Consider the following 70,773-nt stretch of genomic DNA (forward strand, 5'->3'; position numbering starts at 1 on the left):
ACAAGGTTCCCTTAAGGTTTCAATAATTTAAAGGTTAGTACAAGGTTCCCTTAAGGTTTCAATAATTTTAAGGTTACGGGAACGTTAGGGGAACGTTCCCACAACTATAATGCACAACCAAACGGGAACGTTCTATTTCCGTAAAGAAAACTTTCCTGGGGAACCAAAGGGCAACCAAAACGATCCGTTCCCAGAACGTTCTGGGAACCAAAAACTAACGTTTCCGGAACGTTCTGGGAACCAAAAATTGTTAGCTGGGTATACCCACACTGTAGAGCTTTTTTTCTGTAATTTAGGGGTAGTAGGTGGTGCATGTCACTACATTGCTTATTACATTAAAATGTACGTTTAGATTTCTTTTACACGGTATGTATTTGACTGTACCAGTACTGTAGGACTTAATACAGTTGTGGTGAATGGTACATGTCATTAGGTAATACAGAACTATAACCTGGCTTTATGCACTTTTGAGAGGCTCCCTTGGCTTTTCAAGGCAGATAAAGCTCACAATCACGAAATAGCGTTAAATAAAAATAAACAGAAAGACTTTTAAAAACATATTAGATTGTAGTTTGTGCTTTGTTCACTGCAGAGTCAGTTCGTGCAGGTTTATTCGCTTTTGAATGTTTATTAGCCGAGAACGAGATGAAAGAAACTCGAATGTCAGGCCGAGTGTCCAATATGTCCAGTATAAAACTAGCAGGGTTAAACGCATTAACACATTAACTAGCAGACAACACGCAGCAAACATCCACCATAATACCCACAGCAACACTAATAAGGACGTTATAACGTGAGTTATGATGTTCTGATCCAACTACACTGAAACTTTGTGATTGACACGGTTCTTGCGGCTCTAAAAACAAGCTCTTTTGATTGGTCGGTAATTACGTCTATCTCCCCAATAGTCCCGCCCCCTGCGCCCCTGCGCCCCGCCCCTGCAGCTACAGGTACAGATCAGTTTTGCAGCACGCTGACTGAGATATTTGTTGCAAAACTCGTGGCGGGAAGATTTGAAACTGTGCTGCAATGTTTTTATTCTCACCTCGAAAATAAAAGTACAAATTTATTTTTTACAGGTACAAATCTTTTTACAGTTACAGATTTTATTTTTACAGATAAAAATTTTACAGATTATTTTTACAGTTACAAATTTATTTTTCACAGGTGCAAAACTTTTGCTACATATTTACCTCCATAGCTTTTGGCCAGTTGTTGCAAATCTGCATATTTAATCGAGTCTAAATCCATAGTAGCTCAGAATTGCAGAAACAGACGGAGAAAACCTAAATTCAATCGCGTTTGGGTCACGTTGAAACGCACCGTTTTGTTTACTAGTGATGGGTCGGTCGCGAACGATCCGGCTCTAAGAGCCGGCTCTTCAAAGTGAACGACGGGATCCGGCTCCTGATTGGGAGCCGATTCGCTTTTCTCCCGTTTTTTTTTTTTCCTGTCAAAGCCGCACGTGATTGGTCAAGATACGTGGTGGCGTTTGTGTGTTTACACTGAGCAGGAGGGGCGGGGTTACACACACAAACACACACACACACACAGGCAGCGTGCACACGAACAGGAGGGAGAGAGAACTCGGCGCTTTACACAAATCAAATCACTTTATTGTCACGTCACATTAACACAGGTGTGAAAGGTGAGTGAAATGCTCAGGTGCTCAGTCCCTCACAGTTCCAATACACATTAATTAAAAAAAATATACACATTAACTTACACAGGCAGACATTACACGCTGGAAAGGTGAGGAAAATGAGTGAGAGGAGACATAGTAAAGTCTGGACTCGAGGAGCCCCTTTTACAGAGAAGTGCAGGCCCACTGGTGGGAGACCAAGTGTTCAGTCTACCCACATCTTATACATGTGATGGCACTGTTAGGATAAATCTTTTAGTTCAAAAGGTCCTGAAGAAAGCAGTCGGGAAGTCCAGAAAGTACTCTTTAAAACACTTTATTAAGTGTAAAAATGATCTGTGAATATATATCAGAGCTAAGCCAATCGGCGCTCCTTTCTCCTGCAGTCTAGAAAAACAACCACCAAGAAAGAGAGCGGCGTCTGAGCCCGCCATTCTTTTAAACTAGTCTAGGCTCCTCCTCCGCCGCTGCTGTTGGAGCCAATGAAATGTGCTAAAAAACCCAGGGCTCCGCCTCCCCCCCCCTTCGGTAGGAGTCAGGGAGGGAGCCTGGCCGCCGCCATTTTGAACAAAAGACCATGCGGCATGGATGTCGTAAAACTTGGAAAATGCCGTAAAACTTCCCATATTGAATTTATGTTTAATAATGATGTTTAATAATGATGTTATGTTCCAAAAATCCTAACAGCACATAGACTGTGTATCTGTCCACTCAGAGAGAATCTTTTTTAACAGGGCAGATCATAACAGAAAAGAGAAACAGGATCAACCCATCAAAGATGAGCTCCTTGGTTTTTCTGAATGCTGATCTTACATTTACATTTTCAGCATTTATCAGACGCTTTTATCCAAAGCGACTTACACAATGAGCGGAACACGAGCAATTGAGGGTTAAGGGCCTTGCTCAGGGACCCAACAGTGGCAACTTGGTGGTGGCGGGGCTTGAACCGGCAACCTTCTGTTTACTAGTCCAGTACCTTAACCACTAAGCTATCACTGGCCCGTGAGTTTATCTTCACTAAACTATCTTCTTTTTGTTTTGCACATTTTCATTTATATTTTGTTGAGTGTGAGTGATGTTTCGTTGATGTTGTGTTGTTTCACTCTAGATGCTTGTTTATTTTGTTTTGTTTATTAGGATTTTAACGTCACGTTTTACACTTTGGTTACATTCATGACAGGAAAATTCACCTCACTTGCATGTCTTTGGACTGTGGGAGGAAACCGGTGCACCCGGAGGAAACCCACACGGACACGGGAAAGACATGCAAACTCCGCACAGAAAGGACCCGGGCTCTTCACCTGGGGACCTTCTTGCCGTGAGGCGACAGTGCTACCCACTTAGCCACCGTGCCGTCCCACTCTAGATGCAAATGTACAAATAATATACACAATCGGATCTTTTTGTCTAATTGAGATGGGTCTTTGTTTTTGTATTTTATAATTTATTGTTGGAGCACTCTGTTCCATGTTGAGTATATAAATAAAGCACTTTAAATAATAAACATGTAATACAATGTTTTTTTTACATTAGTAATTCATTTTACATGTAATTTGGTAATAAATTAATTTAAGCAACAAAAAAATCTAAGGAGCCACTTGGGAGCCGAAAGAGCCGGCTCTTTTTAGTGAGCCGAGCCAAAAGAACCAGCTCTCTAAAAGGAGCCGAAATTCCCATCACTATTGTTTACACAGCCAAAATGAAGCTAGATGTCCGTCCCTGCCTGTTGGAAATTTCAAAAATCGCTTAGTGTGATTTGATTGGTTGAAAATGATGACGCAGACTGTTGTTATCCAATATGCTCATACATGACTTTACTATTAATTTCTCAGCACTTACAAGGTCCTGGAGTGCAGCGGCTGTCGTCGTTTTGTCGGTGTGGTCCTTCACGCCACTCCACAGCAATGGTCCTCTTTAAGAAACCTGTTCCTCTTACGGAAAGACACTCTCAACTGGTGAGTCTTTGCACAGGCCCCCCTATGCTTTGGGATAAGGATGTACACCCCCCCCCCCCCAGAGTCAAAATACTTAAAGGACTATAAAATATGTTATTTACTATTATAAAAATATGTAAATGTCATTTGTTGTGCTTTTGTGTTTTGACAACTCAGCTACAAGCTAAAAAGCGGTACAGTAGTAAAAGCCACTAAAATGAGCTTTGAAAACAGACTTCTGGGACAAAGCCTCATTAAGGTAAGGAACACCAGGCAACACCAGATTCTCATTCCTCCTCCACCATACTTTACAGCTGATGTTAAGGGGGGAAGTGTAGCCTAGCGGTTAAGGTACTAGACTAGTAATCTGAAGGTTGCTGGTTCAAACCCCACCACTGCCAGGTTGCTGCTGTTTGGCCCTTGAGCAAGGCCCTTAATCCTCAATTGCTCAGACTGTCACAGTACTGTAAGTCACTTTTTGGATAAAAGTGTCTGCTAAATGCTGAAAATGTAAATGTTATGTATTCATTGTGAGTCATTTGTGCATTTGCTATTTCACATTAAGGTTTTCAGCGTGTTTGCATCAATAATAGCAAATGCAGATGACTGTGGGAAGCTCTAGGAGGACAAACATTTGAAAACTTATTTTAAAGGCAACCAAGCTACTACTTATCCCTCAGTCTCAAGACTGCATGGTTGTTTGGTTGAATGTGTATAATAGTAATAATAATAATGTAAATGTCAGTAACATAGTAAATCTTCTTTAGCACAGCAACCATCCTTTTAAAAATGGAATAATATTCATACATGGACATTTCTTATCAATGATTGTTTATATTTCTTATTCGGATCTTCTGTGCAGATTAAACAGCATCTGGAAAGTTATCTGAAGCAGATGAAGATTATGAAGAACGTTTTAGATGAGAGCAGAATTGGACAGAGTGGCATTCCATTCTCTTCCGTTACCACTGAATAATGTCTGATTCCAGTGGGTCTTTTGGTTTCTAGACTTGGTTTTGTGAATTTTGCTGTGTACATAGTTGTATAGAGCAGTCGTTGCTCAGCAGTTAAATGCAGGACTTATCAGAAGGTTGCTGGTTCAAGGCCTACATCTGCCAGGTTGCCACTGTTGAGCCCTTAACTCTTAATTGCTTGGATTGTATACATTCAGAGTGTTAAGTTGCTTCGTACAAAAGCATCTGTTAAATGCCATAAATGTATAATGTATGGTTTACTTGTTGTGGTTGGGTTGGTTTCTTCAGGAGTGTTGTTTGTGTGTAAAATTAAAGTATTTAAATTGTTTCGATTTAGCTCGGTCATGCACTAACATCAGTCATGTTGTGTTTACTGCTATCTCAACAGAGCCACCAACCTGGTCATGTGCCCACACAAACACAGTTATTAGTGTTTAAGTAAGGGATGGTCGGACAGGGTCTCTTACCACTGCTGCAATGATAAGCGCTCTTCTAGACTGGTCCGGGCACCTGCTTACGTGTGGGGGTCACATGGAGCTTAGCACTGTCCTCTGTACACAATCTGGGTCTGTGTGGGGAAACCAACACTGATAAGAAGTGGCTTCAGATTGGACACATGCTGGAAGGGGTATGTGGTGATCTGGCTTTTCTCGATCAGATGGGTGGGTTCTGGGTTGTGCAAGTGGCAGCAGATTTACAATTAGGACTTTGGACATTACTAGATGAAGGTGGAAAAACCAGGCTAAAAAAGGTGCAATGCAGAACCAATACCAGGTTCAGTTAAGTTTTCCTTGTACAACAAACCAAACAAGCCATGCAGCCCAAGACTGATGTGCAGCTCTCATGTGTTTCTGCCAAGCTGGGGATTTTTTCTGTAGTTGAAGAATCCAGTAAATGAGATCAGACCATCAGAAACCAGGAATTTGTAAGATTGGCACCATGCTGTTTTTATTGCTATTTTTTTGATACATTTTTTCTTAATTCATTACAAAATAAGTTCATTTTAGCATGCTAGCGTATCGGTAGTGCATAGATTTAACCAAGCGTACAGTGTTCCCAACCTGTGATACAAGTAACCATGTAAATTACAACCAAAAATAATGTATACACATATACATTACAACGCATGTATTGGATTTTAATATAGTTAACCTACTATAATTATTAGTTACTTTATGATCAACAACCAGTCAGATAATACAATGCTTTATCCTGCTAAATGGCACATAAAAACTGATATTGAACAATAATTATTTATTCAGTAGATTATTAATTAAATAATGATTAATTATTTGACATGCAGTCCCTCCAGAAATTTGAAGTTTACAAAATCAAATAATCCTGGTAATATTTGCAAGTGTCAATATTTGTCCCATCACAGCATGCTGTTTACCCTTAACATGTAAGTCAGATATACATGTTTACAATGATCACGGCTTAACCACTGATAATGCAGAGAGCTCTTGTGTTTTCTATTTTTTAATGCATTTTCTCCCCATTTTCCTTCCAATTCAGTGCACTCAATTTGTCTTCCGCTGCTGAGAGATACCAGATTGCATCCGAGCAGACACGTGCACAGTCCTCCTCTTCTCGCCCTGCATTCTGCACAGGCGTCTCTTCCGCCAATCAGGGTCCTTACACAGCGTATGAAGATCCCACCCACACATAGTCCGGCCGCCACCCTGCAGATAAGGTGTCCAATTAGTATCTGCTGCAGGCACTGCCAACTATGCCCGCTAGATGGCGCCCAGCCGACTGGTGGCAACACAGATTACTGAGGAGTTCAGAAACTCGGTGCTGGTGTGCTAGCGGAATATCCCGCTGCGCCACCACAGGGCCCAAGAGAAGGGACCCAAGAAAGGCTGATGTTGCTAGATATTTGAAGATTATTAGAAAGTGCAAATTGCATTTTAATGTGACCACCATTTGCACTCGCAAGCCACCTAAAGTAAACATTTAATTCACTGTGACAGTAGCTAATCATTCACACTGTACAAGTTAAAAAGCTTGGCACTGGCACTCGAACTGCAGACGGCGCTATCGACCTGGCCAGTGGCCAAACAGGCACAGATCATTGTGTCTGAGGAAGGGAGGTCGATGGGGCTTCATTGCCTCTACCATGCTGTCTAGAAAGAAAGTATGCAAATGTATGCAAATCACAAAAGCTCTAATCTGCACTGTAAGGAGCACCCTGCCCAACCACTCCCTGCAACACCTGGTTTTGCAAAAACAACCTAAATATGTACAAAAAGGGTTCCTGCTGATTGTCCCACCTCATTTGAATACCCAAAATAGATTTTAGAAATAATTTTTGGTTAACTGTTCTTCATGCTTGAGCTCATAATTCAGTTGCACAATGTTTTGGCACACTGCTAAAGCAACATTGGTTATTAACGTCCCACCACTTTCTCACCTGCGCTTGAGCACCTCTCTTTTCTCAATACGGTTAAACAGCTCCTGTTCTCTTTCTTTCTCCGTCATCTGCTCTAAACGTGCCCTGTCCTCCTCGTCTCCCATCAGATCATCTCCGTAACCATCTTTGAATTCTTCGTCCTCCGAGGACAAATCCGAATCCGAGCTGGAGGAGGAGCTGTTGCTCTCAGAGTCGGACACCTCGCCTGTGCGATAAAGTGGTTAAGCTTAGGCTAGAAGTGTAAAAAAAACCAGCTTCAAATATTGTTAACAAAAGTAAACATATGCGACAAGCATCAGGCATTTTCTCTTACCCTCTTCTGGAGCAGAGCTTTCAGCTGAGCTGTCTCCATCTGAGCTACCTGAAGAAGCAGCCTTGTTCACTTTCTTCTTTGTGAGGTTTTTCTTTTCTGCACCTTTACCAGCTTTCACCTTCTTCTTGGCTTTGGTGCCTCCGACAGTACACTATACACCAAAAAAATCCAAGCATTAACTGCCTCAGCCTAAAATAAATGAACTTTGTGCATATACAATTACTGACTGTGACTGTTGGTACACTTTGTCACCCCTATACCGCCACAGAACCCCTTCTGAGCATTGCAATGACACTAACACAGTAATGAAACAGTAGTGTGTTGTACTTGAATGAGTGTAGCATGTGCAGCAGTGTTATTGGGATAAATACTGTTTAACCTACCAGGCACTTTTAGGAACACATACTCTTTCAGCACCAGCTGGAGACTCTTTTCTTTTTTTCTTGCACAATGTTTGTAGTTTTGGTTAGCATTATTCTTCTCTCAGGATTAACACTGGGGTGTTTAAAAATCCCGACAACAAAACTGCACCTCACGCACTTCTACCAGTACAACATACACTACCATGTCACTACCATGTTAGTGTCAGGGCAGTGCTGAAAGTGGTCCATCCACAATCAAGACAATGTACCTCATCATCACTGTCAGAGGTCTCCGAGTCTGTAGATGCTGCAGGTTTACTGACAGGCTCCTCTGGTTCTTCTGAGTCCACTCGTTTTCTCCTAGCTAGAGTCAGCAGTTCCTAGAAAAAAAAAAAAAAACCATACAGTAAGTGCCTCTTCCTCCATCATTCAAGATGGCCTGGCTCACAATTAACAACTTAATTTATCCCCATTGTTTTTATTGTGGTTAGGGTCAGGGTTCTGTGAAGGTCACTAGAGTTGATCCACATCAAACCAATCAAACCATGCCATTATGGTGGTGATTTGTGCAAACAGGCACAGTCATAGTAAAACTGTTGCCACAAAGTTGGAAGCATATGATTTATTTTAAATGATTGCTTGTATACAACTATTAGTAACTGACTGAGCAATAAGTGAATAAACAAAAAGCAGGCACAGCACAAATGCAGTCTTCAGTCAAATTAGCTAAAAAATGGATGTTTCTCAACAATAAACAATGGCAACTACTGCTCTAGCAGGGAAGGGCATCATGTAAACTTTGCTGCCATAATAGGTAGGACTTTAAATACTTTGCTAAAGTATTAAGTATTAAGTATTAAGCCTGTCAGTGATCAGTGACTGTCAACATGGCATGGAAACCTCTAGAAGCAATAAAACTGTTATAGAAAGTTAGTTAATAAAAAGGTAAGTTAGAAAAAGGTAATCAAGGTCTGCCCTCAGTTTCAAGAATTACTACTTGGTTTCATATTGCCTTGCAACCAATGTCAGCAGAACTGCCAAAAATATATTATTGGCCATAGTGTAATTGTATGATAAATACTGATGCATAAGTATCTAATTACTTAATTTCAATCAGGTAGGCTTAAAATTGCAATCAAAATAATAATTCACTGACCATTGCGAATTTACAAACTTAGAGACTCCTGCATTTTTTGAAACCAGTGGTAGAGCTTTAACTCGTTGTATTTGCGTATCCGTGGAGATGGCAGGCCTTGGATGGTGAACATCTCAGCAGAAACCTACTTTTCGCACCAGAGAGACGACATGTACAGCTACTTTTTATACACACACGAGGTGGTCCATACTGGCAGGATGTCAAGGTAAAATGTTCAGTCTTACCAATTTCATGACATAATTACTGTGTTGCTTGAAAATACAATGGTAATCCTAAGCGTGCATACAGTATCACTCTGCAGTAATGGCATGCTTCAGTTCAATCTTAACTAAGTATGTACAGTGTATCACAAAAGTGAGTACACCCCTCACATTTCTGCAAATATTTCATTATATCTTTTCATGGGACAACACTATAGACATGAAACTTGGATATAACTTAGAGTAGTCAGTGTACAGCTTGTATAGCAGTGTAGATTTACTGTCTTCTGAAAATAACTCAACACACAGCCATTAATGTCTAAATAGCTGGCAACATAAGTGAGTACACCCCACAGTGAACATGTCCAAATTGTGCCCAAATATGTCGTTGTCCCTCCCTGGTGTCATGTGTCAAGGTCCCAGGAGTAAATGGGGAGCAGGGCTGTTAAATTTGGTGTTTTGGGTACTATTCTCTCATACTGGCCACTGAATATTCAACATGGCACCTCATGGCAAAGAACTCTCTGAGGATGTGAGAAATAGAATTGTTGCTCTCCACAAAGATGGCCTGGGCTATAAGAAGATTGCTAACACCCTGAAACTGAGCTACAGCATGGTGGCCAAGGTCATACAGCGGTTTTCCAGGACAGGTTCCACTCGGAACAGGCTTCGCCAGGGTCGACCAAAGAAGTTGAGTCCACGTGTTCGGCGTCATATCCAGAGGTTGGCTTTAAAAAATAGACACATGAGTGCTGCCAGCACTGCTGCAGAGGTTGAAGACGTGGGAGGTCAGCCTGTCAGTGCTCAGACCATACGCCGCACACTGCATCAACTCGGTCTGCATGGTCGTCATCCCAGAAGGAAGCTGACGCACAAGAAAGCCCGCAAACAGTTTGCTGAAGACAAGCAGTCCAAGAACATGGATTACTGGAATGCCCTGTGGTCTGACGAGACCAAGATAAACTTGTTTGGCTCAGATGGTGTCCAGCATGTGTGGCGGCGCCGTGGTGAGAAGTACCAAGACAACTGTATCTTGCCTACAGTCAAGCATGGTGGTGGTAGCATCATGGTCTTGGGCTGCATGAGTGTTGCTGGCACTGGGGAGCTGCAGTTCATTGAGGGAAACATGAATTCCAACATGTACTGTGACATTCTGAAACAGAGCATGATCCCCTCCCTTCGAAAACTGGGCCTCATGGCAGTTTTCCAACAGGATAACGACCCCAAACACAACCTCCAAGATGACAGCTGCCTTGCTGAGGAAGCTGAAGGTAAAGGTGATGGACTAAACCCAATTGAGCACCTGTAGCGCATCCTCAAGTGGAAGGTGGAGGAGTTCAAGGTGTCTAACATCCACCAGCTCCGTGATGTCATCATGGAGGAGTGGAAGAGGATTCCAGTAGCAACCTGTGCAGCTCTGGTGAATTCCATGCCCAGGAGGGTTAAGGCAGTGCTGGATAATAATGGTGGTCACACAAAATATTGACACTTTGGGCACAATTTGGACATGTTCACTGTGGGGTGTACTCACTTATGTTGCCAGCCATTTAGACATTAATGGCTGTGTGTTGAGTTATTTTCAGAAGACAGTAAATCTACACTGCTATACAAGCTGTACACTGACTACTCTAAGTTATATCCAAGTTTCATGTCTATAGTGTTGTCCCATGAAAAGATATTATGAAATATTTGCAGAAATGTGAGGGGTGTACTCACTTTTGTGATACACTGTATAAGTATGCTTAAGATTTAGTGGACAGTTGTGTCTTATTTGTTAGGACTGTGGGTTCGGTTTCTGAGCAAGAGACTCAACTGCTACAGGATTGCCATATCATGACTGCCCCATGTTCTGACCCCCAACGTCCAATAAGATGGGCTGTTTCTTGTGACAGACTTTGCAGCTTTAAATCAGATGTCCAATATCCTGTCCCAAATGCACATTACAATAGATTTGTATTGTAATTTACAGTAGCCCACTACAAATCAGATCCAGGGTTTGAATCACCAGCAGGCTTTTGCATACAGACATGATTGATGTTTGGGGGAGGCGGTGTATGGCTGAGGTCCCATAATAGACTGGCATCCTATCTGGGATGTGTTAGTTGCATCCGGTGATCCAAAGGAAAACTGAACCCATCGGGACCCTGACCAGGATAAGAAAATAGTAAAACATCAAAATGAAATAAAAATGTATAGGTGCGTCACAATACTGAATTAAAGAGACACTCTGATTATTCACTTTAGCAAACAGTCAGTATATACAGTAGTACATCAGGTGTTAAATGTTATCACCTTTTTCAAAAGATCGCAACCCAGCTAGCAAAAAATGTATGGCCCAGTTCTGGGCCATATCCGGCATGCCGGAACTTTTTGTGTCGGCCCACATCCGGCAGCCGGATCTGGCCCGGTGTCAAAATGAATGACGGTTAGATTGTGGCCCGTATACGGCTGCCCGGATCCCAGCCATGACTGCCAGCAATATACCAGCACTTAACCACCTGCTAGCCAGAACAGCCATTATCGGGCCAAATATGGCCCAGTTCTGGCCTGCAGTAGATTTTCAAAAGGCTTTCCCCAGCCATATGTAACATTTAATGGTCACTGGGACTACTACAACTGTTCTTGCCTCTTATTGCTATGAAAATACTCTGTAAAATATATATATATATATATACTTTATTATAATTATAAGTAATAATAATAATAGAGTACAATTAAAACAGTAACAGAAAAAAACAAATGTACACCAAAACACATTTTTCAATATTTTATTTCAAGTATTTTTATTTATTATAAAAATGTTTTGTCCTGCCATAATTGACTGCTGATCTCCTGCCTCCTGACACTGGTCTGTAATTCTGAAATGAAAACAAAAACTATTTTTCACAGATCAATGTGGATCTTATTCAATTTTTTCAGTTCCACTTAATGGTGGAAAAGAAATGTTGAATAAGAAAAAAAGTAACTGTAGTTTAAATATGTTTACCTGGTTAAAATGGTTTATTGATTCACTCAGGCAGCAGGAGTGGCATCACGAACAGCAGTTTCCAGAACAGTGCTAGAGCAGAAGAAACAGTGCCTTTAGTAGGCTGAAGAACATAAGCGCAAACTTGGAAATATGTGCTTTAGACATGATAATGTGCTTTTTGATTATAATATTTTACAGTGTTATGTACAGTGCTTGCATACATTATCCCTAATCGATCCTAAAACATGTCTTTCAAACTGTATGTTGATAAAAGCAGCTTTTGTAAACATCTTACCAAGATCAGTGTAGGACAAATAACACAAGGTGGCTGAGTGAGCTGGACTCAGGGGTGCACAAAAAGTCACTGCAGAAATATAAACACTTAATTAGTTAAATCATTAAATCAAAGAAATGTATAAAGACTTGTAAATATGTGCTTTAGGCATGATAATGTGCTTTGTCTTTGTAAACATGTTTCCTGGGTTATTTATGCCAGCCAATGACTAAAAGTTTTTATAATATTGTCAACTGCCAGGAAGAGGGAACTAATGTAACCAACCTTTTATATACATCACGACCCTTACTCAAAAAAGATGGACCACCAGCTCCATACAGCTGTAGGTATAGGTAACATATAGGTAATATAACTTGGCTATATTGTTTGATGGTTTATATCGTATTCATAATATAAGTTTCCTTTAGATGCATGTTTTAAATTAAGTTTGATAGCCTTTTGCTGCCATATTGATGTATAGCTGGCTAGATAGTTAATTTACCGTACCTGCCAAGCTAGCATTTTGGCTAACGTTAAAACATAGCTATAATATATTTATTAATCATCAAAAATACGAAATTATTTGATTATATATATTGTTCTGTTACTACAGTATATCAGTATTTTTAATATAATGTTTTAGTAAGTCTTTAGTCCTAAAGAGGAACAGTTAACGTTACCTTGAAATCCTCAGTGAATAAGTGTAAAAAATAACGGTTTTCTTATTTAAACTGAACTAAACGCGCGAGCCTCCTCGCGCATGCGTTCAGGGAACCTTTCGTATTGAAGTAGTGAACTGATTCTATCTGACACCACCCATGTATTAACATTAAGGTAATAGTTAAAAATCACTTGCCAGTTCTCATTGTTATAAACAGTTATCATGGCTTAGAGTATGTACATCTGGTTCAATTCACACAAGCTTATCTGTAAAATAATTTTACACATACATATACAACTATTATATTGGATAAAAAAATTTGCTTTGAGTCTCAGTCAGCCGACATGCAACCATATTCGTGGCAGATGTGGGGTGCCGCAATGTAGCCGAGTCTCAGTCAGCCGACAGTGCCGACATGCAGCCATAATCGGGCCAGATGTGGGGTGCCGCAATGTAGCCGAGTCTCAGTCAGCCGACAGTGCCGACATGCAGCCATAATCGGGCCAGATGTGGGGTGCCGAGCCGACAGACAGCCGACACTGCCGAACCGGAGCCGGAATCGGCCCAGATCTATCTTGCTAGCTGGGAAACCGAAAGGATTTTGAGACGCCTTTTAATGTTTAAATGGCAAAAATAATCTAAATAATAAGATTTAAATGTTTTAAATATGTTGTATTTTGCTCAAAGTTGTTCATCATGTGACTTCTATTTATTTACTGGTTTCTTGTTTTATAATGCTGTTTATTTTTCTCTTGCAGATTCCATTTTCAAAATTTTTCCTGTCAAGTCGGGGAAGAGTTCAAGATGATCAGCACCCCCTCTGGCTGGACAAGGTCTGATATTACAGATTTTAAAAAAGAGAGATACTAGTATCTTTACTTTGATACCTACTGTAGGTGCTTGGGTGATGCAGCAGTAAAGTATGCTGGCATGCTACTGCTGACATCTAGGGTTTGAATTTCAGATGTGATAATAATTAAATAAGGAGGGTTGCATTAGTACGGAGCTACGGAGCCCCTTAGGTACGGAGCCCCTTAGGGGTCACTAAGGAAAAAAATATATATGAAGAGCGTAATCCGTACCCTCAGTTTAGTAATCCGTACCCTCGGTTTAGTAATCCGTACCCTCAGTTTAGTAATCCGTACCCTCAGTTTAGTAATCCGTACCCTCGGTTTAGTAATCCGTACCCTCGGTTTAGTAATCCGTACCCTCAGTTTAGTAATCCGTACCCTCAGTTTAGTAATCCGTACCCTCGGTTTAGTAATCCGTACCCTCAGTTTAGTAATCCGTACCCTCAGTTTAGTAATCCGTACCCTCAGTTTAGTAATCCGTACCCTCGGTTTAGTAATCCGTACCCTCGGTTTAGTAATCCGTACCCTCGGATTTGTAAACTGTACTCGCGCTAACTGCGCTACAAGTTTTACTGCACGCCTAAAACCCGTTTTATGGTAATACAGTTGCGAAACATTGAAGAGGATAAAGCATCTTTTTGCAGCTTAATATACTATATGGGTCATTCTATAATTTGGGGTACATTTCACATCTCCAAAAAAGTACAAAAAAATTGTTCTCTCTCAATAGAACAATCAGTGGTTCAAATTAATATATTCCTTTAGTGTAACATATCCACTAGTTGCAAAGCTTAAACATAATTATTTTTTATTTTATTTAAAAGGGACAGTAGATGTAGACTACTAGGTAACTTAGTTGACAGGTAACATAGTTGACAATTTCCCTATTTTGACCCATAACTTCAGTGGTAGACCTTGCCTGGCTGACCACATGTCATTTCTTGAACAGAATAATGTCTAATTTGAACATACATTTGAATTAAAATTATTAAAAAAATTGTAACCATAACAATGTATGTAACATAGTTGACGGTCAATTAATATGCTCATTGACTGTTCTATTATAGATAAAATATTTAAAAAAATAAGAGAACATTCACCACAGTTTGTTCAATATGCCCTCCACAGAGAAAAATGATATCATGTAATGCTGGTCACATAGTTTTAGAACAAACCATTTTTGAGTTGCTGAGTGGAGTTCTGTTAGTAACATAGTTGACAGAACTTTTGCGGACAATAATAAATAAATATATTTAAATTATTTAAAAGAGATATTTAAAATATAAAATATAATTTTTCTTTAGTATTTAAACTATTGAAATAAATAAAAAAAAAGATGTTGATGCCCTTAATAATTTTATTCATTATTTTGAAACCAAGGCACCCTCAACTTAAAAAACAGACACAGCAAAAACTGTTCATTTAGGAACACCATGACAAATTTCAAGCTAAATGAAGCATAGGATGCACATAATGTTTTTATGCACAACATGTTTTCCATTAATAGGTAAAATATGACATTTTTAAAGAAAATTGTTAGAATAAATATAATTATTATCACTGGACATGGAATGTACCCCAAATTATAGAATGACTCATATATTAGATATAATAACACACACACACCCACCCATATATATATATATTTATATATATACAGTGTATCACAAAAGTGAGTACACCCCTCACATTTCTGCAAATATTTTATTATATCTTTTCATGGGACAACACTATAGACATGAAACTTGGATATAACTTAGAGTAGTCAGTGTACAACTTGTATAGCAGTGTAGATTTACTGTCTTCTGAAAATAACTCAACACACAGCCATTAATGTCTAAATAGCTGGCAACATAAGTGAGTACACCCCACAGTGAACATGTCCAAATTGTGCCCAAAGTGTCAATATTTTGTGTGACCACCATTATTATCCAGCACTGCCTTAACCCTCCTGGGCATGGAATTCACCAGAGCTGCACAGGTTGCTACTGGAATCCTCTTCCACTCCTCCATGATGACATCACGGAGCTGGTGGATGTTAGACACCTGGAACTCCTCCACCTTCCACTTGAGGATGCGCCACAGGTGCTCAATTGGGTTTAGTCCATCACCTTTACTTTCAGCTTCCTCAGCAAGGCAGTTGTCATCTTGGAGGTTGTGTTTGGGGTCGTTATCCTGTTGGAAAACTGCCATGAGGCCCAGTTTTCGAAGGGAGGGGATCATGCTCTGTTTCAGAATGTAACAGTACATGTTGGAATTCATGTTTCCCTCAGTGAACTGCAGCTCCCCAGTGCCAGCAACACTCATGCAGCCCAAGACCATGATGCTACCACCACCATGCTTGACTGTAGGCAAGATACAGTTGTCTTGGTACTTCTCACCAGGGCGCCGCCACACATGCTAGACACCATCTGAGCCAAACAAGTTTATCTTGGTCTCGTCAGACCACAGGGCATTCCCGTAATCCATGTTCTTGGACTGCTTGTCTTCAGCAAACTGTTTGCTGGCTTTCTTGTGCGTCAGCTTCCTTCTGGGATGACGACCATGCAGACCGAGTTGATGCAGTGTGCGGCGTATGGTCTGAGCACTGACAGGCTGACCTCCCACGTCTTCAACCTCTGCAGCAATGCTGGCAGCACTCATGTGTCTATTTTTTAAAGCCAACCTCTGGATATGACGTCAAACACGTGGACTCAACTTCTTTGGTCGACCCTGGCGAAGCCTGTTCCGAGTGGAACCTGTCCTGGAAAACCGCTGTATGACCTTGGCCACCATGCTGTAGCTCAGTTTCAGGGTGTTAGCAATCTTCTTATAGCCCAGGCCATCTTTGTGGAGAGCAACAATTCTATTTCTCACATCCTCAGAAAGTTCTTTGCCATGAGGTGCCATGTTGAATATCCAGTGGCCAGTATGAGAGAATTGTACCCAAAATACCAAATTTAACAGCCCTGCTCCCCATTTACACCTGGGACCTTGACACATGACACCAGGGAGGGACAACGACACATTTGGGCACAATTTGGACATGTTCACTGTGGGGTGTACTCACTTATGTTGCCAGCTATTTAGACATTAATGGCTGTGTGTTGAGTTATTTTCAGAAGACAGTAAATCTACACTGCTATACAAGTTGTACACTGACTACTCTAAGTTATATCCAAGTTTCATGTCTATAGTGTTGTCCCATGAAAAGATATAATGAAATATTTGCAGAAATGTGAGGGGTGTACTCACTTTTGTGATACACTGTATATGTGTGTGTGTGTGTGTGTTATATCTAATATATAGTAAAAAAGATGCTTTATCCTCTTCAATGCTTCGCAACTATATATATATATATATATATATATATATATATATAGGCAACAAAAGACATACCATGGTAAAATTATGCAAATGTAAAATTTTTAAATTCCATTAAAACAAGTGGAATTGTTACAGACCAATTTGAAAGGTCTAAAATAAGCAAATCAAATTATTATCAAATCACCCCATCAGACTCTTAAAGAATACTCCTACTTCTACTTACTGACTTTATGAGTCTCAGACATTTATACTGTACATTTCACTTTACGTTGGTTTGCAATCCTATTATTCAAAATTCCTAAGGTAAAACACTCTCAAATCACAAGCTAAGTACTCGTGTTATTTATGATTGTGGGGTGGCATTTGATAAGATTTTGATTTGACTTTTTAATAAGTTTGCTATCCCATCACCCCAGCTGTAAAAAGATGCTTTATTCTCTTCAATGCTTCGCAACTGTATTACCGTAAAACGGGGTGTGGGCGCACAGTAAAACTTGTAGCTCAGACAATCCGTGCGTACGGTTTACTAAACCGAGGGTACGGATTACTAAACCGAGGGTACGGTTTACTAAACCGAGGGTACGGTTTACTAAACCGAGGGTACGGATTACTAAACCGAGGGTACGGATTACTAAACCGAGGGTACGGATTACTAAAGCGAGGGTACGGATTACTAAACCGAGGGTACGGATTACTAAACCGAGGGTACGGATTACTAAAGCGAGGGTACGGTTTACTAAACCGAGGGTACGGTTTACTAAACCGAGGGTACGGATTACTAAACCGAGGGTACGGATTACTAAACCGAGGGTACGGTTTACTAAACCGAGGGTACGGATTACTAAACCGAGGGTACGGATTACTAAAGCGAGGGTACGGATTACTAAACCGAGGGTACGGATTACTAAACCGAGGGTACGGATTACTAAAGCGAGGGTACGGATTACTAAACCGAGGGTACGGATTACTAAACCGAGGGTACGGTTTACTAAACCGAGGGTACGGATTACTAAACCGAGGGTACGGATTACTAAACCGAGGGTACGGATTACTAAACCGAGGGTACGGATTACTAAAGCGAGGGTACGGATTACTAAACCGAGGGTACGGATTACTAAACCGAGGGTACGGATTACTAAAGCGAGGGTACGGATTACTAAACCGAGGGTACGGATTACTAAACCGAGGGTACGGTTTACTAAACCGAGGGTACGGATTACTAAACCGAGGGTACGGATTACTAAACCGAGGGTACGGATTACTAAACCGAGGGTACGGTTTACTAAACCGAGGGTACGGATTACTAAACCGAGGGTCCGGATTACGCTCTTCATATATATTTTTTTCCTTAGTGACCCCTAAGGGGCTCCGTACATTAGAAAGTGCATCTAATGTAAAAAAAAAAGCAAAAAAAAAAAAAAAAGCTGTACCAAATCAGGTCTGCGAACCAGAAGTTCATATGCTCATGATCTTAAATTTTACCAAAAATAGGCTGCTGATTTACTTCATTTATGGACAACTGAGAACAGTCGGTTCATTTGGCATATGACTTATTAAAAAAAAAAAAGTAGGTCAGTATTATAATATTAAATAAATAACCTCAGTAAAACATTAACTTAGCATTCATATTGTATTTTTGGTATTTCTGTTAGCAACAAGCTAAAGGTAGTTAAGCTTCTCATGACCCAGTGTGTACATGTAAATGTAGGAAAGTCTGGAACTATAACAGCAATTTTATTTCTACCTTGATAAAGAAACACAAGATGTTTCATCATGTTTTGCTATTTTTAATATTAGGGAACACTGTGTAGTATCAAAATAACAGACCAAGTAGGTCATAGTGTCTGCACATTTCGCACTGATAAGTTACCCATGTTGTAGTTAGTGCTAAGACAATGATTTTTGCTAGGCGGTTCAGTTGTCTTTAGCTTCACTCATAAAAGATTTCTGTGTTTTTGGGCAGGGGAATGGCATTTTTAAAGCTTTGAATTTCCTTAAAAAAAAAAAAAAAAAGCACAATATGACCCTCTGTGTTCTGATTTCCAGGTGAACACCATCAGCTTCACATTGGGAGATAAAGCAGACGGACCGTTCCAGTTGGAGATTGATTTTATTGCTTTGTGTAGCGATCACGCTCACACAGAAGAATTTGCTTATGAACTGTACAAAAGAAACCCAGAGGTGTAATGGTGTCGGTGCTGAAATCGGACCTGTTACGGACTGAAAATGGCATCATAAAAACAAGAACACAGATGTACAAAAACACTTTTGTTTAATAGCAAATAAATGCAACTTCATCGTTCTTACCCCCTGAACAACATTTTCATACAGACTGATGTATTTACAAAATAATGGTTAAAAAAACAATATTTTTTTTTTTTTTTTTTTTTAACAGGGCAAAAAAAAAAAAAAAAAAAAAAAAAAAAAAAAAAAAAAAAAAAAAAAAGCAGTAATAACACAGACAGCAGACAAACAAACTAAAAAGGTGCAAGAAGCTACAGTCATTAAAATACACAAAAAGAAAAAAAAAAAAAGAGTTCATCAAGCAATGACCAGTCCACGTCTGGCACCAAGCATCTTCTCTTTCTTCTGTTTTCTGCCCTCTGTGTGCTTGACACGCCGCTCCTCTCTTTAAAAAGGAAAATAATTTTAACATGCAGTGTAATGTCCCAGTATTTACATTTACCAGGAATACCAAACCTACAGTGAAGTTGGTGTTTTTCTACATACAGTACATGTTGGAAAAGGAAACATGAATGAAGCAAAAGTATTGGGACACATTAGTGGAGAATCAGCCAAGAAACTAAACCTGGACGCTTTTACAAAAAACAAGTCTAAACATTAGCAAGTCAGAAATCTAAAGAATAGTATTTAGGTCAAAATAAATAAATGTACGCATTCATTTAATTCCAAATGGTTTTCTTTTATCTATAAAGGTTTTTTTTGGAAATAAATGTAATAGTGTTTAGATTTAGGTAACCATATGAATAAAACTTCTTTTATGATGATCATATTGAGAAAAAAAAAAAAAACTCCTAAGATTATGTATTCAGGTTAGGACATAACAGCATCATCAGTGTCTCACCTTGTCTGCACTTGGTGCTGTTTATAGTTATTCTGATGAGATGGAACCATTTGCGTTTTCTCGGGTGCTGCATTTTCCTGCGTTGCTCCAAAAGGCTTCAGCTTACCTAGTGAATTAAGCAGTGAAGTAAAATAAGATCAGCTATAGCTTCAACATTAGTTGGATGATTACATCTGGGTGCCACTAAATGTCACTGTTTAATAGTGATATAAAAAGCAGGTCCATTCAGAACACTGCTATTCTAAACGTTTATGTCCGTTATAGATAACCTTTGTGGATGTGATTTGGGTAAACTTAAAAGGATATCGGGACAGAAAGCTTTTTTGGACAAAGATAAGCAGCAAGGTGGAAGAAAGAGCCACTGGACAAATAGCTAAAGATTGCTAACAATAACACAAAGTTAAATCCTGCTTCTAGCAATATGGTTATATCTAATATCTCAAATAAAAGTCATTTGGGTAGCACAAAGGTCTATTATGCTGGCCCACTACTGCTCAGATCTGGGTTTGAATACTAGTGGTGCTGTTGGCTGGTCAGGAGTCTACACAGACATGATTGGCTATGTCTGAGGTTGGGGAGGTGATTGAAGCCATGTGATGGATTAATGCCATGTTCAGTGTATTACTTCCTTGTGTCCAGCATTTCCTAGTGGAACCAGGCCCGCTGTGACCCTGACCAGGATAAAGCAGTTGAAAATGAAAAGAAAAAATAATACACCTAAATAACAGCTTCAGAAAATAGATTTGATTCTTACTTACCCTTATGTGGTTTGTAAGTGAGTGGACGAGAGAGACTCGCTTTTAAATCAAACATTTTCTTGTTGGTCCCTGGGGTATCAGAACCACTAAAGATGAATGGATTGATTCCTGTAGGTGATGTGCACAAACAAAAAGCACATATTGTTTAAGCTAATACAAATGCATTTAGGAGTTAGTTAGGCTACAGCATTAGACTGAATACGCTGACAAAGCTACCAAAAAAAGATAAGTGTCATATTCAAGTCTAAATAAAAAAGGCACAGTCCACACTGCTTAAAAATGCATTGAAAAGCTTCTGCCAATAAACTGATATTTTTTTTGAAATAATCAATGAATACAACCAACAATAAAGCACGTTATTGGCATGTTAAGAAAAAAATGCTCTTGTGGGCTTAAGTTTTGGAGTCCACCATTAGTGATGACAAATTCCTACCCAAATGCACATTCAAAATCCAAATTAAAGCTATTAAAAACATAATGTACCTGTACCAGGCGTTTTGTTAACGGGGTTGGTGCGCACATCACTTTTTCTGCCCGAAGTGGGAGTGAGAGGAAGCGCAGCGGACATTCGAGCTGGAGTCTTCAACAGAGAACGTTTGTGCTCGTTATCCTGAGTCCCCTGCGAAAACCTAAAAGAATCATCACACACATGAGCTCATTATTCACACCAATATTACCACAAAAACACTGTGGTGCCAAGACCAGAGGATCCTGTCCTGCTGTAGTACCTGACGTTGACTTTGTTGGTTGAGAGGATAGTATGCTTGAAGGGTGCGGACTTCAGTGCAGACTTGCTGGCAGGGGTGACTCTGCATTTGTCTGGTTTTCTCGCCGACACTCCTGGACTGAAGAGTGCTGGACGCTTGGCTGACGGCTTCTGCTAACACACAGAGTAGGTCAATGATACTTCACCCAAGAGGAGGGGTAATAGTATTGTATGTGTATGGCATGGTGTTTGGGTATCAATGTCCATATTTATATCAGATGTTTTATAATTATGTGGAGAAGTAAAGTCAAGAACTTACTTTAATGGTCTTGCATGTGGTGTTGAGGTCTGAGCATATATTTAAAACAAGTTTTTTTCCAAATTGACCTGCTTTAAAAATAGTCTGTATAAAGAATGTACTTACAGCTTGGGTCTTGGTCTCGGCCGGCTTCGATGGGTTTTCAGTCTGAGCCTGAAATGAGAGACAGAGTGAGTACCAGCTGTTTGAAGTGATGAACCTGTAAGATCAACGATCTAGTTATTAGCATGTACCTTAAGTTCTTTAACAGAGTTCCTGAGCACTTCCATCTGCTTGTTTTTTCTCTGCACGTAGGAATCAATGGACTCCATCTTGTTAAAATGTGCCTCATGAAGCTTCTTAAAGTCTAGAGAAGGTGGTAAAAAAACTATATTAAAAACATTCAACACCTGGAACATCTGCCTGTCATAAAGAAGTATACAAGCAGAGCATAAATGACCACTGGGTCACAGAAACCAAACATAATTATGTTAAACAGGTGTAAATAAAGTACTTACTTGGAGTTGTGGGTCTCAGTGCTGCCTTCTTCTTCATCAGACCTTCATGACGTGGGATCTTACCAACACTCTTCTTAGCTGAATCTGTACAAATATATATATATATATATATATATATATATATATATATATATATATATATAAGTTGTCCATTGTCAAAATCATATTGTTAAAGCAATAAGCCACGAGAGGCCGTACGTTACTGTGATTTTAGCACGGGATGACGTTTTTGGCACGACGCGAAGCGGAGTGCCTAAAACTTCTTTCCCCGTGCTAAAATCATAACAGTAACGTACGGTCTCGAGTGGCTTATTGCTTTTATAAAACGGCGGTCAACATAAAATATAATAAATACAACAATGTTTAATTCATAAATGTATTTATTGTGTATAAACTTACAATAAAGCATTCTTCCGCGACGCAAAATAGTTCGATTAACAGTGTTGCTAGGCAACATGAGGGCGAAAATAACATTAACTTTTCCTATTCAGTGGCGTATTAATATGGAATGATGTGAGGTGGTCCTAGGTGTGCGTTTATCGGGGATTTTACAACGGCTTCGAACACGGCTCAGCCAATCAGATTTTAGGACCGGAACTATCCGTTTTATAATAATGAATTTATTAATTAGGATTTTAACGACTAGTTTTACACCGTTTGGTTACATTCATGACAGGACAGGTAATTACTGGTTACACAGAATTCATTAGTTTAAGTCATTAATATCAAATACAGTCATGAACTGAAGGGACTGAAGCTGCTGAGCATTTCTATGCGTGCTCCCTTCAAAAGTGTAACATCTGAGCCCTGTGTTCCATATGTGCACTGGGGGTCTCAACCAACTACCCACCTTTGTTTCTTTTTTCAGTGACCGCTTCTTTAGTAGCTGATTCTTTAATCTCTGCCTGGTTCTGTTTAGGCTTCTCAGGTGGAACTGAAGTCTCTGTATCCTTGGTCAAGGACACTTTCCTTCTCTTCGAGCTCCTCCTGCCTTCTTCACCTTCCACGTCATCTGACTTTTCATCATCCTGAAAATCAACATTTACGATTACACAGTACTTAGATAGATACTTTATTGATCCTTTGCAGGAAACGTCTTTGTTACAACAGCTCACATCAGACAAACAACTTGTTATATGCATACAACATCCACTGACAGTACAAAAAACTAGCATCCAAAAATTACTCAGGGGATTCAAATAAAAACTGTCTGACTCACCTGTACTGCACTCTCCTGCAGTTTGGGATCAAGATCTGAGGCTTTATCTTCAGATAGCTTCCTCTTGCCGTTTTTGTTTTTTCCACGCCGCATGGTCACCAGTGCATTGCTTGGTAGTGTGGGCTGGGCTGGCGCTTCCTCAGTGCATTGCACATCATCTGAGGTGACATTGTTTCCCTAAGAATGTGGTACAGCTTAGTAACTGTTTGTTGTTTTTTGTATTATTGCAAATTACTAATGGTAAAGAAAAAAAAAAAGAGGTAATGTTTGTGCTCCTGGACTACAGCATGTCCAATTTACAAGGCTAAATGCCTGATCATTGTGCAGAAATATGAAGCAATGCTTTTTAATGTTTTATTTAAATTCCTTCCCACCCTATTTACTGGAAGGAGATCTGCAATAAGAGGCATGTGTCGTGCAGATAAGGGTTACTTACATTCTCAGAGCCTTCCTGTTCAAAATGCTGCTTTAGTGCTCTCAGCAACTTATCAGCCTAAAAATAAATAGAGCAAACACATGTAATTTACATTCTTCATTTAAATCATAAGATTTATCAGTGTTTTTTGCACAGAATAAATATTGCAGTGATGCAGAGAATCAGCAAGGATGCTACATAAATTCAACATTTACATTTTCAGCATTTAGCAGACGCTTTTATCCAAAGCTGCCCAACAGTGGCAACTTGGTGGTGGTGGCGGGGCTTGAACCGGCAACCTTCTGTTTACTAGTCCAGTACCTTAACCACTGAGCTATCACTGGTTTATTTTATTTAATAGCCCATTTAATAGCTCTTACAAAGCTACACACAAGAAAGCATCATGTGGGACCTTCTATTCTATTTTGTGGAAAACAATTAAACACGTGTTGTGATTAAAGCAAAACAAGTTTCTTGTTGTCCTCCACCGTTAACGTCTCACAAGTCTGAGTGTAAAAACATGACAGGTTCTCTGGCTAACACAATGGTAAAGTGTTATTGTATAGTGGACAATGGTAGATCAGTTGTTAAGGAAGTGTGGACTAGTAATCTGAATGTTGCTGGTTTAAGCCCCACCACTACCAGGTTGCCACTTGGGCCCCTGAGCAAGGCCCTTAACCCTCAATTGCTCAAAAAATGTGTTCATTCGTAATTGTAAGTCGCTTTGGGTAAAAGCGTCTACTAAATGCAGAAAATGTAAGTGTGCGAGTGAGTGTGTATATACATACATATACATATATACAGTATATACACATGGTGTCAAGGTCCCAGGTGTAAATGGGGAGCAGGGCTGTTAAATTTGGTGTTTTGGGTACAATTCTCTCATACTGGCCACTGGATATTCAACATGGCACCTCATGGCAAAGAACTCTCTGAGGATGTGAGAAATAGAATTGTTGCTCTCCACAAAGATGGCCTGGGCTATAAGAAGATTGCTAACACCCTGAAACTGAGCTACAGCATGGTGGCCAAGGTCATACAGCGGTTTTCCAGGACAGGTTCCACTCGGAACAGGCTTCGCCAGGGTCGACCAAAGAAGTTGAGTCCACGTGTTCGGCGTCATATCCAGAGGTTGGCTTTAAAAAATAGACACATGAGTGCTGCCAGCATTGCTGCAGAGGTTGAAGACGTGGGAGGTCAGCCTGTCAGTGCTCAGACCATACGCCGCACACTGCATCAACTCGGTCTGCATGGTCGTCATCCCAGAAGGAAGCTGACGCACAAGAAAGCCCGCAAACAGTTTGCTGAAGACAAGCAGTCCAAGAACATGGATTACTGGAATGCCCTGTGGTCTGACGAGACCAAGATAAACTTGTTTGGCTCAGATGGTGTCCAGCATGTGTGGCGGCACCCTGGTGAGAAGTACCAAGACAACTGTATCTTGCCTACAGTCAAGCATGGTGGTGGTAGCATCATGGTCTTGGGCGGCATGAGTGTTGCTGGCACTGGGGAGCTGCGGTTCATTGAGGGAAACATGAATTCCAACATGTACTGTGACATTCTGAAACAGAGCATGATCCCCTCCCTTCGAAAACTGGGCCTCATGGCAGTTTTCCAACAGGATAACGACCCCAAACACAACCTCCAAGATGACAACTGCCTTGCTGAGGAAGCTGAAGGTAAAGGTGATGGACTAAACCCAATTGAGCGCCTGTGGCGCATCTTCAAGTGGAAGGTGGAGGAGTTCAAGGTGTCTAACATCCACCAGCTCCGTGATGTCATCATGGAGGAGTGGAAGAGGATTCCAGTAGCAACCTGTGCAGCTCTGGTGAATTCCATGCCCAGGAGGGTTAAGGCAGTGCTGGATAATAATGGTGGTCACACAAAATATTGACACTTTGGGCACAATTTGGACATGTTCACTGTGGGGTGTACTGACTTATGTTGCCAGCCATTTAGACATTAATGACTGTGTGTTGAGTTATTTTCAGAAGACAGTAAATCTACACTGCTATACAAGCTGTACACTGACTACTCTAAGTTATATCCAAGTTTCATGTCTATAGTGTTGTCCCATGAAAAGATATAATGAAATATTTGCAGAAATGTGAGGGGTGTACTCACTGTATATACAGTGTATCACAAAAGTGAGTACACCCCTCACATTTCTGCAGATATTTAAGTATATCTTTTCATGGGACAACACTGACAAAATGACACTTTGACACAATGAAAAGTAGTCTGTGTGCAGCTTATATAACAGTGTAAATTTATTCTTCCCTCAAAATAACTCAATATACAGCCATTAATGTCTAAACCACCGGCAACAAAAGTGAGTACACCCCTAAGAGACTACACCCCTAAATGTCCAAATTGAGCACTGCTTGTCATTTTCCCTCCAAAATGTCATGTGACTCGTTAGTGTTACTAGGTCTCAGGTGTGCATAGGGAGCAGGTGTGTTCAATTTAGTAGTACAGCTCTCACACTCTCTCATACTGGTCACTGAAAGTTCCAACATGGCACCTCATGGCAAAGAACTCTCTGAGGACCTTAAAAGACGAATTGTTGCGCTACATGAAGATGGCCAAGGCTACAAGAAGATTGCCAACACCCTGAAACTGAGCTGCAGCACAGTGGCCAAGATCATCCAGCGTTTTAAAAGAGCAGGGTCCACTCAGAACAGACCTCGCGTTGGTCGTCCAAAGAAGCTGAGTGCACGTGCTCAGCGTCACATCCAACTGCTGTCTTTGAAAGATAGGCGCAGGAGTGCTGTCAGCATTGCTGCAGAGATTGAAAAGGTGGGGGGTCAGCCTGTCAGTGCTCAGACCATACGCCGCACACTACATCAAATTGGTCTGCATGGCTGTCACCCCAGAAGGAAGCCTCTTCTGAAGTCTCTACACAAGAAAGCCCGCAAACAGTTTGCTGAAGACATGTCAACAAAGGACATGGATTACTGGAACCATGTCCTATGGTCTGATGAGACCAAGATTAATTTGTTTGGTTCAGATGGTCTCAAGCATGTGTGGCGGCAATCAGGTGAGGAGTACAAAGATAAGTGTGTCATGCCTACAGTCAAGCATGGTGGTGGGAATGCCATGGTCTGGGGCTGCATGAGTGCAGCAGGTGTTGGGGAGTTACATTTCATTGAGGGACACATGAACTCCAATATGTACTGTGAAATACTGAAGCAGAGCATGATCCCCTCCCTCCGGAAACTGGGTCGCAGGGCAGTGTTCCAGCATGATAATGACCCCAAACACACCTCTAAGACGACCACTGCTTTATTGAAGAGGCTGAGGGTAAAGGTGATGGACTGGCCAAGCATGTCTCCAGACCTAAACCCAATAGAACATCTTTGGGGCATCCTCAAGCGGAAGGTGGAGGAGCGCAAAGTCTAGAATATCCGCCAGCTCCGTGATGTCGTCATGGAGGAGTGGAAAAGCATTCCAGTGGCAACCTGTGAAGCTCTGGTAGACTCCATGCCCAGGAGAGTTAAGGCAGTTCTGGGAAATAATGGTGGCCACACAAAATATTGACACTTCAGGAACTTTCACTAAGGGGTGTACTCACTTTTGTTGCCGGTGGTTTAGACATTAATGGCTGTATACTGAGTTATTTTGAGGGAAGAATAAATTTACACTGTTATATAAGCTGCACACAGACTACTTTTCATTGTGTCAAAGTGTCATTTTGTCAGTGTTGTCCCATGAAAAGATATACTTAAATATCTGCAGAAATGTGAGGGGTGTACTCACTTTTGTGATACACTGTATATATATATATATATATATATATATATATATATATATATACATATATATATATATATACATATATATATATATATACACATATATACACACACACACACACACACACACACACACACACACACACACACACACACACACACACACACACACACACACACATATATATATATATATATATATATATATATATATATATATATATATATATAAAAACACTGACTATCAGAACGCAATGTTAAACACTACATCCAAAAACTAGTTACGGAATAGTGTTCATGTATTTATTTACATGGTAAATAATTATTACAATATACATATGAAACTACAGTAGACAAAACTACTTAAAAGCAGCATTTATTCACACAGTTAGCCGGTTGCTAACAAAAAACCGTTACGCTAATTCACTGACTTACCTTAATGTTGGCTTTCAAACCAACGCTTTTGGCCAGTTTTTGCAAATCTGCATATTTAAGCGAGTCTAAATCCATAGTAGCTCAGAATTGCAGAAACAGACTGAGAAAACCTAAATTAAATCGCGTTTGGGTCACGTTGAAACGCACCGTTTTGTTTACACAGCCAAAATGCAGCTGGATGTCCGTCCCTGCCTGTTGAGAAATTCAAAAATCGTAGTGTGATTTGATTGGTTGAAAATGATGACGCAGACTGTTGTTATCCAATGAATAGCCATATTGTACCGGCATACCCGCGAGCAGAGAAAGATGAACATTATTGGCCAAATCCCAAACTGCTTAATACACACACTAGTGCACTTTGTAAAGCCTTCTAAAAGGAGTATGTGCATCCTACCTAGTGCACTACATTACAAAAGAACCTCGATTTAACATACCGTAAGTTGTCTACCCTATCTAGTGCACTACAAGTATAAAGTTGGGTATTGGGTTAGTTGAGAACTTAATAAACATTCCGTAAACCGAGTCAACTGCGATTTTGTAAAACCCGAAAGCATTTATTAGACGAAAATGTCTCACATTACGTCTGGTATTTCAGCAAATGATAGCATTCCGTGCGACAGCACTCAAAACAGCTTTATTTCATCGAGCCTGAGCCAAAGCAGCGTGATTCTGGAGCAGCTGCGTGTTGTGGAGGATGTACGAGATACCAGACCAGATTATTCAAAGAGTTCAGTGCTGATTTGTGCTAAATGCAACCTGGTGCTGGCTGATTCACTAGGAGTGTGTGGAGAGGTTAAATATCTCAAATCGATCATCTGTCTCAGTAAGTACACGGTGAGCTGCAAATTAATAAAACAAGTTTAAAGTTGCAATACAGAACGTAGTGGCTGTGGGGATTGGAGACATCTCTGGTGGACTTGTGGAGGAGCACTTTGTAACAATGCATAGTACACAGTTTGCACCCCGAATTTCCAACTGAGACTGAATGCTCCTGTAATGGAACTATTCAGCAGTGGTAGCCCAGCAACTAAGGTATCAGTAATGCAAAGGTTGCTGGTTCAAGCCCCACCACTACCAGGTTGCCACTTCCCTTGAGCAAGGTCCTTAACCCTCAGTTGCTTGAACTGTATTTATTTACAACTGTAAGTTGCTTTAGATAAAAGTAGAGATGTAATGAATCACCACAATACAGTTAATAACCGATTCAAAAATTCCACGATTCAAATCGATTTGACATGTAAAATGAATCGATATTTACTTTAAACAGCAGAGGGCACTGGCGCTATACACCTCGCCTGGTTGCCAAATTTGGGTTTTTTCAGCCAAATTGGGCTTAATTCAAAATTGTTTTACATAGTTTGTACCTACCTCTGAAATAAAAGGGCATTTATTATTTAGATAAATAAAAGATAATCACAGATACAGTATTTTCTTTTCTTTTTTGGAAACTTTGTCATCATTTGTCTTAAATTTCAGTTTAAAAAAAATAATATCGTGAACCCAGTATCGTGAATCGCATCGTATCATGGATAGAGCGTATCGTTACATCCCTAAATAAAAGCGTTTGTTTGTCATTTCCACTTCCCTGATTTTTTTCCACTGCACACCCCTGCTCTGACCGAAGCAGCTCCTTTGATACTCGTGCAGTCGTGAAACACTTCTTTTCACCTGCCAGAGGTGGGGACTTTCAGACAGCCGTATCACGTTTGGAGAAACATGCTGTGCTGCATCCCTGATTATTCCCCCTCTCGCACAAGTGCCTTCAACCAGCCATAACAGGTCACAGTTGCAGCAGCAATGTTAAATGTTGTTCATTGTTAAATGTCCATTAAACACCCAGCCAGACTGAGATACGAACTTGAGAGCTGGAGATCTTAGTGGTGTGCTAGCACATTAGACTGCAACACCACCCAATCACCTAGTGGTTTAAGATTCTGTCCTTTAGCTCACTTTAAACTGACCCTAGATGTAAATGAAAGAGTGAGTGGCTGATGCCCTGTATCCATAGGGTCCTGTCTAGTTTCCAGTGTTTTCATGTGGACTCTAGACCCACTGTGACCCTGATTATGAGAAATTACTGATAATAAATTAAAGTCTTAATTTCTTAATGTCCTAACTTGTTAATTAGCTGTTGGTATTAACTCTGTCCTGATCTGTTTTTGCAGAAATCACCAAGGATTTGACAGTCAGAGGAAGACTTCAGGTGTGTAAGGATGGTCCTCTGGCATTTAGGTAAGTCATATTTGAGGATATTGTGGTTATGTCAAAGCTCAGTAATGAAACCCTGGTGTTATTTTTTTAAAGGTCAGCCAGTGTTACTGGGACAAAAATCCTTTGCTTTTCTTTGATTTGAATAAATACTGATTTTTAACACAAATTTACACAACTTTCTCCATGTTCCAAACTGGTTGATTGACTGGTACATGTTTGTTGTTTAGATTTTCTTTTTTAGTAGTCTTGCTGACCAGACGTGCAAAGTCTAAAAATCAAGTACAGGGAGATTTAATTTAAAAAAACATGCAAAACATCATTAAACCAGCTATTGTGGTGCTGGGATGGCTCAACAGTAAAACACATTAGCTCACTACTGCTGACATCTCAGCTATGCCATTAGCTAGCCTGCTGCCTACACAGATGTGACTGGTAATATTACAGATCTGGAATGGGCCTGGCCTCACAACACTACCTTTTGAATTTGTTAACTATAGCTAGAAGGTTTATGTTGCTCATACATGACTTTACTATTAATGTCTCAGCACTTACAAGGTCCTGGAGTGCAGCGGCTGTCGTCGTTTTGTCGGTGTGGTCCTTCACGCCACTCCACAGCAATGGTCCTCTTTAAGAAACCTGTTCCTCTTACGGAAAGACACTCTCAACTGGTGAGTCTTTGCACAGGACCCCCTCCCCCAGAGTCAAAATACTTAAAGGACTATAAAATATGTTATTTACTATTATAAAAATATGTAAATGTCATTTGTTGTGCTTTTGTGTTTTGACAATTCAGCTACAAGCTAAAAAGCGGTACAGTAGTAAAAGCCACCAAAATGAGCTTTGAAAACAGACTTCTGGGACAAAGCCTCATTGAGGTAAGGAACACCAGGCAACACCAGATTCTCATTCCTCCTCCACCATACTTTACAGCTGATGTTATGTATTCAGTGTGAGCCATTTGTGCAGTGCTTTACACCACTCCTTGACGTTTGCTATTTCACATTAAGATTTTCAGCTTGTTTGCATCAGTAATAGCAAATGCAGATAACTGTGGGAAGCTCTAGGAGGACAAACATTTGACAAACTGACTTCTTTTAAAGGCAACCAAGCTACTTCCTATCCCTGAGTCTCAAGACTGCATGGTTGTTTGGTTGAATATGTATAACAATAAAAATAATAATAATGTAAATGTCAGTAACATAGTAAATCTTTTTTAACACAGCAACCATCCTTTTAAAAATGGAATAACACTGTCATACATAAACATTTTTTTCAATGATTGTTTATTGAATTGATTGAATATTTCTTATTCGGATCTTCTGTGCAGATTAAACAGCATCTGGAAAGTTATCTGAAGCAGATGAAGATTATGAAGAACGTTTTAGATGAGAGCAGAATTGGACAGAGCGGCATTCCATTCTCTTCCGTTACCACTGAATAATGTCTGATTCCAGTGGGTCTTTTGGTTTTTAGACTTGGTTTTGAAATTTTGCTGTTTATGTAGTTGTATAGAGCAGTGGTAGCTCAGCAGTTAAGATGCAGGGCTTATTAAAAGGTTGCTGGTTCAGGCTCCACATCTGCCAGGTTGCCACAGTTTAACCCTCAATTGCTTGGATTGTATACATGCAGGATTTTAAGTTGCTTTGGATAAAAGCATCTGCTAAATGCCATAAATGTATAATGTATGGTTTACTTGTTGTGGTTGGGTTGGAGGAGTGTTATTTAATGTGAAAAATTAAAGTATTTAAATTGTTTCGATTTAGCACGTCATGCATTAACATCAGTCATGTTGTGTTTACTACATTCTCAGCAGAGCCACCAACCTGGCCATGTGTCCACACAAACACAATTATTAGTGATTAAGTACGGGATGGTCGGACAGGGTCTCTTACCACTGCTGCTTCTCTAGACTGATCCAGGCATTTGCATACATGTGGGTGTCACATGGAGCTTAGCACTTATCCTCTGTACACAATCTGGGTCTCTGTGGGGAAACCGACACTGGCGGGTGATAAGAAGTGGTTTCAGATTGGACACATGCTGGAGGGGGTATGTGGTGATCTGGCTTTTCTTATTTAGATGGGTGGGTTCTGGGTTGTGCAAGTGGCAGCAGATTTACAATCAGGACAGAACTAGATTGGTAGATGAAGGGGGAAAATCCAGGCTAAAAAGGTGCAATACAGAACCAATACCAGGTTCAGTTAAGTTTTCCTTGTACAACAAACCAAAAAAGCCAAGCAGCCCAAGACTGATGTGCAGCTCTCATGTGTTTCTGCCAAGCTGGGGATTTTTTCTGTAGTTGAAGAATCCAGTAAATGAGATCAGACCATCAGAAACCAGGCATTTGTAAGATTGGCACCATGCTGTTTTTATTGCTATTTTTTGATACATTTTTTTCTTAATTCATTACAAAATAAGTTCATTTTAGCATGCTAGCGCATCGGTAGTGCATAGATTTAACCAAGCGTACAGTGTTCCCAACCTGTGATACAAGTAACCATGTAAATTACAACCAAAAATAATGTATACACATGTAACATGATTTATTGACGCCCTTACAACGCATGTATTGGATTTTAATATAGTTAACCTACTATAATGATTGGTTACTTTATGATCAACAACCAGTCAGATCCTTACAATGCTTTATCCTGCTAAATGGCACATAAAAACTGTAAAAAAAAATGTATGATATTAAACAATAATTATGTATTCAGTAGATTATTAATTAAATAATGATTAATTAATTGACATTCAGTCCCTCCAGAAATTTGAATTTTACAAAATCAAATAATCCTGGTAATATTTGCAAGTGTTGTTTTCGTCCCATCACAGCATGCTGTTTACCCTTAACATGTAAGTCAGATATACATGTTTACAATGATCATGGCTTAACCACTGATAATGCAGAGAGCTCTTGTGTTTTCTATTTTTTTTATGCATTTTCTCCCCATTTTCCTTCCAATTTAGCACGCTCATTTTGTCTTCCGCTGCTGAGAGATACCAGATTGCATCCGAGCAGACACGTGCACAGTCCTCCTCTTCTCGCCCTGCATTCTGCACAGGTGTCTCTTCCGCCAATCAGGGTCCTTACACAGCGTATGAAGATCCCACCCACACATAGTCCGGCCGCCACGCTGCAGATCAGGTGTCCAATTAGTATCTGCTGCAGGCACTGCCAATTATGCCCGCTAGATGGCGCCCAGCCGACTGGTGGCAACACAGAGAACTGAGGAGTTCAGAAACTCGGTGCTGGTGTGCTAGTGGAATATCCCGCTGCGCCACCACATGGGCCCAAGTGAAGGGACCCAAGAAAGGCTGATGTTGCTAGATTGACAGTGAGACCGGAACCCAATTCTTGTCAGATAAAACATATCAAAATATTTATAAAATCACTTGTCATTAATATTTCATTTTATCCATTTCAGGGATGAAACAGGTGAAACATTAAAAACAAAAATATATACACATATCTTCCATAGAACAAATCAAGAACAAATGCAAAACAACAAAATCAGGATTAAACTGAAGGAATACTGACGTAACCTCTTGCTTAATTTTCCTTTCATGTCTTTTATATTTTGCAAGATCTACATTTTTTCCAAGCAAAGCTTTATTATTGCATGCAGCACAACACATTTGGTACCAACTTCTACCATGCAGTGGCTACCTTATATTTCCTGCATTCCCATAAAAAAAACCCCACTGATATACAGTATTTGAAAAACAATGCGATAAACTTCTGTGGTATATGAAATAGTTTTAGTTCTGCATTAAAACATTTTAAATTGTCCATCCCACCTGTCCTATTGCTTAATTCTATACAAGATCTGAACGATATTAAACCTCATGCAGTGTATTTATAGAACCGTCGCTACATTAGCTAATTCTCAAGCATTTTCTTTCTTTTTGCTGCCAGAAATATCCAGCCTCATCACTACATTCTGAAATATTTTTGGTTTAACTGACACATGAATGTAGAACTGCTGCAAAGAACTGATCTCAAAATGCTACACTGATTAAGATTATAAACATTAAAAATAATGAACAGCCACTGCAGTGGACACACCAGTTACAAGTATGCTACACTTATTCTACAATACACAATTCTGGCACTAGAGTTCATGCATAATAATATTATTATTGCTTCTAAAATCATGAGGGTCCAACAATGTCAAAATGGGAACAGTAGTTGTACAGCATACTGGTGTTCAGCCCTAAACTACTTTCACTCATTCACTGCCTGATATTCACATTTTAAATTAAAGCAAGATCTAGTTATCTAGTTGATGTAAAAAAAAAAAAAAGATGCATCTATCAAAGGGTACACATGACCCTAAAAACTCACTTAAGAGTCAACAATTTGTACGATACATAGGCCATCTGTACACTAACCTAGTACAGCCAAGATCCCCAGTGGTTGTATTAGCTGGTCAAGCGTCCTATAGACATGGTTAGCTATGTCTGGGGGAGTTGGGGACGAGGCCCTGAGATGGATTGGCATCCTGTCAGGGGTGTGTTACTGTACTGCACCCCTGACCCAGGATAAAAAGCAGTGAAATTAATGAACATTAAATGAAAATAATCCATCTCAGTAAAAGGTCAATCAGTATGGTAAGAACTGTCCACAGAACATTCACCCAGCCCCCATCACACACACACGTCTTTCAAGTTATTTATTTACAACTCCTCTACTGCCATGACCTGTGAGAGCCACATGCTCATTTTGGTTTGACCAGGTCGACAGTACAGCCGAGACAGTACAACTCGAGAGCTTGAAAGCTAAAAATCTCAGCGGTTGTGGGCTAACACATTAGGCCACCCAAGCACCGTGAGAAAGACATTAAACAATCCCTTTAAACTGTCAACAAATCAAAATGGCACTAATTAAAATGGGTACTGTGACAGAACTGTCACTGAGATTTGGAATATAACCTGCTCCTCCCTGCCAAACTAGAAAGAAATATTAAGCAGAATGACCCCAGGTAGCCCAGTCAGAGATATTGGTTGTGAAACCCTAAACTGCTGTATGCTGCCAGTCCCCGAACTAACCTGCGGCGCTGAAATTATTTTGTAAAGACGGCTAGACACTGACAAAGCAACAGATTTTTGTTGGACCCTCATACTGAATATCTAATGTAATGTGCAGTTATGGCTTGCATATCTGTAAGTGGATTCTAAAAAATAGACTTTGCATTCCAGTCATTGAGGTATTTATTTACATTAAAATATTTTGATCACTATCAGGCTATATATGCTAATGTGTACTGTATATAAGTACACGTTACCTAGACCTATAATGTGTCTCCTACATAGTTCAGATGCCTCAGTGCTACTTAATTGCTACTACATACTCAAGCTTTTTACATCCTGCATTTAGTATTTTGGCTGAATAAATCCTCCAAATTAAAGCAGTAATGATAGAAACAGCTAACCGAGGAGCAGCATGTTAGCTAAGTCCCAACACTATCAGTCAGGCTGGTAAAGATAGTTAGCAAAATGTAAGCTGGGAAATATGTTTATTAAATCCTTTTATTATTTAAATGAGTTTTTCAGCCTTTTTAAATATTTTAGTCTTATTAAAAGCCTATAATTACCTAGCAAGTTAGGTGGCGATTTGCTTGTCATGTTTTGTCAACTTAGCTAGCTAATTCGTGTTAAGGGGATTAGTACTTAATCAGAAAAAAAATACTAAGTCTAAAGTCTAATTTTTAATACAAAGCATCAGCTTTTGTCTTTTATCACTTTACAAAAGAAGACTGTACCCAGACAACACAACGGTCATGCGTTTTAGCTATGCTATGCTATTTTCAGAAAAGCTAATTCAGACAATAAACTAAATCTGGACTGTTTAAGGTAAGCAATCATGTCTATAAGAAGAAGTGATGTAGACAAAGCAAGGAAAGACCACATAATAAATACAACAAATGCACTTTCTCCATTTCACCCAAAGCCCTATAGTCTCAAAGCTAAATAAAGCTAACTAGCCTGACCCGCTATTTGCTAATATGCATTAGGATTATATACTGTCACTACAACTACTCTGCAAGCATCAGTTCCACTCATGCATGGCCACATATAATGTTGGCACGACAAAATCCCGCTACAAAAGTAGGCGGATGAAAACTATACATCATTTAATGGAAGACATTGGTGATTTTGTTGTTTGTCGCACGAACAACTCGTCACTTGTTTGTACAATATACACATTTATCTCGAAACAAGACAAAAAAGCCATTATCATATTGCACGATCCCCGCGTCCGAGGACGTCAAAATTCATCATTAAGTGCAAACCACACACCCCGCTGATCCATTCCATTCTCTAATCTCTCAGTCATCTAGCATAATCACTTCTAAATCATCTCATTCAACGTCAAAGCTAAACGACTGGCACACACACACACACACACACACACACACACACACACACACACACACACACACACACACACACACACACACACACACACACACACACACACACACACACTATACTGCAAAATGCAATTCATAAAAGGGGTAAAGACATTTTGTTAAATTTTAAACTGTGGTTTATTTAATTCGCTAGAATCTTTATTTAACAGACACATAGAAAAGAAAGGAATATTTTTACTGATCAACTTCATTGATTCAGGTCTGCAACATTTACATTTTTGGCACTTAGCAGACGCTTCGGCGAGCGACTTGCAGAACTGTGACAGTATATTGTCTAAGCAATTGAGGGTTAAGGGCCTTGCTTAAGGGCCCAACATAAGTAACCTGGCAGTGGTGGGGCCTGAACAAGCGACCTTTTGATTACTAGTCCAACACCTTAACCACTAGGATACAACTGCAACACATTTGAAAAAAGTTGGAACGGGCAAATTAGGTAAAAAAAAATTATAGAATATTCAATTTACATGGTGGGGAAATGTTCCACAAGGCCAGTCAAGCACATGCACTCTGTGTCTAGCCACACTGGGGAAGTTAGCAGTTCACACACTTGTGGAATGTTTTCCCACCGTGTAAATTGAACATTTTATCAACTCTTATTCTGCCCGTTCCAACTTTTTTCAGATGTGTTGCAGGTATGAAATTCTAAATGTGTTTATATTTACAAAATACAATGAAGTTAATCAGTGAAAACATTTGACATCTTTTCTATCTACTTTTGTTAAATAAAAGATTCAAGAGCATGAACAAATCTCAGATTCTTTTTTTTACTCGCATTTGCAAAATGTCCCAAACAGGGTTCTATAAACAGGGTTTGTATATTCTATACAATACTGTATTTAGTGAAAAATCTTGCTTTTAACCATTTAACATTAATTCAGGAACAAGTTGATTTAAATTAATGTATAAACCTTAATAGAAGCAAAGCAAAACTGAACAATGCAAAGGTATGTACACCCCTGTCCAAGTTTAACTTGTTGTCAAAATGTTACATTTAGTAAATAAACAATAACTAAGCATTAAGATGTAGCATTTAGTGGATGCTTTTATTGCGACATAATTGTGACAAAATACCATCCAAGCAATCAAGGGTTAGGGGCCTCAAAATAAGGTCCAATAGTGGCAACCAGCAAGCTCCTGATTACTAGCCCAGTAACATTTCTGCTGAGCTACCGTTTTCCTAAAAAGCAAAGACGTTTGTTTCCTGTGGATGATGTGTTCACTTATTTTGTAAACTTTACCAGTGGTGTCTGAACTTTTGCATAAAACAGTATGTATAGCAGTAAAAATACAGCTTATAGTCCAGAATATATGGTAGTACTAAATATAACACTTTTTATACTATCTGGATTATACAGATGCACTGTTTATTTGCTTAGGATCTTGCATTATTATATCCTGACTCTTTAGAAGTTAAGAGGAAAAAATAATCTGACAATTAGCTAGTCCACTGGGGAAAGTACTGTTCAAATGTGCTTGGACAGAACCAGGTCCCAGTGGCCCACAATAATTAAGGATAGTACAAAATATTAGCTAATGTAATTAAACCAAATGTACATTCCCAATATTCTCTAGGCTATCCAAGAAGAGTGGAGGTCCCTGATAAGTCTGGTTCCTTCCTTGGCTGCCCATTAGGGGGGGGTTAATCCTAGTATCTGTAAAACTGCTGAGACAATGTTGACTGTAAACATAGTTGTCCAAATTACACCAATTACATTATAATTAAACATCAATCTGGAGAACAATCTGGTCTCTTTACTGTGAATAAATGTCTAAAAATGTGAAATAAAAAAATAATAAAGAAAATTAATAAATCTGATCAACGTTAGTGTTAGATTTTCTAGTTATTTAATAATTTTTGTATGTAGCTGCAGCCACAAGCTCTCAGTGCTACACCATCTCATTTTATATCTAAGCTTAATTAATATTAGTTATATTATAGAACATAATTAAAAAGCTTTAACCAAATTATATCTCTTTAGTGAGACTTCTTTTATGGATTCCATAATGAGCTTAAAACACATTTAGCTAATCTAGATCAATTCAGATCAACAGAATAATGACATACCTGTTAATGTTCTTTCTATTGCCATTTAGTGCAACGTGACATATTACTGGTTAGAGAGCGTGATACCCCCTGCCCACACCCCCCCAAGGTATACATATTCAAAATATCAGAGAATTTTTGGTCCTTCAAATTTCTTACATCATGAGTACTGATAATTCACATTATTAATCTAGGGATCTTGACTTTTTAAACTATAGTGTAGGTGGATAAACAAAGGAAATAAAGATGCTTTGGACTTCACGACTGATTCCAGCCTCCATGACTCCAACTGTGAGGGCAAAATGGCACATGAAATCCTACCCAGGCATGATGGATATCAGATCTGAAGGAAGCCAGAGATGAAGATTCAGCATGCCGTCGACCCACTTTTCATCTGCACAAAATATAGGCCATGTTTAACCAATTGCATCACGGATCGGACCAAGAAGCATTTATTTACTGACTCACCTGCTAATGCTTTTTTGGCAGTCTTATCCCCAGGCATGATGAAATCCCTCTCTTAGCAGATAGCAGCACATGGAAAGACTTCTGAAATAACACAACAATTTGTTAATAGTGCAAAAAATTAAAAACAGGTTTATATTAAGATTTAGCTTTCAAACTGTGAGTGTAGGGCTGGGTTATAGAGACATTTCCGTCAGTAGTCAAGATAGACTATTAGCATTCATTACTGGAAGTGTGTTTAAAGCAAAGAATAATTCCAATTATAGAGGCTACATGCACCTCAGTAATTCAGGAATCTCAAACTGTAGTGAAGCTGTTAAATTGCCAGTAAAGAAGTACTAGCAGCTCCATATTGTAATTTTAGTAGACTTTATGTTTTATTAGGATTTTAACATCATTTTTTACACTTTGGCTACATTCATGCACGGCAAGATGCCTTAAAATGTAGACATTTGACTTGTAGGCTTTAACAAATGTAATAAAACACAAATAACAAAAAACACAAACACATTAGTGACAGATACAAATCAGACAGCTTCTGGATTTCTCAGAGTTTTAAAGAAAGTGGTTTTACTGCAGCTGGGTTTTAAACACCACACTTGTCCTGTCTGACTCCAATGGTGATACTGTGACATTAAAAACATACGCTGTGTCATCGTGCAATAGAAAAGACACGTTTGTATGCTCATCATACACTAGTCTCCTTATTTTGGTACAGTATTATAGACATTTGTTACTTTAAACCAGTAACCTTATTTAATTTAAAACTTTTTATATTTTTTATACAAACTTGTTAATTTTATTCTTCTTCTATTTTTAGTACCCTACACCCCATTGTATCCTCTCTATTCTCTCCTTTTTCTCTTGTTTGTGTGTTTGTAGAGTTTCGAAGCCTCCCAACACAAATTTCAATGTACAATTGCTGCTAACATTTGTACAAATGACAATTAAACTTGAACTTGTATTTTTACAAGGTTTTGTTCTTGTATAGAGCTGTAAGTCAGTGATTTGTGTAATTTGATGTGTTTCGTATGCTGCTTTGACAAAACAATGTCATAGAATGATCAAATACGTATTCAAATAACCATCTATCTTTATCTATATTAAATATGTAAAGGTCAGCACATTTTAAATGACTCTGTATTACAGTGCATGAAGCAAATTTCCCAAGGTCGACTGCTGTTCCACCAGGAGCTTTAAATACCACAGAGGTGTCAGTACAACAGTTCGAGCTCTTTAGCATTGCAGGGTAAAGGAATGTCGGTCTGGCACACAGGTAAAAAATAAAAAATGTAATAAAAACTAGTGTTGTTTACTGTGTGTGTGTGTGTGTGTCCACATTAACATGAATAATAATACTGAGCTTACTGCTGTGTAAACAAAAAGCATGCATACACGGTTAAATATAATACACAAACATCATACTCCACCTTTCCTGTCCAAAAGTTCACTTCAATAGTAAAGCACACGAGTTGAACTTCATTTCCCGGCTGTTTATAACCAGGTTGTTGATTTCTTTATCCTCCTCTTACCGTCCCACAGTCCGACTACACCGCAGCCGAGCTACGCCATTTCTGCTCCTGCTCTCAACTGTAGTTCCGGAATGACCATCTCCAAGCATTCTGATTGGAGAGAAGTTTAATCAATCAGTTTCGGTATAAGGCCCCGCCTACATTCCTTTGTACTGTTGGCGGCTTTGAAATGTAAAGTCGCGCATGCGCGGTGAATAAGTCTCTACACTCATAAAATTTACATTAATGCATTTTATCTTTATCCGTTTTATGTTTTCAAAATATTTTAAATGTAGTAAATAAAAAATCACAGCAGAAAATACCATACTTTATACTATTATCATTATTTTGCAATTAATTAATTAAATAGCAATTGTAAATATGTTTCACAATCATTTTTTAAATGGGTGGCACGGTGGTGCAGTGAGTTGTGCTGTTGCCTAAAAGGTGGTTTTATACGAGCTGAACGTGTTTTTACTTCTTAAAAAAGGATATATAAATATGGCTGTTTTCTTCTTTTGATAGAAGCAGTAGAGAGTGCAGTGCTAAAATACTCGTACATGAATGATAAACATGTGCATTTATTATCGACCGAAATTCCACTTTACTGGCTTTTTGTAAAATAAACAAACTACACAAAATTTTTTAATTCATTTTTAGTTAGAGGTTTTTCATACAATCATATACAATAATATAATAACAAAACTTTTTCACTGCACTTCTGTGGCTTTCAAAAAAGTATTACTGGAGAACAAATGTTTTAAACTTTAAATTCTTTTTTATTTTATTTACTGCCGTAAATTATCCTATATGATAGTACCCTACCGATACTATCGATATTTGGATCGATCCGCCCACCCCTAGTAATAAGGTTAGAATAGCCGAAGGTGTCAGTACCAACTAATTCACAGCTGAGATACGGATTAAAACCCAAATAACTCATACATCATAACTATTGTTATGATTATGAAAGATAAAGACAATACACTAACTATACAAAAAACATTACAGCTGTAAGTTAATACCCAAAGTCAACACCGGTACTTGCTAGCTTAGTTGCTAGTGTTAGCTGCTAAGTTAATTGCAGTGATTTCTGTTTCTATAAGCACTCAGAATTTATAACTCTATCACATTATTATTGTAATACATACATTTTTTGTAAGTAGCTGCTCTCAGTAGGGTTGTAGATAAATTTAGTTGTTTAAAGCGGTCCGGTTTCTTGTTTCTGGGTGGTTTACTTTCTCACAACAGTACCATCATGGTGTATCACCACAAGGTGGTTAACGAACTATCACGTAGTTGTGTTTGATGGGTGAATACAATTGTTATTTTTTAATAGTGACCGAATATATGTGTCCTTGTTCATTTAAATCTTAAAATAGATGCGATTTTGTTTACATTTATAAGCACAAACTCAAAAGAAAAGAGCACTTATTCACCAAAACACAAACACGCAGTATAGAGCCTCACTGCTGAGAATGACTGAGAGCCTCACTGCGCATGCTCCGGTTCATTTGCGTAGAGTGCGCAAAGTGCGTAAGGTGCGTCCGTACTTTACGTACGTATAGTTTACACTAATTTTCTATCTTTCAATGCCTACCAACTTATTTATGTCTGTTAGGATTTTAACAACATAACAACGTGACGGTACCACAACAAAACACTGCAGAGCTGGAGGAGTAAGGTGTGCATGTATGATGAAACGGGAGAAACGTGCTGAATGTTGCGGAGAAAAAGTAAAACTACAGTATCAATCCCATCACACTAGTACTGATCCTATTCCAATACCAGCGTTGGTATTGATAATATTGATATTTGGATCGATCCGCCACCTCTACTTTCCACTGTCCAAAGCATCTATAACAGGCACGCAGGCATTGGAACTGGACATCTGAGCAATAAAAGAAGGTCGACTGGTCAGATGAACCCTGTTTTTTCTAAGATTATGTGGACGGCACACAGAATCACTGTAGGATGAAAAGCCCTGCTGGTAATATACTGGTACCAAATACATGTCTAGTCAGTTGGGAGTTGTTTTGACAGCACACTGTACTGTGCAATTTGCTGGTTCTAATGTTTTGGCTCATCTGTGTATTTACACATAAAACTACAACCCCCATAACAACATGCCACGGGCTCTCACGGGTTCCCAGTTATTATCACATGTTTAAACTACATCAATATTAATTCATTATTACTATTAATAATAACAAAAAAACGTACATCTAATTAATTTTATCACAATGTAGTGAACTCCTGGTTGGGAAGTCCTGAGGAAACGTGCACGCCCCCGCCTACCTTGTGTACCCGCACTGCGCGCACCCGTGTTCAGTTACTCTGATCTGTGTATCGTAATATCAACATGAACAGCATGAACTCATTCGGAATACTTAATATTCTACACTGTTGGATTTAATTAGCACTCCAGTGTCACAAACAGCAGGAAAACGTCTATCTGCATCACCGAGAAAGTACATTTGAAGCTTGGTAAGTTCTTATGATTTAAGAAAGTGAAAGTGGGCTAGGCCGCAGGAGGTTACTGCACTAGCTGTTCTGTTGCATGGATTGAAAATGTACATATTTATATTTTAGATGCATATTAAGCTTTAACATGCACAAAACATTTGCATATTCTAAAGTACGGGAGCTTAATGTGCACATTCTAATAGCACTTCCGCGTACTGAATTCTGCACTGAATGTAGCTAGCATGCTAACAATGCTAACCATAACAAAGCCCATGTGCTTTCTATTAAAATGTAATAATTAGTCATGTTTAAACACTGAATCACAATAGAGCACAAGATTTAGCAGTCATGTTACAAATAACATTGCTATAAAAGTCAAAGGTTTTATAGCAATACTCACTCAAAGTTCAACCCTTCCTCTAATTGTTCCTTTACTGCAACTGGGTGTTTGTAACGCATACAAACATACAGTATCTGTCCAAAGAGCAAAACCTCATCATCCCAAATCGAGTCAAGTTTGTTGCTGATCACATACACAATGAACAGGCAGGCTCTTCTTTTTCACATGACAGCCTTTAAACCCATTGTGATGTACAGCTAGCTTTTCTGTAGACAGTGTCAGGCCTGTTCAACCAGCTTAGAATGAATGGCAGTGATGGTTTTTTCCTCCTAATAAAAGGACTATCAAGACACCACTATCACTGGTCCTTATACTTATTCACAGATGCAGTCAAACTAACCCTATTTTCATGAACTTGGAGGAATTATGAGTTAAATAACATCAAAGAACGTTCTGCACTGCCAGATGAATCATACAAGTTGCTGTCTGGTCAATTTTTAAACAAGGAACTTTGCAGAAAGGTCACAATAAACTCGACTGCTTTGTATTTGTGTTTTTTCTTCACAAAGAAGTTTGTCTTATAATCTTTAAGCCTCAGAAAAAGAACAGCTACAGAAAACACTGAATTCCCAAAGCCAAAATGACAAAGGAAATTATCACCTTTAATTATTATTTTTTATCTATTTGTGATTCTAATTACTTGTTTGGGCAGCACTGTGGCTCAGTGGTCACCTCACAGCAAGAAGGTCCTGGGTTTGATCCCCCAGGTGGGGCGGTCCAGGTCTTTTCTGTGAGGAGTTTGCATGTTCTTCCCGTGTCTGCGTGGGTTTCCTCTGGGAGCTCTAGTTTCCTCCCACAGTCCAAAGACATGCAAGTGAGGTGAATTGGAGATACAAAATTGTCCATGACTGTGTTTGACGTTAAACTTGTGAACTGATGAATCTTGTAGCGTGTAGCGAGTAACTACCGTTTCTGTCATGAATGTAACCAAAGTGTGTAAAACATGACTTTAAAATCCTAATAAAAAAATAATTAAGTACTTGTTCACCTTCCTCCTTACTCAAAATCTTTCTGTGTTGGGGTATTCGCTGAGTTCAGTAGGGGAATTGCAGTAGGGGAATCGGTTGCGATTAGATTGGGAGAAACATAGGGAAAATTACAGAATGGGCTTTAGTTACACACAGTTTTAAAATGATTGATAGCTATTTATGCACCCATCATGGTTGAGATTATAATGTCTGTCACCCCCATGCTTTTTTATTCAAATCTTTGACAGATGTCTTAGTTTGGCTAAATCCCACATTAGCAGGGAATATTTTCATATAGACTATGCAGTGAACACAAATCTGCACATCAATGGACTGTCACAGAGCAGCATCATGAGTAACTAAAACATTTTATGTTCCTGTGTGTTTAATAAAGTTAGTACTCTCTAATACCTTCTTACCTAATTATTTTGTTCCCTGCCACACTTTTATTTCACTGCATAACAACATTAGAATGTTATTAGAATGATCTATATCAGAGCTTAACTCAAGCACAGATCCAATGCCAACGTCCTCACAGTAACTGTGTTTACTACCGCCCTCGAAAATGTGCCCGGCAATGCTTATTTCATAACAACAGTGCATGTGAGGATCAGGGATCTGTTAAATGTTTGGCTGATGCTAGTTCCTCGTAGTTTGTGTGTTGAATGCAGCAGATCTCATCAGCATAAATGCTTCAGAGATTTTGATAAGGGCTAAATCGTTATGACAATATGACTGGGTTGAAGCATCTCTGAAATTGAAGGTGCTGACAAACAGTCGTTTTGAGGACCTGTGGACAGCTTTGGTATGGGGATGCACATATTGTTTCTTGTTTTGCAAATATTTCCTGCACATTAGATTGGAGATATCGACTTGAGAGCTAAAGGTTAAATGTGTGTAAAGAAATTTAAACTGAATTACTCATAGTGTGTCACAATGTGTCAAAATACTCTGAACATGGTGTGACAGTGATAAGTGACCTCAATGAATTTGTTTTGAAGATGCTGTAATGCAAATTACATGTATTTGGAAACGTACATCTCTATGTTGGCGAGAAGGGGTTGTGTTAGACATTTTAATATATCTGATAATGGATTCTGGAATAGTCATCTGAGAAGTCACTCTGTTTAAAAAGGAATCTAGGCAGTAAAGGGTGTGTTTTCTTGTTTTTTTTGGACCACTTGTATTTATTTATTTACTTATTATTTATTTATTTACTTTTATGCTTGTTTAAGATTTGTGCAAAATGCTGACCCTGCAACGCCATTTTAACAGGAAGGGGTTGTTTGCGGGGAAGTAGCGTGTTTCATGTGTTGTGTGTTTACAGTTGCGTATTAAAAGAATTGTGTATGAGGATAAGAGGTTGGTGCTTCTGTGGCTCGTTCTGTTTCTGTATGTTCAGTGCACTGCGTGCACTTCAATGTTTAAATGACTAGTCATTTAGTCCATATGTGCACGCATAGTGGGACAAAAATAATGAGGTCATATATGCTAACCCGCAAAAAATATAGAACTTAGTGAGTAGCCACACAATCCACCCACGTTCCAGAAAAAAGTAGAATCATGCACCAGTGTGAGTGGGTGGTATGCCACAACCACATCACCGTACTTGGAGATCTTTTGGATATAAAGGTGCTGATAATGTAGTTTGTATTTGTACAGGTACAGCTAAGAGGATCTGTATTATCGAGAAAAAGAGCAAAGCTGGAGTGTCTGGAATGGCAGGAGGACGGAGAGGATCCAACCGGACGACATACTGTCGTTCTCCACTTGGCAGCGAGACAGGATCTTTCAGCAATGGCAACCACTCAAACAGCTCACCTGTAACTGGTGCGAGGTCACGCACAAGGTAAGATATGTCTAAATATTTAACATTTCTTCTCACAGTGATGGCGTATGCTTATACTAAGGTGAGTACAGGTAATCGAAATTTAGAGATGTGAATTAAAAGTTCTTTAATTTATCACTCTAAAACGTTGATTGTTTGGTGAGGAATCATGTCATTGCAATCCAAAAATACATAATCACGTACTTTAATTCAAAACATGAATGTGCTTGGAAAATGTTCAGTGTGGCAACTTCATTCCACATGCATGCCTGTGCATCAGGTCTCATCCCACCTAAAAATGTGCATTTGCAGCTTAAATTTACCCCTAGTTTTGAGCAATTGACTAATCGTGTAAGCTTGTGGTGCCCAGTGGATCCTGGTGGCACTGAACCCATGGCAACCTGAGATTAGAATCCAAATTTGGTAGGACATGTGCATTAAAAATGACCTTATGAAACGAATTACATTGAGCTGAGATTACATTGAGATGGTGCCCATTTATCTGCTGGTGTTCATGTCTTTGCTTTAATATAAATGTTAGCCAGGACAGCCTATTTGGGCCCCTAGTTCCAAGTCTGGTCATAAGCCTAATCTGCACACAGTCCAATGCACTTTTACATCATGAATCATGTTTAATCATCTGGATTGAGATTAAATCCTGATATTTTGGATACATATAAATATTTAGCACCTTCCCTAACATGGGATAGTTTTTTTGCATCCATGTTCTAAGCTTCTTGGCCATGCAGCTCCTTCCCGTTCAGATGTCTGATACATGTAGTGTGATTCATTTACACTTTCTGTGGTGTAAATGATGCACTAACTGGTGTCTGTGTTTCTGCCAGCAGGAACGGTTCAGGAACAGGCATGCCCAGCCCTCCTCTTGCTACGCAGACGGTGGTCCCTTTAAAACACTGTAAAATTCCTGAGCTCTCTGTGGACCGAAACGTCTTGTTTGAGTTGCACCTCTTCATCTGCCACCTTATTGCACTCTTTGTGCATTATGTTAACATCTACAAGACTGTGTGGTGGTACCCGCCTTCACACCCTCCTTCACACACATCACTGGTGAGTCCTTCTCTCTCAATGTACAGTGTATCACAAAAGTGAGTACACCCCTCACATTTCTGCAAATATTTCATTATATCTTTTCATGGGACAACACTATAGACATGAAACTTGGATATAACTTAGAGTAGTCAGTGTACAGCTTGTATAGCAGTGTAGATTTACTGTCTTCTGAAAATAACTCAACACACAGCCATTAATGTCTAAATAGCTGGCAACATAAGTGAGTACACCCCACAGTGAACATGTCCAAATTGTTCCCAAATGTGTCGTTGTCCCTCCCTGGTGGCATGTGTCAAGGTCCCAGGTGTAAATGGGGAGCAGGGCTGTTAAATTTGGTGTTTTGGGTACAATTCTCTCATACTGGCCACTGGATATTCAACATGGCACCTCATGGCAAAGAACTCTCTGAGGATGTGAGAAATAGAATTGTTGCTCTCCACAAAGATGGCCTGGGCTATAAGAAGATTGCTAACACCCTGAAACTGAGCTACAGCATGGTGGCCAAGGTCATACAGCGGTTTTCCAGGACAGGTTCCACTCGGAACAGGCTTCGCCAGGGTCGACCAAAGAAGTTGAGTCCACGTGTTCGGCGTCATATCCAGAGGTTGGCTTTAAAAAATAGACACATGAGTGCTGCCAGCATTGCTGCAGAGGTTGAAGATGTGGGAGGTCAGCCTGTCAGTGCTCAGACCATACACCGCACACTGCATCAACTCGGTCTGCATGGTCGTCATCCCAGAAGGAAGCTGACGCACAAGAAAGCCAGCAAACAGTTTGCTGAAAACAAGCAGTCCAAGAACATAGATTACGGGAATGCCCTGTGGTCTGACGAGACCAAGATAAACTTGTTTGGCTCAGATGGTGTCCAGCATGTGTGGCGGCGCCCTGGTGAGAAGTACCAAGACAACTGTATCTTGCCTACAGTCAAGCATGGTGGTGGTGGCATCATGGTCTTGGGCTGCATGAGTGTTGCTGGCACTGGGGAGCTGCAGTTCATTGAGGGAAACATGAATTCCAACATGTACTGTGACATTCTGAAACAGAGCATGATCCCCTCCCTTCGAAAACTGGGCCTCATGGCAGTTTTCCAACAGGATAACGACCCCAAACACAACCTCCAAGATGACAACTGCCTTGCTGAGGAAGCTGAAGGTAAAGGTGATGGACTAAACCCAATTGAGCACCTGTGGCGCATCCTCAAGTGGAAGGTGGAGGAGTTCAAGGTGTCTAACATCCACCAGCTCCGTGATGTCATCATGGAGGAGTGGAAGAGGATTCCAGTAGCAACCTGTGCAGCTCTGGTGAATTCCATGCCCAGGAGGGTTAAGGCAGTGCTGGATAATAATGGTGGTCACACAAAATATTGACACTTTGGGCACAATTTGGACATAATTTGGACATGTTCACTGTGGGGTGTACTCACTTATGTTGCCAGCCATTTAGACATTAATGGCTGTGTGTTGAGTTATTTTCAGAAGACAGTAAATCTACACTGCTATACAAGTTGTACACTGACTACTCTAAGTTATATCCAAGTTTTATTTCTATAGTGTTGTCCCATGAAAAGATATAATAAAATATTTGCAGGAATGTGAGGGGTGTACTCACTTTTGTGATACACTGTATGTGATAGAGTTTTATGTGTACAGTGCAGAATGTCAGGGTTCAAGTTTAGAGCTTATGATGATTGGCTGAATTGTATGTATTGATAAAGTCTGATACCTTGTTTTATTACAGTATATTTTAAGGAGGCGCATCCTTTGTACCTTTTAGTGCCTGTAAAGTAGGCATGGGGTCTGTAGGTCTCTGTACCTGTCAGTTCCAGTGAAGGAGGCCTGACCTTAATATCGACCACTGACAGTAATAAAGGTGTCGCCTGTCCCAATATTGTGTTTTCGGTACCGAATATAGAAGGCGTAATGTCTGTACCTTTTATTTCCAATAAAGAAAGGCTACCTGTCAATCCCGTACAGGAGGGCTGCCAGTGTACCTGTCAGTCCCAGTCATTCTCAGTAAAAAAAAAAAAGGCTGCCAGTGTACCCATCAGTCCCAGTACAGGAGGGCTGCCAGTGTACCTGTCAGTCCCAGTCATTTCCAATAAAGAAGGGCTGCCAGTGTACCTATCAGTTCCTGTAAAAAAAGAGTCGCCTGTGTACCTGTCAGTCCCAGTAAAGGAGAGTTGCCAGTGTACCTGTCATACACAGGAAAGAAGGGCTGCTAGTGTACCTGTCAGTTGCAGGACAAAAGTTATATGGGGTTTTTTTAAGGGAGAAAGTGTGGCATTGATATTTGTTGGTCTAGGTGAGGAAGATGTACCTTGTAGCTTTCTCTGTCAGTAAAGGAGAACCTGTCAGATCTACATTATAACTTAGAAGAGGTCTTGACACCTAACCATTATGTTTTTATTTTTCTCCACAGAACTTCCATTTAATTGATTACAACATGCTGGTGTTCACCATCATCGTGTTGGCACGCAGGCTGATTGCCGCCATAGTAAAAGAGGTAAAAATTCCCCCTACACCTTATTATGTTTAAATGAATATAATCTAAATAATAAATGAAGGAAAAGTTGAATTTAAAATAAATAATCTCATTTTGACTTTTCTCTTTGTCTGAAGGCGTCTCAGAGCGGGAAGTTATCGTTCCCTCACTCTGTCTTTCTGGTGACGGCTCGCTTTGCTGTTTTAACCCTCACAGGCTGGAGTCTGTGTCGGTCACTCATACACTTGTTCAGGAAGTACTCAGTACTCAGCCTTCTCTTCCTCTGCTATCCGTAAGTACTCTTAGTGCTGATCCTCTAATTGCTCAGCTATGACACACATGTACATTAGCATCAAGTGCAGTCCACCACCTGCCAAATATGCTGTCAAAACAGCGTTGACCTTCTCTCTCTTTTTCTCTCTCTTTTACAAGGTTTGGGATGTACATCCCTTTCTTTAAGCAGAGCGGAGACGAACGCTTCACCCCCATCACCTCTGTCGGCTCCAGAGAAGCAGGAGCTAGCGTGGGCTTTTTCTCAGGAAAAGATTACCTCTCAATGCTGAAAGAGACGTGGAAGCAGCACACGAGCCAGCTGTATGGTGCCCAGTCCATGCCCACTCATGCCTGCTGTCTCTCACCAGACCTCATTCGCAAAGAGGTCGAGTTTCTCAAGATGAACTTCAACTTGAGGATGAAGGAGGTGCTGGTCAGCTCCATGCTCAGTGCGTACTACATCGCCTTTGTGCCTGTTTGGTTCGTCAAGGTGAGCAGATCCTGTCAAATCAGTGTGTATTGATTGATTTGTGACTTACCACAGATACCTAGACTAGTTAGTTAGGGTGGACAGATATATAGCTAGCAGATAGACAGGCATGGAGCTTGACAGTTTAGCTGGATTGGATGGATAGCTGGACAGTCAAACAGACAGACAATTGTATCCATGGATGAATGGGTAACTAGGCTCACCTGTCAGAGTCTCACATGGAGCGGTATCGCGTAGGGAAAGTTACACCCTGCTATCTGTCATATTTCATGTCGTTGCCTTAACCAGCCAGCTGCAATTGAATCAGTATTAAGGAACCCATTCAACCACCCCCCTCAAACACCAATCGTGTCTTTTGTGGGCTACCAGTTGGTTGATTGCACACCTGAGATTCCAGCTTGAAAGTTCAAGTTCTCAGCGATGAAGGGCTAGTGCATGCATCTCATTATGTATAATTTAGTTACAGCAGTTTATTATGCCTTTCATAACAAAGCAGGTTTAATCGATTCTGATAATATAATAATAATATTATAATTCTGAAATTATAAACGATCCTGTCATCTTGTCCAGAAATTTATTTCATGTTTGTGTTTGTTGTATGTAGAGCACACAGTATGTGGACAAGCGCTGGTCATGTGAGCTCTTCATATTGGTGTCTGTGAGCACATCAGTGATCCTAATGCGCCACCTGCTCCCACCCCGCTACTGCGACCTGTTACACAAAGCTGCTGCTCATCTGGGCTGCTGGCAGAAAGTGGATCCTTCACTCTGCTCCAACGTCCTGCAGCACATGTATGTCACATATGGGGTCACACAGGGTCAGAAGGGTTACTATTGCTTGGCGAGATGTAGTGTGCGTATGTTGACTAGGATGCTTATGTATGTTTTAATTAGATATATCTGTATCATTAAAGTATGTTTAGAAAATTCCTTTAAAGCAAAAGTCAGATTTCATGTTTTGTTGATTTTCTAGAAAATAAATGAACCTTCTCTTCTATTGCATGTTGCCCTATAATACAGTACAGCACGCATTCAAATCCAGAACCTCATGTAGCAGGAGTTTGATGTAGATGATGCAGTGTTGGCACTAGAGCAAATACGCCATGCTAACTGTAAACAGTAGCAGTAAAAACAACAGAGTGATGTCAGTTTGCCCCTCTGTGGTTTTTGAGCTACTTAATATTCTTTAGCCTGGTTTAGATTTTTCATTAGTGATTCACGGTGGCTTGGTGTGTAGCACTGTTGCTTCACAGCAAGATGGTCCTGGGTTCGATTCCCAGGTGAAGTGGTCCGGGTCCTTTCTGTGTGGAATTTGCATGTTCTCCCCATGTCTGTGTGGGTTTCCTCTGGGAGCTCCGGTTTCCTCCCACAGTCCAAAGACATGAAAGTGAGGTGAATCGGAGATACAAAAATTGTCCATGACTGTGTTTGACATTAAAGACTTGAACTGATTAATCGTGTGTAACCAGTAACTACAGTTCCTGTCATGAATGTAACCAAAGTGTGTAAAACATGACGGTAAAATCGTAATAAATAAATAAATAACATCATTAGTGATTTTCAGCACCTGAGAGTGGCTGAAGCCCTGCAATGGATTGGCGCCCTGTCCAGGGTATTCCTGCATTGCAGTGGAACAGACTTGCTGTGACGCTGACCAGGATAAAGCAGTTAATGAAACTCAAAAGAAATTAAAATAACTGTTCCTTAGTAGTAATTCTGTGAAAATTATATTGACCAATCAGCGATCTTCACTCTTTCTCAGCCGATAATTTTATGGCCATATCCTGTACACCTGGTCTATGGTCATCAAGGGGAACCGAATTTAACACAGGTGCTCAAGGACTTCGCATTGGACAGAAGTACTAAATGTGGGATCAGAGATTTTAAAAACTCAGTAAATAGGATAAATATGACAAATCTATCATTATAAGTTTTTACTGTAGAAAAACAACCAATTATGAGATTCTGCCGGGGGTGTTCAAACTTTTGCACAGTGCTGTGTCTCTTTTTAGGAGCTGTTTAAACTTCACAGCATCTTTTCTGCCAGTAAACAAGATCACTGGTGCATGACAGTCCAGTCCCTTAAACTAATTCTGACCCAGTTGGCCGAGGTAGTGTTTGATGTGTGTGTTGCTACTACCCTGTTTGTTTTGTGTTTTCAGATGGACAGAAGAGTACACGTGGCCACAAGGAGTTTTGGTAAAACACAATAAAAATGTATATAAAGCCACAGGGCATTATAACGTAGCAGTACCCTCAGACGTCTCGCATTATCGTTTTTATGTAAGTACCCACTGTTCCACAACATGCTTTTGCTTTTTTTACATTTACTTAGTGATTGATCTGATGTCCCTAAATCATCAGACCATTATTAGATCCAGTGTAACCAATATGTATTTGTTTGTTTTATTTATTCCCTCATGTCTTATACCAATCTTTCTCTTTCTCCCCACAGTTTTTCTTTAACAAGCCTCTTCGAATATTGAACATCCTCATCATCTTGGAAGGAGCGATGATCTTTTATCAGCTATACTCATTAATGTGTTCAGAAAAATGGTACCAGACCATATCATTAGCTCTAATCCTTTTTAGCAATTACTATGCTTTCTTTAAACTGCTCAGAGACAGAATTGTGTTGGGGAAAGCGTACTCATACTCTGCTTCATCAGATCACAAAGTCAGCTAGATGAGCTAAATCACTGTCGACAAGCAGTAGGAAACAGCAAGCGTGCACAAGAGCTTTTTATTTTTTGTATAATTACATTGTTTTGTCACTCTGTTTATGCTTCGATCTCCCAGGAAATAAAAAGAACAATATTTTTTTATTTTTTATGGGTCTGTGTCTTTTCTTTTGTGTCGTGTGTCCTGGTGAAACAAAAACATGATTTTCGATCACAGTAGATTAAATTGATTTGTACAGTCAGCACTTACAGTATGTGTATTCACATGTTCCTCATCCACAAGATCAACCAATTCAACAAGCAAAACTTGAATTTGCCGCCTGAAGGGATGTGTAGTGATGTGTGCAAACCCTGCTGTAGTCTCCTGCCATTTCATATGGATCAGGATATAACATAATAGCATTGCAAAACCTACATAGTGCAGTGTGACCTGTAGATGGACCCACATAAAATATTAGGAGGAAGAACATAACAGAATGTAAGAAAGTAAACAATATTGCATTATTTACTGAAGTAAGCTCAAAATATACTAATGAAATACTCCAATGAAAAACATCTGTATAAAACGTTCAGTGTTACACAATACCTCTTTACTAGCAGAGGAAAGTAACACTGTCATCATTTCACATGTACAGATAGAGAAATAAAACCCACTGTGAACACAATCAAATGCACAAGCTTTATTGAATTTTATTGCTCATGGTCATTGTATGATTGATGATTATTTTGGAGGCAGCTGTTTCTTCGAGTCCGGCTTCGTCTTGAGTCTTCAGCTGGTTTAGGACTCTGCAAAGATGAAAAACGTTGTTAAGGCTCAGAACAGACATGATAGTTTTGTAAAGGAAGTAGAAACATTATACCCTACCTGATCTGTTTGATGTTATTACTAAAGAGGACGCATGTCCTGTCCTCTGTACCTCCTGTCCCGTTGGTCCCAGCACCTAAAGTAGACCTGATCTCGGTCATAGTGCTGAAAGTGCTCGTTCTTTCTGTAGTTCCTTCTGTGCAGAAGACAAAGTGTGGATGAAATCAAAGTTTCTGGTTAGCTTAGTGTTAACACAACTCTGAACATCCCATTAAAAGGATTTTCAATGTCAAAATGTAAATCAATAACAAGGAGGATGACTTACCTAATATAAGCACTTCCATTCTCTTCAGTGCTGGCTCTTGCTTCGTATCTGTTGCTGCCTCTTTTGCCCCAATGTTCCCATGAGCTGTTTCCAGGCTGGGATTTGAATGGAGGAACAGACAAGAGAAGACATAGTAAAATAAATGGATGTCATGACTATAAGATCTTAAGGAGCTTCACAGCCACATGACCTCACATTCAAACCGTGTCCTAAATCCAGTAAAAGACTAGACGTGTTTGCTAATGTCGGTTTGTACCTTGTTGATGTTGCTTAGGTGGGACGTATTGACGGTTTGGTTCTTGATGGTCACCGTGATTGAACCGTCATCATGTTTCTTAATGTCTCGATTTTTGGATGGCACCTGCTGATTGTTGCACCTGGGCTCCCAGTTATTCTGTTATACACAAATAAAGAAAAAAAAAGATTAAAAACTGCAACTGATTGAAACTGCAAGAAATATAAAAGAGAGTGACTGAGACTGAGTTGAGAAATTGTAAAGTATTTACCTGTCTTCGATCCACAGTGCCTTGCAGCATGCTGCAGATCCTGGGTGAAAGCTTCCTCTGCTGGATGATTTTGTTGATCGCAGAGAAGTACAGATCCATCAAGTACTACACAAAAAGACAAACGTCGTTACTACAATAAAATACCAGCACACCAGTAATCTACAACCAAAAGAACTGATAAAAAAACACATTCATTTATTACTATTTTACATTTCATTTCAGTGGTTATTAGACTGAACCTTAACTGAACTAAGCTCTGGCAACCCATTCAGCTAGTTCAGCTCAGTTTTAACATCTGTCCAACCATTCCTATTTTCTCTTATCTACTACAAAGCAACTGGTGCACAAAGAGAACCAGATCGCCCCCTACCTTGTCCTTTACATCATGCAGGTCCTTTCCGGCAATGGTCAGCAGCTTGCAGAGACACTCCAAGTTCTCCTCGCTTGGATTCACCACCAGCTTTTGCTCAATCCAGCTGTTGATGAATGACTTGGGGAGCATCTCTCGTTTAAAAAGTTCAGCAATGAACTCCATGTTGAGGAGAGAACATTGGAATGACCTGATCTTCTCTTCCTCAAGGTCTTTCTTCAACTTCTGCCAAATGTGTTCCTACAGTAAATGTTAGTAATGTGTTATTTGTCATCAATGTGATAATTCAATATATAATGAAATTTTTTCTGATGATTAATAAAATTTGTGCATTAAGTCCAAAGTTAAAAAGGCCAAATACTTTTAACACTTTACTAGACTTTAAAAAAAACCTTTTTGGCGTCATTCAGCTCTTTCTGCTTTTTAGCGAGAGCCATGTCATGTTTCCTCTCCTTCTTAAACTCCTCCTGGCAGCGGCTGAGCAGCATCTTCTTCATAGTGGACACGTCCTGATGGTCATTAAGGAGCACAAATTCAGGGGAAATTCATACAAATATTAATTTTAAAAATAGATTTTGTTTGTCTATACCAGTTCTGCACATTACTAATAATTATTTAATAATAATGGATACAATTTGGACATGGACAAACTTCACTTACATTCTTCAGTCCATAGCAGAAGTTTGCGTACATCACTGCAGTGTTTGGCTCTGTTGTTGCTCTTTCTACAGTGAAGTCGATCATTGTCTTGACTCTCCTTATCTTGAGCTCCTCACCATCAGACAGAGTTGTGTCTGAGGGCACCAACGTTGGCTTGTCCTCCTTATCCTCTTTACCAGTGGCAAAAGATTCAATCTCTTTGGGCACTTCTTTACAGGTGGAGTTAGAAACTGAGTTCTCAGCATCCTTGGACTTTTCCTCCTGTAAACCACTGCAGATCAGTTCTGCAGGTACGGTGTTCTGTTCCACATCTTCTCCAGATTCCACACTGCCACTCGGTGAAGACAAAGCAGGAGTTTCTGGAGCTGTGAAAGGAGACACAGTCAGTGAGATAACAGATTCCACATTGGAAACAGAAGCACTCTCAGTGGGCACTTCATTAGGCGTGGAATCAGTAACAGATCCCAAATCTTTTGATGGATGCATCTCAAGATCCTTTTGCTCCACTTCCTCGAAATCAGTGCAGATCTCTTCTTTCGCCACTAGAGGGGTGGAGGAAACTGGCTCAGATTGTAGATCCTGGACAGATTTGGTGTCAGGGTCTATAGAATAAAACATGAATATAATTAACAATAGAATAATATTGTACTGTTTATATTATAGACAGTAGCTAGTCGTGCATGAAGCTTCTATATTATTACAGATTTTTCATACTTAATCCAGACAGGATCTCCTGGGTAATGTCACGTCCTCCCTGGTTTGGGTCTCGGATTGTGATCTGCAGGAAAATCAAGTTGGAATTTGTACTCACAACTTTTACACTGAAATTAAAATGTAAATATAAAAGTTATTTTTTTATTTTTATTTGTTACCTGCTTATGAAGTATTTTGGGCAGTGGAGCCGTGGCCTGCCATTGAGCCAGTGGTGCCTGATGCTGCTGGACAGGATAAGTAATATAAGATGCCACAGACGGTTGGTATTGAGTATAGTACCCTGTAGAAAGAAGACCAACACATAATCCCCTCATGTCTAGTCCCAAATCAGAAATCAACTATGTGTAAAGGAAAAGGTTGCTCTTTAGAGGTGAATTTAGAAAACTCATCAGACTTTAGCCATTTTAGAGCTACTTACCATAAGCAGATCTGTGACCAGAACTGGCTCCATGATGAACACCCTCTGGTGCCCTGGCCAGTGCGTACTGATACTGCTGCACATGCTGGTTGTCTGGTGAGCAGTACTATAACAGAAAAGCAAAACTGCTGAGTAGAGCTCAACCATAATGAACATCAGTACATGCACTTTACATTTATACTATTATAGACCCCCTGATGCAGATCCGCACATATTTTAAATAAAAACTTGCCCTCCTGATGCAGCTCCATACTTTGGCTTACATCCACTTCAGTACATACATCTTTTACCTTAAGAGGATTCATGTAATGCAAAAAAACCCTACCTGACCATACGGGGTGTAGTAGTTATAGCCCTGATACTGTGGGGCCATCATTTTTGTAAAGTAGTTAGGGAATGTGTAGGGGTAAGGGATGGGGTGCAGTGAGTAAGCGGATGCTTCCCACTGAAGATTGCTAGCCATGTTGAGGTAATACACCTGGAACAGCAGAGGAAGATACAGAAGCACAATATGTAAAATGCCTTCATATCTCAAATTGTACCTAGGGTCAAAACTCTAACACTGTAGTGCACTAATCATACATGCTGTTTAATACAGTTGTTTGAGGTTTGTGAGCCAAAATGGTTGATATTGTGATTTGTCATTTAGGCACTTAGCTCTGCTTAATATTATGGGATGATGGTAAGAGGACATACTGTAGGTCCCTATCTCATCTGCTAATATGAAAGATTTGTCTAGAGCAATCTAGCTCTGTTTTATTACTTTTAAGGCATCAAAACACAAAAAGCAGACTAAATAATTATGTTAATATCTGATGCTACTATTACTGTTTATTATTTATTCTTAAAAATACCAGTTCATGCACAGTTTTAATAAAAAAATATGTCAGTGATGATATCTATGTGGTAAATAATGTTTTACATATTTAAAATGCATTAAAAGGCTAACAAACTTCAGTATATTACATTTTACTTATTTGTATCTATTTAAATCTGAAATAAAATAACTATAATACAAGTAAATAGCAATAAAGAGGTAATAAAAACAAAACTACCTGTAGCTGTGTAGAATACGTGTTGATCGGTGCTGAGTGTAAATCCTAATGATGAGTGTGAGATGAAAGCGGATCATTTATAGAACCCTCAGTGGAACCGCGCCATTGTGACGTCATCACCTCAGAAGTGACTTTAAATGCTCTGACTGCGACTTACAAACTGCTTCATTTAAACTGTTACAACAAGTAATCACACACAATCTGTACTGATTAACTAATAAATCAGTCAGTTTAAACTGTTATCTGCACCACCAGCACCACCATCCTGCACTGATACTACTTATACTGTATATTTACAACTTTATTATTATTATTATTATTATTATTATTATTATTATTATTATTTGCTTGATACACGTTTGTATTACACCAGTATATATACAGTAGTGTTCAAAAAAATAGCAGTGACTTTAAAAAAGTGAATAAAGCACAAAATTATTATATTAACTTTTATTTCCATAAATGCAAACGCACTGAAAATACTACACTTTCAATTCAAAATCAAAACATTAACTAAATGTAGCCAGTTTGTGTTAATCCTTTACAGAAAGTTAAGAAAAATAAATATTAGGCTGTTCAAAAAAATAGCAGTGCCAGCATTTTTCTTTAAAAAACTAAACAAATTTATCTATAACATGAAAAAATGTTTGAGGTTTCACTGTACTTTAAATGACTTAACTAATATTTAGTGGCATAACAATTGTTTCCGAGATCTGTGTTGCATGGAGTCGACCAACTTCTGGCACCTCTCTAACAGGTATCCAGTCCAGGATGATTAGACTACATTCCACAGTTCTTCTGCAATTTTGGGTTTCAGATTTCAGCCCACAAGTTCTCTATGGGATTGAAGTCAGGGGATTGGGCTGGTCCAGCCCCGGTTCTGGACTGCTTTGCTTGGGGGGGCAGTAAAACCTAATGAGGGGGCATGTTGATAGTCATGTTTTTGAAGCCAGAAATATATTCAAGGCTTGATTTGTGCATGAATGATGACAGCCAAGCTATTGATACTGGCTTAAAGTGATGTATGAGGTAAAGAAATAAAAATGCATGTAACTTAAAACCCAATGATTAAAAAATACATGTTGATTATGTAAATGGAGAAAAAAGATTATCTAATTGTATTTCATTTTAATACGCCCCCTTAATTAAATTGCCATTACTAATAGAACAACTCTATTTCTTGAAAGGCTTTAATACAAATTTAAGTCAAAGCTGACAAATGTACCTACACACAGACTGAGAATATTCAAACGTGGAAATAGGAATGAGTGAGAATATTTATATTATTGGGAAATTAAAATATAAAGAAAACAAAAGAATACTAATTCTGTAAAAAAAAAGTGTTTACCAGTATACCTGCCTCTCGCTCACACTAACAGAACATATACTGCCGAACCGAACTGTTTGGGGCAGTCTGCCGATTTTTATATGACTCAAAGAGCCAATCAGGAATAAGCAAGGAAATATCTTCACACTGTAAAACAAAATGCATTTTTGTGATTGGTTCAGAGATAATTTTAAAAATAGCCGTTGCTTGCATTGTGCTTGGGGGGGCAAAGACACAATTTGGGGGGGCAATGCCCCCCTCAGCCCCCCCTAGCGCCGGCCCTGGCTGGTCACTCTATTACCTCAATCTTGTTTGTCTGTAACCAAGATGTTTTGGGTCATTGTCATGTTGAAACACCCATTTTAAGGACATTTCTTCTTCGACATAGGGCAACATGATCTCCTCAAGTATTCTGATATATTTAAATTGATCCATGATGCCTTGTATGTGATAAATAGGCGTAACACCATGGTATGAAAAACATCCCCATATCATCATTTTGTACCACCATGCTTTACTGTCTTTACAGTGTACTGTGGCTTGAATTCAGTGCTCGAGGGTCGTCTGACATACTGTCTACGGCCACTAGACCCAAAAAGAACAATTTTGCTTTCATCAGTCCACAAATGTTGAGCCATTTCTCTTTGGACCAGTCAATGTGTTCCTTGGCAAATTTGAACCCATTCAGGACACGTCTTTATCTTAACAACGGGACTTTGCAGGAGTTCTTGCTGGTAAATTGGCTTCACTTAATCATCTTCTGTACTTACTGGTAACTTCAGATGTTCCTTGATCTTTCTGGAGGTGATCATTGGCTGAGCCTTTGCCATTCTGGCTATTCTCTGATCCATTCGAACAGTAGTTCCACGCTTCCTTCTGCGTCTTTCAGGTTTTGGTTGTCACTTTAAGGCATTTTAGCTGAGCAGCCAATAATTTGCTGCACTTCTCTGTATGTTTTTTCCCTCTACAATCAACTTTTTAATCAAAGTACTCTGTTCATCAGAACAATGTCTGGAACAACCCATTTTACCCAATATTTCAAAAGGAAATGCGCTATGACCAACCTGTGCAACATTTGCCACCCTCCTACCTTAAATAATAATAATATTGACACCTGTTCTTCTGCAGAATGAATGACTTCACCAATTGAACTCCTCACTGCTATTATTTTGAACAACCTCCTTTCAATCAATGCTTCAATTACTCAGAATGAGTGGGATGCATATCCTAATTGTTGGGTTTGTTTTGTTTTCAATACTCTACTACACTTTCAAGTAAATTTTTGAACACCACTGTAAATACAGTATATATACAGTGTGGACACTTGCTTGATTGATGCCTGCAAGACACTCAAGTATAAAAAGGAGATATTATATTTTATACTTCTGCAGGACAGAAGTATATAACATGAATATTTAAGTTACAATGTGTTGAAACATTCCACTATAAGCATTTACATTTACTCTTTTATCCAAAGCTGCTTACAGTTATGAATAATCACCGATAAAGGGTCTTGGCCAGGGCCCCAAAAGTGCCAACTTGGTGGTAGTGGGAAACGAACCAGCAACCTAATTATCAGTTAACCTTAGCCACTGAGCTCTCATTGCTCAAGTAAATTTGTAACAGGTGAGGGTATAAAAGAAGGATTCACCAAAGGGAAACATAATATTGTAGATATTATAGAGATAAGGTCAGAACCCACGGTTAAATGTGCGTGAACCTTGAACTCTTAGACGAATCATCATGTTACTATAATAAATGTAGCAACGTGGGCTCAGGTGTACTCCAAAAATGTTTTCACCTAACACAGTCCACTGCTGCATTAAGTGAAGCAACCTGGAACTCTGTTACTCAAAGAGAAATCCAAACATCAATTCTATACAGAAATGCCACTGATCTCATTGGACTCAAGCTCATCTAATATAGACCCAAAGGCAGTTAAAACATGTGCTGTGGTCAGATTAGTCCAGGTTTCAGCTTATTTTGGGGAAAATTGATGCAGTCCAGATTTATGTCAGATTAATGCAAATTATTGTACTTGGAACAAAACAGTTACTTAAATATTACCCAAAATCAGAAATGTGCCCATGGGTTTATTTGGGAGTCTTTTTGTTTACCAATGAATTGCATGTTTGAAAAAAAAAAAAGGTAGTAATTTACTATTAATATTGATTTATTGAACAATATTATATTTACATTTACAATTTATTTAAAATAATAAACACCTTCCTCATCATACTACTTACTCTTACACACTTACTCTTTTTTGTTAAATAAATATGTTATATATAAGTACAAGAAAAAAAGAAAGAAAAAAAGAGCCCTACACTACAATTAAGAAAACTGTTGTTTAAAAATTCTAAACCAAAAAAAGTCTTGGTGACTGGAAAGCTGGCATTTTGTCCAAAGCTCGCTGATCTTGTGCCCTCAGAGATGTGATTCTCAAAGAGAAAGTGTCTCGTAGGCTCCTGTTCAAAAGAGAAATGAAAACAGATTAGATGATTAGATGGTTATGAAAAAGAAATACAGACACACTGAAGGTGACGCCAGTTTGTTTTGGTCACTCACAATATGATCATGTAAATATCTACCATGCTGTCTTTGTGTTGCAGTCTGTGAGGTCATGTTCCATAAAAGTTGGGACAAAGCATGTTTACCACTGTGTTACAACTGGTAATTGTTTTAGGACTGAAGAAAATTATTAATTCAGTCTTAAAAGCTGAGACGTCAGCAGCATTTTAAAAATAATTCACATCATGGCAGTCTGACTTTGCATTTGTGGTTGCACACACAAATGTTCTTCATTGACAAGAGGCTATTAGATAGATGTTCAAGAAAATTTACTAATAAACATCAACCAACAGTGTACCTTTTTAATCTGCATGGTGAAGACATCCACTTCTTCTGAAGTCTCCTGAAGGTTCACCTCTTTCAGTTTATTTAGCCTTTCTTTGTGGTGTACCTTTAGGTTATTGTATTTACTGGAAAAATAAAGCACCAGGTAATAAAAGGCACATTAAAACTGATTTCAGACAAATGTTCACTTTATTAATTACGATTTGTTCACATAAAAAGGGACTTGATCTGGTCGTTCTGGGCCCGGATAGCGCCCTGCTGCTCCATTGCTTGCTCCCGCTCCTCAATAATGGTGGTTGTTAGCTGCCCAAAGTCAGTCTCCAGAGCCACCAGCTACAAGCATTTGTTTTATTTGTTCCATCAGCTTTATCTGTAAAAGCACAACAGAAATCATGTTGCTAGTGGGTCATGTGATGGTGGCCTATTCCGCTAGTAAGTTTCCATACCAAAGATGCTTAGAAAAAGTTCATTTACTGAATGATACATATGTTCATATCAGATAGACCAGTTTCTCAACTCTGGTCGTGGATGCCCACTGGCCCTTGGCTACTAAGAATGACCTCAGCCAGACCCACTTGCAGAAACATCTCTGCTATCTTAGACTTCTCAACACCGTTGTGCAAAAATAGAGCTAATAAGAATTTGTTGCAGAAATATAATAAAATATATTTAATGAGGGAAAAGCCTGTCAGGAACAAACCTTGCTGGAGAGTGAGCTCATCCAGTCTGGAGCAAATAATGTCTTTTTCCTCCTGAAGCTCATGGACCTTTGATTTCTGTATTTTGCAAAGACTTTGAATGTCCACCAGGTATTGCTGAACCTGTGGAGGTGTGGTCACAAAAAGATATACGTACAATGACAGAAGGGAAAAGGGTTATCTGGATTACACCACACACAAAAGAACTATCTTTATTTACAGTTGTTTAAGGTCCACTTGTAAAGATTTTGAGGTAAGTGTTAGGATAAATCTTTTAGTTCAAAAAGGTCCAGAAGAAAGCAGTCGGGAAGTCCAGAAAGTACTCTACAAAACACTTTATTAAGTGTAAAAATGAACTGTGAATATATATCAGAGCTAAGCCGACCGGCGCGCCTTTCTCCTGCAGTCTAGACACACAACCACGTAAGAAAGAGGCCGAGCCTCTCTCCCCGCCGGTTTTTAAACTCAGCTAGGCTCCTCCTCCTTTACTGCTGGTGGAGCCAATGAAGTGTGCTAACAAGCCCCGGGCTCTGCCTCCCCCCCTCGGTAGGAGTCAGGGAGAGAGCCTAGCCGGCGCCATGTTGGACAAAAGACCATGCGGCCTGGATGTCGTAAAGCTTGGAAAATGCCGTAAAACTTCCCATATTAAATGTACAGTGTATCACAAAAGTGAGTACGCCCCTCACATTTCTGCAAATATTTCATTATATCTTTTCATGGGACAACACTATAGACATGAAACTTGGATATAACTTAGAGTAGTCAGTGTACAGCTTGTATAGCAGTGTAGATTTACTGTCTTCTGAAAATAACTCAACACACAGCCATTAATGTCTAAATAGCTGGCAACATAAGTGAGTACACCCCACAGTGAACATGTCCAAATTGTGCCCAAATGTGTCGTTGTCCCTCCCTGGTGTCATGTGTCAAGGTCCCAGGTGTAAATGGGGAGCAGGGCTGTTAAATTTGGTGTTTTGGGTACAATTCTCTCATACTGGCCACTGGATATTCAACATGGCACCTCATGGCAAAGAACTCTCTGAGGATGTGAGAAATAGAATTGTTGCTCTCCACAAAGATGGCCTGGGCTATAAGAAGATTGCTAACACCCTGAAACTGAGCTACAGCATGGTGGCCAAGGTCATACAGCGGTTTTCTAGGACAGGTTCCACTCGGAACAGGCTTCGCCAGGGTCGACCAAAGAAGTTGAGTCCACGTGTTCGGCGTCATATCCAGAGGTTGGCTTTAAAAAATAGACACATGAGTGCTGCCAGCATTGCTGCAGAGGTTGAAGACGTGGGAGGTCAGCCTGTCAGTGCTCAGACCATACGCCGCACACTGCATCAACTCGGTCTGCATGGTCGTCATCCCAGAAGGAAGCTGACGCACGAGAAAGCCAGCAAACAGTTTGCTGAAGACAAGCAGTCCAAGAACATGGATTACTGGAATGCCCTGTGGTCTGACGAGACCAAGATAAACTTGTTTGGCTCAGATGGTGTCCAGCATGTGTGGCGGCACCCTGGTGAGAAGTACCAAGACAACTGTATCTTGCCTACAGTCAAGCATGGTGGTGGTAGCATCATGGTCTTGGGCTGCATGAGTGTTGCTGGCACTGGGGAGATGCAGTTCATTGAGGGAAACATGAATTCCAACATGTACTGTGACATTCTGAAACAGAGCATGATCCCCTCCCTTCGAAAACTGGGCCTCATGGCAGTTTTCCAACAGGATAACGACCCCAAACACAACCTCCAAGATGACAACTGCCTTGCTGAGGAAGCTGAAGGTAAAGGTGATGGACTAAACCCAACTGAGCACCTGTGGCGCATCCTCAAGTGGAAGGTGGAGGAGTTCAAGGTGTCTATCATCCACCAGCTCCGTGATGTCATCATGGAGGAGTGGAAGAGGATTCCAGTAGCAACCTGTGCAGCTCTGGTGAATTCCATGCCCAGGAGGGTTAAGGCAGTGCTAATAATGGTGGTCACACAAAATATTGACACTTTGGGCACAATTTGGACATGTTCACTGTGGGGTGTACTCACTTATGTTGCCAGCCATTTAGACATTAATGGCTGTGTGTTGAGTTATTTTCAGAAGACAGTAAATCTACACTGCTATACAAGTTGTACACTGACTACTCTAAGTTATATCCAAGTTTTATTTCTATAGTGTTGTCCCATGAAAAGATATAATAAAATATTTGCAGAAATGTGAGGGGTGTACTCACTTTTGTGATACACTGTATGTTTTTAGCATCTTAATGCTTTCACAATAACTTTTAACTATAGGTTAGGTGTTTCTAGATCCCAGGAGATAAGGATAGCTGTCAGCAACCCCCCAATTTAACCCCTTCTGACAACATGGCCACTGGGCTGAATTTTATACAATAAAACGTTTCTAAAAATAAAAAGGCTACCAGTTAAACTAAAGGAACCGTACCTATCGCAACAGCTCCTAACCCTAAAAACAAACAAACAACAAAAAATAATGAAAACAGGAAATCAAAATAAAGTAATTTAAAAAATAGGAAATCAAAAAGAGAAGAAAAAATGAAAACAATGGGTGCGTAGCTTCCACAGGAAGTCCGTTCAGGTTGTCCTCCACCGGACGGAGCTGCAGATATTCAGAAGGGGCCCATAGCTCCTGTTTCTCTGCATGGCTCCTACTGTCCCATGGATTCTACCCTGTCGGTCTGTTTCCGCAGCGGCACAAACACTTAAACGATGAAACACCGAGAATATCTTTTCTAAAAATAACAGAGTACCAAACATATATACATTGTAAACAATCCTGAACTAACCCCTTGCGTTTTGTAGCTAAACTATGAGTGTTGTACTTAACACACCTCCTGCTTCTAACAAAACAGACTCCATTTCCCACAATCCAACAGACTCTCACATGACCATCTCCTGCTCCTAGTCAGCCAATCCCTCATGCTCATCATCACCAGCGCTTTGATCCACTTTGGCCATCTGAAATCACATTGAACTCTACTTAAACAGTTCCATTTAGTTAACTCACTGCAAAGTACTACCAACCTATACTATCTTTATTGTATTATTGTTACATCTCCCTACAAATGTCATTAACCCCACATCACTATGGTACCTGCATCCCTACTCAGAAACACCACAAACACCTGAAAACGCTTCATTTGGTGAAATTTCAGTTTATTATCAAAACTGTCATAAATAACGAGTACAAATTATTATTTTCATATATGGAATTGCAATAAATTATTTCATTTGAATGTAAATAAGCAATATTATAATACGCATTAAAATGAATGATTTGTCGGTTCAGTGATTTAATAGTTCATTACTAGTTGTTCATAGGTCACACAGGGCTAAATAACACACTGGTATTAATTAAGAAGCATGAGGAGGGTAACTGAAAACTACAATAATCCTGAGACTGTAGAACATGTAATTCTTCACTGTACTAAGTATCATCACTACAGACACAAACTAATGTACAGGACATCCTGCAAAAAGGGTCAGATGAAATTGTTTTTAAGTGTCTTTTTTTCTTTTTGAAGGATACAGGGTTAGTGAACAGAGTTTAAGTGTATACACTAAAGTTACACGAACTACTGGGTCCATCCTCCAGTCCAGATGGTGGCGGTAATGCACCATAAAGTGAATTTATTTAGCGTGGTGACGTCACCGATGCGCCACTGTGTGTGTGTTGTTTTTGTGAGGGTTTAGTGACAGTAGCAGCGGAGACATGTGCGTTACTTTTTTATTCTTCTGAAGCAGTGAAAGCTGGAGAAACAGACGTGAAATAAGAGGAAACTATACCGAGGCAAACTCAGCTAGGATGCCGGGGATCGTTGTTTGGATAAATGATCATCTGTTATCAGCATTGATAAGCTAAGCTGGTTGTGAGCGGGTGGAACAGCGACCATGTTGCGCTTGTAGGTAAATGTTTGTATCGTTCATGTTGGTTGTTTTGCACAAAGTATTTAGTTTTTGTCTGTGTCTATTTACAAGTACAAATAAAGTATATATTTGAAATTTTACATGACTGTACTTGATTATTGTCCTGATTTGCACAATAGTTCTTTAGATGAGACGATGGTTCATTTGTGTACTTAAAGGCCTCTGTGCATTATGAAATATAGGCCTAATTATCATCAGAAAAACAAATAATGCAAATATAATAATGCAATAATGTTAGTCCACGATTTTGTTTTGTGTTTTTGGTGCCACTTTTAAAGCTAACAGAAGCATAAATCAATCTCCCTCCTGAAACTTTCTCTTCATCTAATTAATATTTTTTGTTCTTCTTTTATTTCTGATAGAACATTGTTATTTGAATACTTTTCTTTGCACATACAGAAACGGGGGAATTTTATGGAAATTATAGTGTAAATTATACATAGGTCAAGTACAAACACACCTTACGTACTTTGCGCATCTTACGCGAATTCACGAAACCGGTCTAGTACGTGGGCCAGTTTCGTGAATCGGAGCATGCGTAGTGAGGGTCTCGTTCCGTCTGCGCATGCGTAGTGAGGCTTTCATTCCCTGTTTGTGTTTTAATGAATAAGTGCTAGTGTCTTTTGACTTTGTGCTTATAAATATAAACAGAAAAGCATCTATTTTATTTTAAATTAACAAGGACACATCACTATTAAAAATGTACATATTTATTCACCCAGCAAACACTGAGTTAGCCACTTGGTAGTGATAGATACTTTACTTATCTCGAAGAACATTATGCCATGATGGTACGTTGTGACAAAGCAAAGCACCCAGAGACAAGAAACCTGACAAAAATATATGTATTACAATATTAATATAATGAAGAGTTATAAATACAGAGAGCTTATAGAAACAGAAATCACTGCAATTAGCTTAGCAGCTAACACTAGCGACTAAGCTAACAAGTACCTGTGTTCTTTACCTTTAATATTAACTCACAGCTGTAATGTCTTTCGTATAGTTAGAATACTGCACACGGTGCACAAGTCTTTATTGTATATCCTTCATAATAATAGTAATGGTGTGTGAGTTATTTGGGTTTTAGTCAGTATCTCAGGTGTGAGCTAGTTGGCTAGGCTGGTATTGACACCTTCACACGGCTGTTCTAACATTATTACCAGGGATGGGCGGATCGATCCAAATATCGATAGTATCAATAATTCAGTTTTACTTTTTCTCCGGTACATTCGGTACGTTTCTCCCGTTTCATAAGAAAGTAGAAACCATGTTTGTACAGACGCCCCTCTCACATCTTACATGCTCACATTACTGCTCCTGATCTGCTGTGTTTTGTTGTCGTGCCGTCACGTGACTAAGCGGCACCGAGACACCGAACACATGTAGCAGTGAGTGAGAGATAGAGAGAGAGGAGCTGTGTTGGGATATATTTAGAAAAGTGCAATAAAACACTGAGCTTCCACTGCCCAGATGAACTGGCATCAGGTAAGGTTACATAACATAATATTGTGATAGTATGACAAAGTTTCATGTTACTATAATAAATGTAGTCACGTGGGCTCATGGGGTACTTTAAAAACATTGTCACTGGAACTTTATTTTGAACAGAGAAATGCCATACATAAATTATATGCATTACATTACATATGGGCTCAAACTCAATTTAGATTGACCAAAACATTAATAAACATGTGCTGTGGTCAGTACACGTTTCAGCTTGTTGTTTTGGGGGATAAAAAGCAGAGTTCTCAATTCCAAAAGACGAAATGTATCATCAAAACTGTTATCAGTGATATCAGCTGTTTTTAAGATACTCATAAAAAGAATGAAGACTAGATTTATGCCAATTATTGTCAGATTTATGCAAATATACTGTTGTGCTTGGACCAACAGAATTACTTGAATATATTAATTGTGACTAGCGCCGTTTGGAGAAATTGGTGCTCTGTCTCTTTAAAAGCAAATCCGTGCGCCTGCATCAGACCTTATTGTACTCCTAGTCGAATCTTTAAACTGAGGAGTCGACTCTGGTTCTAAGTCATTTTTTGAGTCGACTCTGTAACATTTTTCTATTTTTTAATCTTAGGATTTTCAATAAATAGAAATAAACCATATATACAAATAAAGGGAGGGATATATTACTTTTCTTCAGTTATTTTTGGCCACGTAAGAGCTTAGTTTAATTGACATGTTTATTATTGTGGGGTTTTTTCTTAACGAATTACTCCAGCACATTAGAGAATGTTTGGCACTTGTGGCTGAACTTACAGAAAAAACAGCAGCAGTGTTTTTCCTTTAAACACAGTAAAATGGGTAGCTTATTAGTCTGCCCTGTTTGCATTTGTAAGCAGTAAAGCCTGCTCTTGGGGGGTCCAGTAGGAGGAACATACTGTACATTTTCAGCATTTAGCAGACGCCTTCATCCAAAGCGACTTACATTACAGTTACAGTGTACAGTCTGAGCAATCGAGGGTTAAGGGCCTTGCTCAAGGACCCAATAGCAGCAATCTGGCAGTAGTGGCAATCAGCAACCTTCTGATTACTGGTCTAATACCTTAACCACTAGGCTACAGCTTGCCTCTATTTACTGTAAATAAGCCAATCCGTCTCTGTGTTTTTTAGATGCTGTTTTCTCTTTATTATGATGCAGATGACACTGAAGTAGTTGTACTGGTGACATTCAGCTTTAGGAACACAGGTTTGATCCTCAGCTAGATCCTTAGATAGTAAATTGGGTGCTTTGAATTCAGAAGTGTGAGTTGATACATGGGAGATTGTAATGACTTGCAATAGACTGGATGTTGTTAAAGACTGATATTTATAAATATGATGCTCAGTGTCCTTTGTCAGACAGCTACAAAGAGTCTCCTATTATGCCCATTTTAGCGTTGAATCGACTTCAACAAAGCAGAGTCGATTCTTATTTCTTTAAAACCTGAATCTTTGAACCGACTCTTGTTGGAATTGACTCCCAGCCCTCTTTAGTTGTTGTTGCTCGTGGTGAGCGGGCAAGTGCCAAATTCGTAGCGCAGGAAATCAATCCAAACCGGATTTACACTGCATAAATCATAAAAAATATTACTTGCCATAGACAAAAACAGTGTGATCTAAATAATGTCTATAATTTTCTGATGAACGGGTGAGTAATATTTGTTTTATTAAATAATGGCAGTAGAGATCCTGTGTATTCATCTGAGTTGAGTCTGTTGCGTCGTGTTTGTTAAATAAATTGCTGATGATATGATTGTATAAATACAGTTTTATTTATTCAAATGTTTATTCTGCTTAAACTGAAATCTTTTTACCAGCGATCTATAATAATAATAAATGCCGTTTTAATCAGGCCATATAACGTGTCCCTAATACCAGGCTACTGTTATCTACATTGGATTGATACGTTATAGAGGTTGCATTAGGATAAATAATTGTAACTGTAAATCAGGGCAGTCAACTGATTAGGTATGATCCAGTCTAGATGACATGTAATAAGCTATTATAGGTTAGGGTTCACTACTTCAAGAGAAAG

General features: G+C 39.4%; 6 protein-coding genes and 3 long non-coding RNA genes across 11 annotated transcripts in view; 4 read left to right on the forward strand and 5 right to left on the reverse strand.

Moving 5' to 3' along the window:
* Positions 1-6,959: 6,959 nt before the first annotated feature.
* LOC134314727 (RNA polymerase-associated protein RTF1 homolog) lies at positions 6,960-8,224 on the reverse strand. Its single transcript, XM_062995421.1, has 4 exons — positions 8,213-8,224; positions 7,908-8,018; positions 7,277-7,427; positions 6,960-7,168 (listed from the first exon to the last, which is right to left on the reverse strand). The coding sequence occupies exons 1-4, from the start codon at positions 8,222-8,224 to the stop codon at positions 6,960-6,962; spliced, it is 483 nt and encodes a 160-aa protein (XP_062851491.1).
* A 657-nt stretch (positions 8,225-8,881) lies between these two features.
* Positions 8,882-19,372, forward strand: LOC134314328 (uncharacterized). The gene is made up of 3 exons (XR_010012368.1): positions 8,882-8,999; positions 13,656-13,730; positions 19,101-19,372. It is a non-coding gene; the product is annotated as an uncharacterized LOC134314328 (long non-coding RNA).
* LOC134314327 (uncharacterized) lies at positions 11,747-13,005 on the reverse strand. The gene is made up of 4 exons (XR_010012367.1): positions 12,917-13,005; positions 12,258-12,326; positions 11,981-12,052; positions 11,747-11,852 (listed from the first exon to the last, which is right to left on the reverse strand). It is a non-coding gene; the product is annotated as an uncharacterized LOC134314327 (long non-coding RNA).
* A 132-nt stretch (positions 19,373-19,504) lies between the features above and the next one.
* LOC134314329 (nucleolar and spindle-associated protein 1-like) lies at positions 19,505-28,318 on the reverse strand. The gene is made up of 12 exons (XM_062994905.1): positions 28,244-28,318; positions 24,075-24,131; positions 23,639-23,815; positions 23,270-23,447; positions 22,420-22,503; positions 22,156-22,268; positions 22,028-22,075; positions 21,626-21,774; positions 21,381-21,526; positions 20,898-21,005; positions 20,140-20,245; positions 19,505-19,683 (listed from the first exon to the last, which is right to left on the reverse strand). Exons 1-12 carry the CDS (start codon positions 28,316-28,318, stop codon positions 19,596-19,598), a joined length of 1,329 nt encoding a protein of 442 aa, XP_062850975.1. The 3' UTR covers positions 19,505-19,595.
* A 395-nt stretch (positions 28,319-28,713) lies between these two features.
* On the forward strand, positions 28,714-32,207 carry LOC134314908 (protein Mis18-beta-like). Its single transcript, XM_062995720.1, has 5 exons — positions 28,714-29,066; positions 30,409-30,475; positions 31,000-31,122; positions 31,248-31,329; positions 31,782-32,207. Exons 1-5 carry the CDS (start codon positions 28,811-28,813, stop codon positions 31,893-31,895), a joined length of 642 nt encoding a protein of 213 aa, XP_062851790.1. The 5' UTR covers positions 28,714-28,810; the 3' UTR covers positions 31,896-32,207.
* A 590-nt stretch (positions 32,208-32,797) lies between these two features.
* On the reverse strand, positions 32,798-40,987 carry LOC134314909 (uncharacterized). Its single transcript, XR_010012432.1, has 3 exons — positions 40,831-40,987; positions 39,404-39,484; positions 32,798-39,329 (listed from the first exon to the last, which is right to left on the reverse strand). It is a non-coding gene; the product is annotated as an uncharacterized LOC134314909 (long non-coding RNA).
* Positions 40,988-43,260: 2,273 nt separating this feature from the next.
* tmem39b (transmembrane protein 39B) lies at positions 43,261-53,715 on the forward strand. The gene is made up of 9 exons (XM_062994906.1): positions 43,261-43,398; positions 46,408-46,594; positions 47,422-47,641; positions 50,063-50,146; positions 50,263-50,417; positions 50,558-50,888; positions 51,493-51,680; positions 53,051-53,171; positions 53,344-53,715. The coding sequence occupies exons 2-9, from the start codon at positions 46,464-46,466 to the stop codon at positions 53,572-53,574; spliced, it is 1,461 nt and encodes a 486-aa protein (XP_062850976.1). The 5' UTR covers positions 43,261-43,398; positions 46,408-46,463; the 3' UTR covers positions 53,575-53,715.
* Positions 53,716-54,234: 519 nt separating this feature from the next.
* Positions 54,235-58,460, reverse strand: LOC134314331 (eukaryotic translation initiation factor 4 gamma 1-like). Its single transcript, XM_062994908.1, has 13 exons — positions 58,423-58,460; positions 57,693-57,845; positions 57,368-57,473; positions 57,108-57,229; positions 56,950-57,013; positions 56,236-56,837; positions 55,968-56,084; positions 55,576-55,815; positions 55,206-55,310; positions 54,956-55,093; positions 54,700-54,794; positions 54,435-54,570; positions 54,235-54,355 (listed from the first exon to the last, which is right to left on the reverse strand). The coding sequence occupies exons 2-12, from the start codon at positions 57,828-57,830 to the stop codon at positions 54,456-54,458; spliced, it is 1,842 nt and encodes a 613-aa protein (XP_062850978.1). The 5' UTR covers positions 57,831-57,845; positions 58,423-58,460; the 3' UTR covers positions 54,235-54,355; positions 54,435-54,455.
* Positions 58,461-70,255: 11,795 nt separating this feature from the next.
* Positions 70,256-70,773, forward strand: part of ccdc28b (coiled-coil domain containing 28B) — an 8,042-nt gene continuing 7,524 nt past the window's right edge. For all 3 annotated transcript variants that reach the window (XM_062995721.1, XM_062995723.1, XM_062995722.1), the window contains exon 1: positions 70,256-70,386. The gene's annotated coding sequence lies outside the window, so the exon portion shown is untranslated. The remainder of the gene's footprint in view (positions 70,387-70,773) is intronic.

The sequence above is a fragment of the Trichomycterus rosablanca genome, chromosome 5 (assembly GCF_030014385.1).
Source record: "Trichomycterus rosablanca isolate fTriRos1 chromosome 5, fTriRos1.hap1, whole genome shotgun sequence".
Classification (NCBI taxonomy): Eukaryota; Metazoa; Chordata; class Actinopteri; order Siluriformes; family Trichomycteridae; genus Trichomycterus; species Trichomycterus rosablanca.

Excerpts from the sequence above, each read along its gene's own strand:
- LOC134314908 (XM_062995720.1), top strand. The coding sequence starts at position 28,811 with ATGTCTCACATTACGTCTGGTATTTCAGCAAATGATAGCATTCCGTGC. Across the intron at positions 30,476-30,999 it reads GATGGTCCTCTGGCATTTAG|CACTTACAAGGTCCTGGAGT; the intron begins GTAAGTCATATT and ends TTAATGTCTCAG. Across the intron at positions 31,330-31,781 it reads TGGGACAAAGCCTCATTGAG|ATTAAACAGCATCTGGAAAG; the intron begins GTAAGGAACACC and ends TCTTCTGTGCAG.
- LOC134314331 (XM_062994908.1), bottom strand. The coding sequence starts at position 57,830 with ATGGCTAGCAATCTTCAGTGGGAAGCATCCGCTTACTCACTGCACCCC. Across the intron at positions 57,230-57,367 it reads TGGTCACAGATCTGCTTATG|GGTACTATACTCAATACCAA; the intron begins GTAAGTAGCTCT and ends TTCTTTCTACAG. Across the intron at positions 54,795-54,955 it reads ACCTAAGCAACATCAACAAG|CCTGGAAACAGCTCATGGGA; the intron begins GTACAAACCGAC and ends TTCAAATCCCAG.
- LOC134314329 (XM_062994905.1), bottom strand. The coding sequence starts at position 28,318 with ATGGATTTAGACTCGCTTAAATATGCAGATTTGCAAAAACTGGCCAAA. Across the intron at positions 24,132-28,243 it reads GTTTGAAAGCCAACATTAAG|GCTGATAAGTTGCTGAGAGC; the intron begins GTAAGTCAGTGA and ends ATTTATTTTTAG. Across the intron at positions 23,448-23,638 it reads TGCAGGAGAGTGCAGTACAG|GATGATGAAAAGTCAGATGA; the intron begins GTGAGTCAGACA and ends GTTGATTTTCAG.
- LOC134314727 (XM_062995421.1), bottom strand. Across the intron at positions 7,428-7,907 it reads CCTCTGACAGTGATGATGAG|TGTACTGTCGGAGGCACCAA; the intron begins GTACATTGTCTT and ends TTTGGTGTATAG. Across the intron at positions 7,169-7,276 it reads AAGCTCTGCTCCAGAAGAGG|GCGAGGTGTCCGACTCTGAG; the intron begins GTAAGAGAAAAT and ends TTTATCGCACAG.
- tmem39b (XM_062994906.1), top strand. The coding sequence starts at position 46,464 with ATGGCAGGAGGACGGAGAGGATCCAACCGGACGACATACTGTCGTTCT. Across the intron at positions 50,147-50,262 it reads TTGCCGCCATAGTAAAAGAG|GCGTCTCAGAGCGGGAAGTT; the intron begins GTAAAAATTCCC and ends CTTTGTCTGAAG. Across the intron at positions 53,172-53,343 it reads TCTCGCATTATCGTTTTTAT|TTTTTCTTTAACAAGCCTCT; the intron begins GTAAGTACCCAC and ends TTCTCCCCACAG.